Genomic DNA, 59575 nt, shown 5'->3' with positions numbered 1-59575 from the left:
GGACACGCATGTTCCCCGCGAAACCACGCACATGCTCCACCCCTGGCGTGCTCAGATCACTGATGTTTCTGGTATATTTTGGTATCCATCATCTAAGGCTGGATTATTGTGTATGCATTTCGACTATTAAAAATTAGATACAAACTAATTATTGACCCATTGACCATTCAATGTCCAATGTGGTATTTGCATCATTGTCACCTTTTGCTGGGGGTGGGGCCCACATGGCGAAGATTGATGTGGAAGTCAATGTATCATTTCTCGCGGTCGTCGCCATTGTCCCCTCCCTAACGGTGCTGTGGATTTTTTCCATGTTATTTCCTCTTGTTATTTTGCTCTTTTTTGGTTCCATGTTTTTGATGCTTTGTCCTTTCATTGCTTCTAGCTTGATAGGCTTTTTGTATCATTCAGATCGAGTTGAATAGTCGATGCATATGAGAAAATTATCAGCTGGTAATGAAAATCACGAGATATATTGGTCTGTGGGAGTCCTAAGTGCTTTTCATCTGTGGGATCTGGCAAAGATTAGTTTTTGCAATGATGGAAAGTTGAAAATGAGAAAAAGTTTTCTTTTTTTTTTTTAAATATAAGATCACGTAAAAAACCGTGCAGATAGGAGAAAAACGAGAGAAAAGCTGGAACAAAAGGATTGGGCATGATTGAAGGGGTTGTCTAGTAGAGTTGATGGGAAATGTGGCAAATTACAATGAATGCCAACGAAAGAGAGACGAGAGGGAAGCTCTTTTTGGAAATCAACATGTGGAAGCAAGCAATCCGCGGGCGATTGTTATTTGATACTTTCATCGGCTTCCAATTACAACATTTTTGTTCGTCAACAGACAGTTACCCACCCTCCTGTCGTTTTCCCCTAATCACTACAGTCTACAGTACACAATCCTCCACTCCCCTGCTCTCGTGAAGTGGTTGAATATCCTCTGCAATACTTTTTCACCGTACACTATTTTTCTTGAAATCAAGTGCTATAATTCAAAAGTTTTGTTGATGTACTCGAATAGCAGTAAAGACATTTAGATAAGCTCTTTAGCATCAAGTCGAGACCCCAAACCACCATTCTTTTAGTGGATGACATGTGGCGTGCTAATGTTGTGGATCCAAAGCCAAAGAGCGCATTGACTGTGCTTTAAGGTGCTGATGAAGGCGATGTCAACCTCTACATGAATAATCCTCATAGAAATAAAGACCGGTATATCTTGCTTTCCTTATATTCCAGCGAATGGGAGCAAAGAGTTTTTAATTTGCCATAGAATTCTATATCATCAACCACTAGGTATAGTTGCCACTGAAGATAATAAGGATATGTATGGGTTTGGAGTTTTTAAGATGAAGGGGAACAAAAATATTATTAATGGAATGGAGTAACACGGGGTGGGTTAGATGAAATGGAATACCTCATTATTTGTAAGTTCTTTTGGGAAAGTAATGGTTTCATTTTACCACTATTTGATAGTTATTATTTTTCTGTTAAAAAATATAATATATTTTTAATCAAATCTTTATTCTTATTAAAGTAATTATTTACTTTTAAATTAACTTTATTTTTTTATATTTACCTTTATTTAATAGTTATTTCACCATGAAATAAATATAAAATGATTTAATTAATAGTGGCACTTTTAAAAGAAAGTAATGATTACACTTTAAAAAACTAAAAATATTTTATATTTTTTAACATCTAATCTTTTAAAAAATATCTTAGATTTTTTTAATGGAGAGAGAATGATATTGGTAAAATTAAATTAATTACAATCATGATTTTTCAATTTTAGGATGTCGAGGATGATAAAAAGTGGGAGGGATGGAAAGTACGAGAGTAATTTTGTGATTATTGTTATTTGTTTTGTGTCATTCAATCATTAAGTCTTCCATCTCTGAGTTGGGATGTCACCCTAAAAAAACAAAAAGAGTTTGTGATAACTAATGATGGTTTGAGTGGCCCTCATGCGCCATTCCATTTAATTTTAAATTTTTTTGTCCAAGCACTTTGTTAAAGTTTTACATAAAAAATTAATACCTAAGTCATGTACGTAAAGAAACAAATGTTTTTCATTTCATGAGGATGGATAATTTTTGAGAAGAATTATGTTAAAATTTTACATAAAAAAATTAACAATTAAACTAAGACCAATAGACTTTGTGATAAATAATTTTTTTGTATGAGATCTGTAAGTAATTTTTCATAATCCTCACCACCTTCATTCTCAAAATCTATACGGTGATTAAGCCCAGTTTCAATCCTCTAGTAGGCCTAACCCAAATTTTTGGGCCACCCTATTTGACGGCCCAGTCTATGACAAACTCACAAACACCATTGGCATCGTTCACAAATAAAGTAATCATTGTCCATCGTGGATCGAGAAAGTTGGATCCAACTAATCATACACCGGATCCCTCAACTCACTCGTATTTTTTACTTGTATGGTAGCCACAGTGGCTTCCAAACTTCCTGTTTGCTTAATGACCGAAAAAATATTGAAAAAATTGCATATAAATTTCACACAGCACATTTAAATATTATAAGATTTATTGATAAGTTAGCAAAAAAGAATGACAACACATTGTTCAATTGTCAATAAATAAACATTATAGCAATCAATTATAATACATGAAACCTTAAAGTAATTCTTCCATAAATCTTTGGAGAACACGTAATCATATTTGAAAAAAATAAGTAATATTTTTTTTTTTCACATATCTGTTAGTGAAGTTTAAAACACACATGCCCATTATAATATTATATCCTTAAATTAAAAAAGAAAAGCCTACCCAGCCTTTTTATTTTTTGTGATATCTCTAGCAATAGCTTTAAGATTAATTCTTCGAGAAATTTAAATATCACTTAAAGGTGGTTCTCTCCCAAACTATATGCCCCACATATTCATAATATTGGCTTATTCTTTTATGTTATAAAAAATTGTCATTGATTTTTCAAGGCATGCGTGGTTGTTACCGTTATTTTTTTTTTTGGGTCAAAGTTATTGTTAATTTCAGTACTATGCAATTGAGCTTTTTTTTCTTACGGTCATGATATTCTTATTAAATAATTTTATATTTGACAACTTCGCAAATTACTCGTGAAACCCAAAAAATTAGGGTTTGGTTAAGAAGGTGATATTTTGTTTGTTTTTACAAATTTTGGACTTGTTTCTTTGCCTTTGCTTTGATTTCATTCGCTACGTTAAGTTGTTTTGTTTTGATTTTGAAGCCATTAGTTGTTATTTTTTTAGTAATGTTAACGTTGGAGTATAGTCAAGCATAACCTTTTATAACATTCAGATATTGACATGTGTATCAGATATGATACATCGATATTTTTATCTTTGAAAAAATATAGGGTTCAATATTTTCACATATACATAATCTTAAAAAAGTTAAAAATCTTATTTTAATTTAAAAAATATTCAAACTAGCATGCATCTGCAATCATTTATAATAATACTAAACAAAGCATAATTATTAATTATACTTCTATTCTATTTATATAAAATTGCTTACCACATAGTCCAGCTAACAAGTACAGACAATATAATATCAATATCTTCTTTTTCTCAACTATTATTTGAAAAACGTATAGCTTTAATATTTGATTCATTAAGAGATCAGTTTTCCATTTTCAAAATTCTAATACTATTTAGGTCAATTGATTCATCTCCACTAATGCCCCACGTCTTAAACTTGTCTTGTTTATATTTTTCACATTTCCTGAGCAAAGGTTGCAGGTTAGTATGAATATAAATCAAAATTTCCACCATTTTAAAATTCAACTTGTTTCTTTTCATTGAATGGATGAATGAGTAGGTGCTCCAATTCTTTTCATATATAACACGATAAAGAGTAAGGCTGCACAAAAAACTTGTTTTCCTTGAAATATCAACTTTCAGTTTAAAAGTACATCAAAAATTTAAATTTTTAAATAATACTTTACATACATTTTCGACAGGCATTAATACTATATATATGAAGCAATCTGAAGTCTCCATACTTCATAGATAGTTTTTAGTTTTGTCTAGTTCATTTTCTTTACTCTATATTCCACAACTATGCCCCCACCAAATACTTCTCTCTCTGTCTGCCTCACACACACACACACAACGTTTAAAACAATATTTAATATCGGTAATTACGTGATAGATAATTTAACATTGTTAGTATCATATCGTCATTCCTCTTGCCATAGTTAAAAATAAATAGAGTAATATTAGAATTCCAAAAACAACATAGTAAAAATGCGAACGCTCTTAAAAAAAAAACGACGAAATTACTGACATCAATGGTTGTGTGTGTGTGTTTTTTTAATCATCTCAGACTAGACATTAACGAAAGAATGGACAGTAGGCCTTGACATTTGCGGGACCATGGATGGGGATGACCGCTTGAATTTACTTTTCTTTTTGTTTTTTAAATTTTTCGGTACGCCACTTGAATTTGATTCTCCTTTCATAAAGCTGATTCGTACAACTACCCAAGGAGCAGGTTCTTTATCTATCTATTTATTTATTCCAAAACCAACCCTCAACGGGGGAATAATAACAGATGGAATGAATAATCATTGGTAAAAGAGATTCTTGCTTTTGTCAAAGCTATCCTTATTTCCTTGCTTCACCATTTTGATGAACTATAATTATCTTCATTGTTTATTTCATTGTATACACAACTCAAAAAAAAAAAATTTATTTTGCGATTATTTAAGGATTGTGGATAGTTGAATTTTGAACTGAGTGATGCATAAAGTTTGAGCTTTTTGTGGAGATAAACCTATTTCTCATAAAAATAATTCATATAATGTCAATGAGATTATAAAAATAATATGATCTATTTGTATTTACTAAGTTGATAGACGAGGAGATGCTTGAACCTTCAAATAGTAAATGATTAATGAGCAAGTCTGCATTTATAGTTTCTCTTGCAGCACAGTTGGTATATTCAAGTATTTAAAGATAAAATGTTGCCTTTGACTTTTTTTTTAAAGTGGTGTAATGTTGCCCTGAATTAATAAAAACAACGTTAATGTTAGTTGACTTTTTGCATTGAAGTAGCATGCAGCATCTAACTCACATTTTTTTCTTCTAAAAGAAGTTTAAACCTGTTCGCACGTCGTGCCTGCCAAATTCTACACTCCTTTTGCCTGTGTACATAGCCAACAAATCAAGAACCCAAAAAAAAAAAAAAATGCTTGGAAGGAGTTCGAAGAGGCCAACTTTGATATCTTCAATAACTAACCAAAGGTGCCTCTGTTCTTTTGCTCTTCCTTAATCTCAAATCAAGAAACAATAATACTCAACAAATCAAGAAAAAAAACACATAAAAAATCAAGAAGAAAATGATGAAAAAGATTGATAAGTGCATATTTTAGAATTAAATAGATATAAATTTAGATTTAGATTTGATTATATTTATTAAGATTTCATATTTATTTAATTAATATTTATTTTTTTTCTTATCACTTAATTATAAGATGAAAAGATTTTGATATAAAATCTATTCATAACTTTCTTTTTTTATATATCTTGAAGGAAAATAATAGATTAAACAAAAGAAGAAAATGCAAACAAGGAAAATTATATATATATATATTTATATTGAAGGAGCAGATTTTCATATATCATATCATGAGGCAAATAATATATATATATATATATATTAGAGTCTCACATCGACAGGGAATAAGAGGAGGAGCTTACAATTTAATTATAAATACTCTCTTCTATCAATAGGAGAGTCATCCAATCATCTATTTAAGTATCTCAAGAATTCTCTCTGAGATATTTAGAGCTGTGGACATTTTATGAATGCTGAAAGCGAGATCATTAAAGAAGTCAATCCAAGCAATACTAAAGTCAATTCATAAGAGCAAGTTCTAGTAGTCATCTTACAAAATGGTAAAGAACTCCAAGAGGTCGATAATGGAGCTAAAAAGATACATACAAAGGTAAGCGAACAAAAAATGATGAAGATGATGAGGTAGCAAGGTACCCAGAGTTAATAGTGTAGCTTAAAGCGGCCATTCTCCCTTTAAAGCCAAACCTTATAGAACCCCCATTCCATATCCTGAACGCATTAGAAAAAAAGATCTAGATTTAGGCTTCTAAAAATTCCTTAAAATATTCAAGAAAATTCAAATTAATATTCCCTTTTTAGAGCCATTGGCAAAGATGCTTGCTTATGTCAAATACATCAACGAATTGGTTTTAAACAAGAAAATATTAAAAGAGTATGCTATAATTATACCTATAGAGGAGTGTAGTTCAATTCTACAAAAAAGCTACCACCCAAATTAAAATATTCAAGGAACTTCGCTATTCATTGTGATATTAATTCTAGTACTATTAAAAATTGTTTATATCATTTGGGTGTGAGTGTTAATTTAATACCTTATTATTTATGTAGGAAACTTGGTATAACAAATATCAAGCTAATCAATGTGACTCTTTAACTCAAAGATAGATCACTCAGATATCCATATAGTGTAGTTGAGATGTCACAGTGAAAGTTGGTGAACTTTGTATTCCTACAGATTTTATTATTTTAGATATTGAGGATAATTGAAATGTCTCACTTACATTAGAAAGACCATTTTTAGGGGTGCCTTAATTAATGTGCCCAAGGGAGAATTAATATTCAAAGTAAATAAGAAAAGAGAGATATTTAAATTTACTAAAACTACTGACCCCCCTATTTTTGAGAAATATTTATGCAGCATACATGTGACACAATAAGAGGAAAAATATCCAAAGAATACTGCCTTGCATACTTTATAAAATAAAGAGAAGAAAATTAGCAACGGAGAAGGGATGGAGCTACAAAGGCATCATAAAGATCTACCCACTAGTTCTCACAAAAGTCATCCCACTCATATATTTGAATCAAATTAAAATGTCCCCTACCCATTAACAAGAACTCTCTTTAAGGGGGGATGAATGTTAATTAGGATAGGAAGGTGTCTTCTGATTCAGGAGGGCAAGGATTCCTACCACGTTTAAAAGGCATCTCTTAATTTTGTAACTTTTTCTAGCTATAGACATCAAATATAACACTTGCTGGGAGGCAACCTAATTTTTTAATTATTTTTTATTTCCTTTTCATTTTTATTTTATTTTTTTATTTGTTATCCCTACAAAATTTAATTTGATCACTAATACCCCTCCAAGATGAATTGTAGGTTATAATACTTAAATGGAGCTTCTTAAATGTTATTAAAGTTACATTAAAGCAAATTAAATTACGAGAATCTTAGTTTTTTTTTATCTTTTTTTTAGCAAACATTGAGAACAATATGAAATTTAAGTGTGAGGGAGGGTATATCATGATAATTTTTTTATTGCTCATGTTGTTATAATTTCCTTAACGATATACATGCTGTAATTGGCCTTATTTTTTAAAATTTATGCTTTCTTGCATTGTTTTATTTAGTTGTATAACTACTGGTGGCAACTATATATTTAAGAAAGAATTTAAGGTTGCCAATATCCCATGACAGTTTATCAAAAATATATTTAACCTATGAATTATCTGTCCTATTTATTTATATCTATGCCTGAAAAGCTAACACCTTGCAAAGTGGTTAAAAAGAAGAATGATCCTATACAAATGAAAAAAAAGGAAAAAAATGCAGAGTATCTACTTCGCTGATGCCAACTGGGCTTGTTATTAGAGATCTCTATCACCAATGTCGGCCTTCGCATCAAATAGTTTAGTAAGTGTCAAGAGTGTGCTAATAAAGTTCCCCAAGTTTGAGTAATTGAGCTCTTGTATCACCAATATAAGAGTTTACGTTAAAAGGACTTAAGGATTATCTAAGAAAGAAAGGCAATCATGAATAGTTAAGAATGGTAATCACATTACACTGACTCCAAAAAAGAAACAAATAAGGCTCGAGGGTATAAATAAATTCATTATACAAATAAGTGCTCAATCAAAACTAAATTCACTTCATATGGTGGTACTGATAGAATTATTGGCTTTCTCCCTCACACTGAAGCTTAGTAGGTTGGTTACATAGTTAAGTTTTGTTAGTGCCCTAAGCAAAGGTCGTGCATTTGACATCCTTATACAAGGAATGAGGCTAAATATAGAAATATTTGTTTAAGGACAACTGCAACAAGCTAAGTGTGGAGAAATTTGATAAGTGCATACTTTATGATTAAGTGAGTATAAATTTTGGTTTAGATTTAATTATATTTACTAAGATTTCATATCTATTTAATTAATATTTATATATTTTCCCTTCATCACTTAATTATAAGATAAAAATGTATTTTAATACAAAATCTACTCATATATTTCTTTTTTTATATCTTGCAAAAAAATAATATATTAAACAAAGGAAGAAAATGAAAAACAAGAAAATAATGCGTGTGTGCGTGCGTGCGTGTGTTGAAGATGCAGATTTTCATACATCTTATCACGAGGCAAAAAATATATATTAGAGTCCCACATTGAGAGAAACAAGAGGAGATATTTGGAGCTATAAAAGCATTTTGAAGGTTGAAAGAGAAATTGTTAAGGAGTTCGACAAACTATAATTACTTCTTTTTACTCCTTGATGTTCTTTGTGATCATTTTTCATTGTTGGGGATTTTAAAACAATGTTATTTGATTTTGTTATGTGTTTCTAAAATTACCCAGTTAGAGTAGAGATCCAGCTTGATTGGAGAGCTAGTTTTTTATTTTTTTTATTTTGACTCTTTACATTTATATTTATGAATATTTTTACTTTTTTAAATTATATTTATTTTTCTCATTCTTTGTGTTGATTTAGTAACTAGCCACTATTTAATCAAATCTATGGATAATCTTGATGAACTGGGAGGTGAAGAGAGAATATAGGTTTAGAAAAATAGACATAAATAATTAGGTTAGTGATAGTTTTATAAACTTGTGATGACTTAAACTATAGTTCACGATTTAATTAATTGCTCGGGCATCATGAAAACAAATTCAACGTTGATTAAAAATAGACTAATAATTCAGGAGAATGTTATGACACTTTATGAATACTTGTCACTATAATTGATCAGAGTCAACTTAAGGTAGAAACTAGTAATCTATAGGGTAAATTATAAACTCCAACATTTCAATTGATTGTGTTTTCATCGTTATTTTTTCTTGATTTATTTTTATTATTTATATTTTCATCAAATAATTTGTTTTATCTATTTTTCTCGAACTATTAATTATTTAAATCAGTAAAAGCGCAACTTCTCTATAGGTTCGACACTTGGAATACTTTGGGCAATTTGTTACTGTGATTTTGTACACTTGTAAAAGCGATCAAAGACAAAGCAATGGTGATCTATTTTCTTGGAGGACCTAAGTCAAGAAACAACACTACATACCCAATAAATCAAGAACCTAGAAACAATAAAATTAGAAAATGATGAGAGCAAATTGCTTCATGAAATCAAACTTTGTTGCTTTGTGAATCTGTTCTATTGATTTGAGAGAAATTGAAATTAAGGGAGGGTATAGCTTGAAACTTACATGATGACGTGGGCGTGGTTAACGATAAACATGAGCACGATGCTAGGAGATTCTTCTCCTCCTTCAACAAAAGACAAACACGGAATGTAATTAACAAACACAAGCTTGGAGATAGGGGCGAGCGATACGAGGTTCATCGTGGGAGAGAGGTACAATAGAGAGAGCTTTATAGAGGAGAGAGAAGCAGCTTGAAGGTAAGATCGAGAAGAAGAAGAAAGCAAGTGTGAGCTTTAGAGAGGGAGAAAGGGGTGGTGATGAGGTGAGATTGAGAAGAGAAAGAAAACACAAATTTGAGGAGGCAACAACAAAAGTAATCTCACGATCAATGGATTCTAGAAATTTGGAAGAAGAAGAAGAAGAAATCAGTGGTGAACATGTGGAGTTGTAGAAATCCAACAGAGCAAGAACGCAATCAAAATAAACAATTTCACAGTCAATGTCGTTAATCCCATTAGGTCATGCCAAAATTGCTACATTTTAATTACATTGGGGAACATTGTGCTTGAAAATATTTAAAAACACTAATTGCACCTTAAGAAAAATTTTAGAGGTGGATTCATAAATTAATCCAATAATAAATAAGAAAAAAACATGTTTAGACTTTTCCATACTCTCATTAACTGTCAAGAGAGCATGTCTCAATCAAATATTGCCCCAAGTAATTATTCAGTACCTCCAGTCAAGGCTGCTAATTGTAATCACACATAAAACCTTAATAATTAATTAATTATGGTGAGCATTTATAATCTAGGCAGATTTTATTTTATTTTTTAACGATCGAACCTCCTCAGAAATACTACAATTTTGGCCTCACTTTATATCTGCTGAATTGTAAAATTATGTCAACACTCTAAGTTAAAAAAAAAAAATATAATTTTGTTAGTATAAACATTTACCATTTCTGTTCAAGTAAAAATAAAAAAAAAATTACTTTTTCCTCACTCCACCGTACCTTTATCACATGTAACTGCAGGTAGCTTTATAAAGTCATACTTTAATATATCGTACAAAATGTTGAAGTGAGTGACATCGATGAAAATAAGTATAGTTTACAGTATTATCATTATCAATTAGGTTAATCCATATTAAACAAACTCGGCAGCAATCAATTTTACCACGGTAACAAATTTGCGTGAATTCCACGCGCGACAACGTGCGTGTGGCTGGACACAAGTGTGGGAGCTGAGCCGAATCGTACGGCAAGCGTCCCACAACGAACACAAACCGTCGGAAGGAAGGGGCGGGTTTAGATCAAAGAATGGCTACGGAAAATCCCAAACAAGACCGAAAATCTCAAACCCGCCTTATCAAATCCCTTTTCCAAGAAAACCCAAGAAAACAGAGATCCATAAAAAAGAAAAAGTCAGAGAGAGGGAGAGGGAGTTAGGATTAGAGAGAGAAATCGAAACTCGCCACCAGGTTACGTTAACCATCGTTCGTGAATCAATCACTCGGTTACGTTCACCTCATTTCAACGAAAAAGCCAGCTGACTGACATATGAATTTATTATTCCTTTTCTTCCCTTTATGAGTTTTTATATTTTCATCTCTCTGAAACATTTTATCGAAACTATTATGATTTAATACATAAAAATTGCAAAAAGCGAATAAAACTATGGCAGCGATTGGGGAGGGCATGACTGTTCGTTCGTTTGTTCTTAGTTCCTCTTTTCATCGAAGATCAAAATGCCCTTCCTATTTTTATTATTGTTGCATTCTTCTTTTTCTCCGTAATCTATACTGTTGTAGCATTAATTATTATTGTTTGTTATTCCCAAAATCTAACCGCACATCTCAATCACACCCTCGGAAAACTTCTTCGATTCCCATAGAAAGAGGCTCCCGGTATGCTAGAGAGAGAAAGTCTGAATTTATACCCCCAACTTGCCCGTCAAACCCAGATGGACGGTTTCGTGTTTCGGATGGGGTAAAAGGATTGTCAGTTCTTCTCCATTTTTGCAATTTTATGGGTTTGTTTGGTTTCTGGGTTGTTTCCGAAAGTCTTAGGGGTCTCAATTCGTTGGGCGATTGCGTTCGCTTGGCGTGGTTTCGGGAAACTGCGATTTTTTCTTTGTCCTTAGGAGCAATTTGTTATGTCAGGTTAATTGTTCCATAGGGTTTAATTAGTTGGGACTTCTGTGCGAGCGTGAGTTCGATCCTTAGCAATGGAGGCTTGTTCAGAAGAAGAGAAGAAGCCACCTGTGGGAGAGACTAAGACAAAGCGCAAAATGAAGACTGCTTCCCAGTTGGAGATTCTGGAGAAAACTTATGCTAGTTAGTGATTCTTTCAATATTTTTTTTTTTTAATTTTTGTGGTTCTTTTTCCTCGTATATGGTGTGAAATTGTGCTGAAGTGCGTTTTGTCTTGTCTTGGTCGTGCAATTTGATTCAGCGGAACCGAATCCATCCGAGTCATTGCGAGCAGAGCTATCGGCGAAATTGGGTCTTTCGGATCGTCAACTGCAAATGTGGTTTTGTCACCGTAGGTTGAAAGACAGAAAGGCACCGGCAGCGAAGAGGCCGGGAAATGAATCGCCAGCTGTAGCGGTGACTCCGGAGGCAGATGGTTTTGAGCGGAAGGTAATGGGTGATGGCGGGCATTCGCGTGATTCCATTTCTGGGTCGATGCCATTCAGTCATATGGATTCACAGCGAGTTGTCCCTCGACCTGGTATGGCATTTCCTAGTATTGGAGGGGGATTGCTAGCAATGGGTTACTATGAACCACATCAGTCCAAAGCTAAGCTGAAAGCTATTGCATTTGTGGAAGCACAGTTAGGAGGACCATTTAGAGACGACGGGCCAATTTTGGGGATGGAATTTGATCCGTTGCCACCCGGTGCGTTTGGTGCACCAATAGGTAAAGTCTTTTTTAGTAATGCTCTCCATTTAAGAATTGCAAGTAACATTCATAAGACCTACGTGGAATGTTTGGATGACTCAACAAGGGAAGGGACTTTCATTTATTTCTCACTCTGTAATTCTACCACAAATCTTCATCCTTTTAGACTTGGCTTCGGAGAGGAGAGGAGATGTTAATATTTTATTCAGTTATCAAGTGTGATTTGTAGTAACTAGCATCTGCCTCTGGCGTAGTTGGGCAGTATATCCATTGACAACGGAATTTTGGTGGGAAAAGATTAGGTTATCAATCCGAACCTGTTTAATCATTCTAAAGAGAACCCCCGTTTTTTTCTTACTTATCAAAGTGGGAGAGGTGAGGTGTTTGAATTCTGATAAGGCTCAATTATTCTGTCTACTATCAGCAATTGCGTAGGCTTTCTGTGTTTTTGGCTCCTGCCTAGGTATCCCTTTTTCTTGGCCTTTCTACTTATGCATGTAAACCCTTGCACCTCTTTCTTGTGATGAATTTCTGTCAGCAGAAGAAGCTGAAAATTTGAAGGACCAATAGCTGACCTAATTCGTAAATTGCTGGGATTGATTGTTGAGCTGTGCTGATACAAAGCGTCTTCATTTTGATTCATGTAGACTTCCACCAGTTGTGCTCTGACATGACTTGAAACTAGAACTATTTATTTTCTTTTTTAAGTTTTAATTCACTGAGAAAAAGGAAAGAAAAATCCAATCATTTTATAGCACGGGGCATTTTCTTTTGAGTAAAAAATGAGAGATTGAGTGCTTGAAGTTGGTTTAGCCGAGAAGCAATGGTACACCAATTTCGTCCCCTGTAGCGCAAGACATAGAATGGTTCATTGTGTGTGCTATGAAGTTGGATAATGTGTAATATTGTACAAAATGTTGAGTAATGTTTAAACAATAGATATGGCTAATTTTCCTCTCATTGTAAGTTGAAGGTCATGAATCAGCATATAAAACAATATTTTATTTCAAATTGGTTTATATCATTTCCCTGATGCATGAACTTATTTTTGTATTTGTTGCTTATTAGCATTTATTTGGTGTGTGCTTATCCATATAGGCTATCAATAAGATATTTTCTTTTGATCTCAAATAAGCTGATTATTGTGTAAACAAAATGTTATTCTACATCCACTGGCCTGTTTGTTACTAGTTAATTTGCATAAGATGATATTTATAATCTGTTAAAGCCTTTTCTTTTATAGAGGACTGTGACTTGACCTTTTTATTGTAAAGGATAGAGTGCTATCACTTGCAGTGTTTTGACACTGAAACACTGGCAAATAATCACTGCTGTGCTCTTACAAGTGGGTTGGGGACTGGAGAAGTCTATTTGACCTGTTTCAATTGGTACCTCCTCATGTTGTAAGGCCTAATGCATTTGAACTCTTCAAATTTCTTATCAACCCAGGTCCAACTGCAATGGGAAAGCATTGGCAATCTACTAGGCCTTTTGAGGCAAAAATTTATGAACGATTGGACAAGGTTAGTAGGTTGTGTCTTCCTTCTCCCCTTCCATGGTACCGCGATCTTGGAGTATCATTTTTAGTAAAACACTTCTCCAAAATTTGTTTTTCCATTATTATTATAATAAGAAGTTGGTATAATTTTATCATTTCCTTTGTGTTATTTCCTTGCTTCTTGTTATGTACTTTTGGTGAGACAAATACCCCTCCATTCAAAAATATGAGGCATTTTTTAAGGAGTTGGATGTTAAAAAATGTAAGATATTTTGAATCTTTTAAGGTGTAATCGTTACTCTTTTTTCTTTTCAAAAGTGCCTCTATTGAATAGATTACTTTATATTTTTTTAGGGTGAAACACTTTATTAAATAGGGGTAAATATGGAAAGATAGAGTTAGTTTAAAGATAAGTAACTATTCTATTGGGGAGTGGGATTTGTTTAAAAATGCCTTACATTTTTTGATGGAGGGAGTATGTGTTTGTATTTCTTGGCTAATGAATTTGATTTCCAGGGCGGTTCAAGGACTCTCCATGAATATAAATTTATTCCAGAGCAGCCAACTGTTAGAAATGAGACATATGATTATGAGAGAGTCGCCTCTGCTAACCACTATGGTTCTCTTGATGGAATTCCACATTCAAGGACTTTATTTTCTAGTGGCCGAAGTCTACTTAATAAGAATGAAGTTGCTTCCTATGGTTATGGATATCAAAATCTAATGCCAGGGTTAAATCTTTTGTCTCAGCAAGGCAGGCAGAATCATCTTTTACCTTCTGCTTCTGGACAGAATGATAATCTTCCACGGAGGAATATGTTTGTTGATGTGCCTGTTGACTCTTATATTGGAGCTTACCCAGCAACTCAGATTGACAGCATGTCAACACCATCTGACCAGAAGGTTATCCATGAGGAGCAAAATTCACGGTTTCAAAGGAAGCGGAAGGTATCTGAAGACTCTTTTGCTGCATGATTTATCTCCATAGACTTGTAGCTCAAGTGCCTTTAATTTTTACTTCCAGAATGAAGAGGCTAGAATGCAGCGGGAGCTTGAGGCACAAGAGAAGAGAATCAGAAAAGAGCTTGAAAAGCAGGATATTTTAAGGCGAAAGGTCTGGATCAGTCTTCTATTTTTTCCCTTTAACATTTTGCTCCATGAGTAATAATGTTGTCTTGTCATACATTTAGAGAGAAGAGCAAGCAAGGAAGGAGATGGAGAGGCATGAACGTGAAAGGCAGAAGGAAGAGGAAAGGCTATTGCGTGAAAGACGGAGGGAAGAGGAGAGATACCAAAGAGAACAGAGGCGTGAACTAGAACGGAGGGAGAAGATTTTGCAGAAAGAGTCAATCAGAGTATGCAAGGAATTAAGCTGGTTTGCAGTGATCTGGTATTTCAAAATAAGTGATGCTTATGTTTATCAGCTCTTGCAGGCTGAGAAAAGGAAACAGAAGGAAGAATTACGCAAAGAGAAAGAGGCAGCAAGGATCAAAGCAGCCAATGAGAGAGCTATTGCTCGCAGAATGGGCAAAGAATCAATTGAACTTATTGAAGATGAGCGACTGGAATTGATGGAGCTAGCTGCATCAGAAAAGGGACTTTCTTCAATTTTGTCTCTTGACTGTGAGACTTTAGAAAATCTTGAATTATTTAAGGGTGAGTAAAATGATTGCTTGAGATGCCAGCAATTTAGTATGTACTACATTTTTTTTTTTACAATATTTGGGGAAATTTTGAAACTTTTGCTTCAAATTTATGAAATTCCCAGTGACAAATAATTATACTCTTTTGCATGGTCTTACCTTTTGGCGGACCAATAAATTGGTTGGTTAGGTTATTGTCCATGTCTAAACTTGTATTCTTTGCTTAAATTTGTTGTTTTTCACTTGTTGCTTAGGTTTAATTTATGTGGTTGAAATAATGAATGTACGTGGAAGCAATGGCTGATATTTGTTTTTCAGATGGGCGGACATCATTTCCACCTAAGGCTGTACTGCTGAAAAGACCTTTCTCAATTCAGCCTTGGTTGGATTCTGAGGACAACATAGGAAACCTTTTGATGGTAAGACTATTCCCTTTGTTTCTGGTTTTTCTGGATTTTAGGTTAAGTCTATTGTAAAAGAGAATATTATATACTTTAGTTTACATTTCTACTTGTCTTTTCAGTTTAGCAAAATATATTGTTAATCAACGGATATATATATATACACACATAGATATATCATACTTGGGATTGAATTTGTAACCATATAGAATTGTTTTGCATATAGAACATTGCTTTGGTTGTGTGTTCTTAAGTAACGAAGGTTTATCACATTGTTTAATGCATAGTATTGTTTTTTCATTGTACGTATTTCAACAATCATTGCTTTTCCAATTTTTTCTCAATAATATTGGAAATTCTTTATTTTTCAGGTTTGGAGGTTTTTGATCTCCTTTGCTGATGTTCTTGGGATTTGGCCATTCACCTTGGATGAATTTTTACAAGCTTTCCATGACCATGTATGTATATTTGGCTATTCTCCTTGGCCAATGTCTCTATAAGGTCCTGTGTATGCTAAAGCGTTTTCACCTTGTGTTGATTGATGCATGTCTTCTTTTTTAATGGTTTAGGATCCTAGGTTGTTAGGTGAGATTCATATTGCTCTTTTGAGATGTATCATAAAAGATATTGAAGATGTTGCAAGAACTACTGGGGTAGGAGCTAATCATAACAGTGCTGTCAACCCTTGTGGGGGTCATCCGCAAGTAGTTGAAGGGGTGTGTTTTCTCGTTTTTGTTTCGGCAAATGCATTCTTCTTCCTACTTGATAAAAAAATAACAACTTCTATTACCCTATTTGGTATTGTCAGGCATATTTTTGGGGGTTTGATATAAGAAGTTGGCAGCGACTCTTAAATCCCTTGACATGGCCAGAAATTATGCGACAATTTGCTTTATCAGCTGGATTTGGGCCACGATTGAGTAGAAGAATCAATGAGCAGGTGTACCCTTGTGATAACAATCAGGTGAATTGTTTTTCCTCTATTCATCACTAATGCTTTCAGTTGAAGTTCTTTTATCAAAGTTAAGAGTTACCTACTGTAATGTCAATTGTACCTTAGTGTTGCTATTTTTTTTCTGAATTTGCAACATGTGTTCTCGTTATTCATTTTATTTCAAATTTTCTTACAAGACGACAATTTTCTTTCAATTAGCAATTTAGTATTTAGCTACTCATTTTTAAAGCTAATATGTGTTCTCGTTTAAAGCTAGGGTTTAGTTATTCATTTTTAAAGATTCTGTTGAGGGGGATGTAGAAAACTATCCATCAACATTTGGGTTATAATTTTGCGTTTCTTTTCATTTTTTGTGTAGAATTTTAATCGCAACTATATTAGCCTGAATGATACAGGAATGGGTCCTACTATAGCAAAGAACAAAAGAGAAAAGTTAGACATTTTTATTCACAAAACTATCCATTAAGTTTTTATTGCTTTCTTTGAGTTCTAATTTACAAACTGATTGTTTTGTGTGAAATATAATTTATTTTTCATTTGCAAAAGTCATTTTATCTAATACTCGTTAGCTATGAATTACTGTTGTTTGTTTGTTTGTTTTTTAAAGTTTGTAAACACTCTCTGATCAATAAGAACTTCTGAAAATAGTTTGATTGTCATTTGTTTGATCTCATGGGAAATTTTAAATAAAGTCTTCAATGCATGATATTTATTTTGTTTAATGTAAATAGAATATACATAAAATAAAGCACTAAAATAAGTAGAGAAACACAGGATACACTCACATAATATATATATGTATATATTCAAATTAGGGATTTGGAAGAGAGGGTAGCGATTACTATTGGTTAATAGAATTTCAAACTAGTGATGAAATGCAGAGCATGTGCTGATATGCATTCTATTTATGTTTGTGAACCCCATATGATGACTTGGATATAATTTTTTTCTTGTTTATCATTTTTCTCTGGGTTGAAGTGCAGGGTATTGACGGTGAAGATGTTATTTCCAATCTACGAAGTGGGGCTGCAGTTGAAAATGCTGTTGCTATCATGCAAGAGAAGGGATTATCTAACCAACGAAGATCTAGGCATCGCTTGACACCTGGAACTGTTAAGTTTGCAGCATTTCATGTCCTATCTCTTGAAGGAAGTAAGGGCCTTACCATATTGGAAACTGCAGGCAAGATTCAGGTAAAACTGTGCCTACTGGATATTGTATCCATTGTTTTGTGCGTAAATAAACTTACCAAGTTCTTTTCTATTTGTCATTCCTAGAAATCTGGACTTCGTGATCTTACAACAAGCAAAACTCCTGAGGCTTCTATAGCTGCTGCTTTGTCCAGGGACACAAAGCTTTTTGAAAGGACTGCTCCTTCAACATATTGTGTACGTCCTGCATATAGAAAGGATCCAGCCGATGGTGATGCAATCCTCTCAGCTGCCAGGGAAAGAATCAGGATATTCAAAAATGGACTTGTTGATGCAGAAGAACCAGATGATGGTGAAAGGGATGATGATTCAGAAATTGACATGGCAGAAGATCCTGGGGTTTATGATTTAGGTACTGAAACAAACAACAAGGAGGCTTCTGATTTAGTGGAATGCAGTTTGAACACTGTAGTTAAGAATAGAGAAGGCAGTGGTGAAATTTTGTGGACTCCTGATGGTAGTGGCAATGTTGCAAGTAAACCTGATTTAGAAGACACCGCCAGTATTGATGAAAGTAATCGAGGTGAACCATGGGTTGAGGGGCTTATCGAAGGAGAATACTCAGATCTTAGTGTTGAAGAGCGACTTAATGCCCTTGTTGCTCTGATTGGTGTGGCAATTGAAGGAAATTCAATCCGTGTTGTTCTTGAGGTATTGTTTATTTCTATCACTTTCCAGCAGCGTGTCTGTAGAAGTTTCAACTTTTTTACCCTAGTGACAAATGTTTCAGGAGCGTCTAGAAGCAGCAATTGCTTTAAAGAAGCAGATGTGGGCAGAGGTGCAGCTTGATAGACACCGAATCAAAGAGAACTACCTTTTCAAGATGCAGTCTGCCCGTTGTGTGGCCAATAAGAATGAACCAACTCCTTCAATGTCATCCATGGAGGGTAAACAGGGCCCTTTGCTTGGTGTCGATGACAGGAATGACAAGACACTACCAACTCCCCCCACCCAGCAAGTACAGTTAAATGATAATCAGACCCATCTTCAGAGTGTTCTACCAGAAGTGAACATAAAAATGCAAGACTCTGCTGTCCCTTATAATTATTCTTGCCAACAATTTGGACCTGGTGCTGAAATGTCAAGACCCAATTTCAAGTCATGCATTGGTCAATTGGCTGAAGAAACTTATATTTATAGGTCATTGCCACTTGGTTTGGATCGGAGACGTAATCGATACTGGCAGTTCATTACATGTGCTTCTCAAAATGATCCAGGCTGTGGTAGGATTTTTGTGGAAATGCACGATGGTTGTTGGAGGCTAATTGATTCTGAAGAGGTTTTTCTTTTGTAGCTGAGCTTTTCCTTGATGATCATTATATGATTGAAGTGTTGTCAATATTTGCATTTCCTCTGTTTGAGTAATATAGCAATTAATGTATATTTTTTATAGTCTCTTTTTAATCAGTCTGTTTTGTATTGAATTTTTATTGAGTTCGTTTTACTCTCAGGGTTTTGATGCTCTCTTGGCATCATTGGATGTACGTGGGATTAGGGAATCTCATTTGCACATGATGTTGCGACGTATTGAAAGGTCTTTCAAGGAATCTGTTAAAAGGAATAACTTGAGGAGGCAAGAGGGGGACACTGTTAATAAATCTTTTCAAATGACTGCTGAGCATGATTGCTGTGCTTCCATGTGCAGTACTAATTTAGATTTGTCAGAGACATCAACATCTTTTGTGGTTCAGCTTGGAAGGAATGATTCTGATAACCAAGATGCTTTGAGGAGATACCAGGACTTTGAAAAATGGATGCTTAAGGAAGGCATAAATTCCTCAGTATTATGTGCGTTGAGGGCTGGGAAGAGAAGGTGCAGTCAATTTCTGGGCATGTGTGATTTCTGCCATGAGATCCATTTATCTGAAGAAATTCCATCTCCTTCCTGCTATAGAACCCTTCGTATTTGTAAGAGCAACTTAAGCTCTTCTGAACATATGGCTCAATATGAAGGAAAATTGAAGATTACTGATGATTATGTAATTAATGTGTCCCCCTCTTATCCATTGAGACTGAGATTGCTTAAAGTGCTGTTGTCAATAGTTGAGGTGACCAGCTTTATCATTTTGATTGAGTATATTCTGTAGACTACTTTTGATGCAGCTGTACTTTGAATATATAAATAAGGTGTCTGTTCATTTTGTTTTTCTGGTGAAATCGAACTTATAACTATGGTTTGGCAGGTTTCCATTCCTCGAGAAGCACTTAAACCTATTTGGACAGACAACTATCGGAAGTCTTGGGGTATAAAGCTGCATGCTTCATCTTCCTCTGAAGAACTTCTTGAGGTGGTTGTTTGTCTTTATTTGATAAAGCGTGATTTGGAATGTCAAGGCATTAATACCTTTTGTTGTTTGTTATCATCTTGACAATGCACATCTGTGATGTTCCTTGTCCCTCAGATGACAATTGATGCTGCATTTTCTGCAGTGGGTAACATATCTAGAAGATACAACGGGACAATCGATTCTCAATTTCCTGTAGTGGGTAAACATATCTAGAAGATACAAAAAATGAGGAACGTAGACACGTGATGTCAACAGGATTGTGATAATAAACTTAACATGAAGTATTTGTTGTTGCAATCTTATTGGATGGATTTTAGACGTTATTTAAACTGTGTCCTTTCACTCTTTTTATCTTCTTGGTTGTTTCTAAACAACCTTACGATGATAGAATACAGTCAACAGAGCTGATTTTCACACTACTCGGTTAGGCCCAATTGTTGTAGAAAAATAATTTCTCCGCTAAGGACCCAAATTATCTTTTGCCTTAGGATGCTATATAAACATGTTCAGGTTTTTTGGTGATTGCAATGTGTGATTTCTCGTTTATCATCTTTTTCCGTCCGTTTTTTTTAAAATACATTATATGTACTTCTTACTAAATAATTTACTCATGATACATGGAATGTGTGGAATGTGAATTTTATTAAGATTTTTCCTTATTTATTTATATGCTTGCTTTTGTTTAAAACATTGTATCGTTGTCAGATATTGACTATACTGGAGAGTGCTATCAAGAGGGATTACTTGGTTTCAAACTTCAAGACTACCGGTGAGCTGTTGGGTTCTATTTTTTCTTCTGGATTTCAGAGTGATTCCGTGGGAGCTGAAAGGATTCCTGTACTGCCCTGGGTGCCTCATACAACTGCTGCTGTGGCATTAAGGCTCATGGAACTTGACATCTCCCTGTTTTATTCCTTAGAGCAGAAGCTGGAGTCTGAAAAGGACAAGACAAATGAGAATATTATGGTCGGTTTCCTTCTTTGACTTGAGTTAAAAACAGGGATGAGTGTAGATATTAAAGGAAACATGCTAGAATCAGGTAAATAATTCATAAAACAAAGAAAAGAGAGAGAGACGAGATAACAGAGGCAACTTTTTGAAATATGGCGTAATTTGCGCTCCTTGCAGAAACAGCTAACCTTTGCTGAATCTCTCTTCATGCTCAGAGTACAGCTAACTGATAAGATTCCAGATAACGTGTCTATAAAGACTTATTCAAGAAAGAAGCATCAAAAGATAAAATAGGATAATTAAGATAGATTATTTGATTCAGTCTTTTATTTAGTATTTTATTTGGTATTTTCCTCTATTTAGTTTTTATTCAGATTTTTCTAGATTTTATTTAGTTGTTTAGATTTGATTCAGCATTTTAGATATTTGGATTTTTTAGTATTTTAGATTTTAGGAGAATCTATCTAGTTATCCAGTTATCTAGATTTTATTTAATATTTTATTGTATTCAGCTTTATAAATATGACTAGCAACTTAGAAGCTAGCATATCAGAATTAATGAAACAGTCTTTCAAACCCTTTGGAGATTCTCCTAAGCGTGGCTATTAAGAGGAGTATAGAACGAGATTCTTGTTTCATACCCTCCTAATAGATTTATTTCTCTTATCCTATTTTACTATCGTGAGCACCTACCAATTTGGCATCAGAGCCATGGTCACTACACGTGCTGGTCAAGAGACCAACCCTACCGATAACCCATCCAACATCGCCTCAGAAAATCCTAACTTGCTTGCACACGATCTGGCTCTTATCTCCTCCAAATTAGAGAAACTCGACATATTACAAGAAAAGATAGAAGCCTTAGAAGCATCAGCAACACAAAGAAGTAGAAGGACTCCAGAAAGCCGATACAGACGCCGTAACTGGGATGAGGAAAGTGAAGAAGAATTCGATTATTACAAGAGGGGGTCACGTCTGCCTCAACCCAAAATTGATTTTCCCAAATTCAGCGGGGGTGATCCTCGGGGATGGATTCTTAAAGCTGAAAAATATTTTCAGTATTATCATACCCCAGAAGAATTAAAGGTGGATATAGCATCTATGTCATTAGAAGGAGATATTTTGGATTTGTTCTCTTGGTTAAATTCATAACGCACCTTACTATATTGGGATGAGTTAGTGAAGGCGTTGCAGGAGAACTACGGACCACTTGAATACTAGAAGCCGGACGAATATTTGTGCAGAATCAAGCAAGACGGCTTGTACAAGAATATGGATAGGAATTTGCAAGGCGCGTCGCCAGAGTGAAAAACTGGCTTGAACACTGCCTTCTCGGCGTGTTTCTCAGTGGGCTAAAGGAAGAGCTTCGATCAAACGTTCGAATTCACAAGCCCAGGAGTGTATATCGTGCGCTCAGCCTTGCTCTGGAATTTGAAGGGAAGATGACTTCGAACGGACCCAAACTGAATCTGGGTCAAAACCCGACCCAACCTTATTATGGGTCCTCAGCCACCGCACGTGACTCGAATCAACCACCGAGGAGGTCAACTGGATTCTCACCGGCGAACATGAGCCCGAACGCATACAGGACCCTGACGCATACTGCGTCACCCTCGGCCTCCCTCACTCTAGCAAATACGCATCCTTCTAAGCTTCCCCCAGGCGAGATCGAACATCAGAGAAGGAGAGATAAAGGACTGTGCTTTCGCTGTGGGGAGCAGTTTCGGCCTGGGCATCGATGTAGGGGTTCCTTCTCTCTAATGGAGATCACCGAGGAAGGAGAGGAGATTTTTCCTCCCCTTGATGACGTCGCACTTGAAGAAACAGAACCTGAGGGAGCCGAAATTTCACTAAATGCCATCCTGGGAAATAATTCCGGCTTAGCAATGAAATTAAGTGACAGATTAGGCTCTAGACAGGTGTTATTATTTGTGGATAGTGGATCCACCCATAATTTTATTTCTGATGCATTGGTTCAGGAGCTTTATCTACCTACCCAAGCTATTTCTACTTTTGGGGTCCAGGCGATAGTAGTATTGTGCAATGCAACCGAGTCTGCAAAAATATTGAAGTAGAATTGACAGGGTTAACAATTAAAGAAGATTTTTTCCCCTTCACTTTAGGGGGTGCTGATCTAGTTCTCGATATTAAGTGGCTAGCATCTCTTAATACAGTGCAAGCCAATTGGAATCAACTCTTCATGATTTTTTAGGTGAATGGCAAGAGGTATAAGTTACAAGGAGTTCCTAATGTTGCTAAAGGTGCTCAATTTAATTCAATGCAAGCTTCTGCTGACCCTAAACCTTCCCAATATTTCAACCCAGAACCTTTATTTGCCGCATTTCCTACCGTCTTTGAAGAACCCATAAATTTGCCACCATTCTGAAATCACTCCCATGCCATTACCCTACTACCAGGAGCCAACCCACCCAATTTACGACCCTATCGATATCCTCAATATCAAAAAACTGAGATTGAGAAACAAGTCGAAGAGTTACTACAAAAGGGATTTATTCGACCCAGTTCCAGTCCATTTGCCAGCCTAGTCTTACTAGTTGCAAAGAAAGACGAGTCATGGCACTTCTGCGTAGATTACCGAAGATTGAATAGTATCACCGTTCCAGACAAGTACCCAATCCCCAACATTGATGAGTTATTAGATGAGTTACACGGGGCAACTTATTTCTCCAAACTGGATCTACGATCGGGATACCACCAAATTTGGATGTCACCTGATGATATTTACAAAACAGCGTTTCGAACTCACTCCGGGCACTATGAGTTCACAGTCATGCCTTTCGGCTTAACTAATGCACCAGCCACCTTTCAAGCAATCATGAACAATTTATTTCGTCCTTATTTACGAAAATTTGTGCTGGTCTTTTTTGATGACATCTTGATCTACAGTTCATCTCTTCAACAACACCAAAAGCATCTACACACCGTATTCCAGACTTTACAGGAAAATGTATTTTGTGAATTTAAAAAAAATGCTTCATTGGTCGACCGAGAGTTCCCTTTTTAGGACACCACATTTCTGCCCAAGGGGTTGAAGTTGAGGTTGGAAAAGTAGAGGCAGTACGAGAATGGCTTGTCCCGAAGAATGTAAAGAAGTTACGTGGATTTTTAGGCCTTGTAGGATATTACAGACGTTTTGTGAAGAATTTTGGGATTATTGCACGACCACTCACTGAGTTGACTAAGAAAGATGCCTTCTTATGGTCTGAACTAGCTCAGCAAGCTTTTAATCCTTAAACTTACATTGATGACGGCACCGGTCTTACAGTTACCAAACTTTGGGGAGGAATTTGTAGTTGAATGCGATGCGTCCACAGAAGGTATTGGAGCTATACTCCTACAAAACAACCATCCCATTGCTTACTTCAGTAAAGGATTTTCATTCTCTAATCGTTTCAAATCCACTTATGATCGAGAACTCTTGGCATTAGTCCTTGCAGTTCAAAAATGGCGCCATTACCTCCTCAGGAGGCATTTTTTTGTCAGAACAGATCATGCTAGTCTGCAATATTTGCTACAACAACGCATCACCACCAACACCCAACAAAGGTTAATCATCAAGCTTTTACCATTTAATTTTACTATTATACACAAGGCAAGAGCAGAAAATAAGGGAGCTGATGCATTATCACGACGACCCTAGCATGCAGATTTTTTTCAGTTGGTAGTCCCTTTCGCTACATAGCTTCATGACCTCACCTCTGAATTAGCATTAGATCCCTTCACTAAGGAAATAATGCAGGACATACAGAAAGATCCGTCGTCTCGACCTGGATTTCATTTGGTTGATCAAAAACTCTTTTATGACCACAAAGTAGTCATTCCCTACTCACCCCAACTACGACTGAAGTTACTAGCAGAAGCCCACTCGACTGCAGTTAGGGGACACGGTGGTTTTCTTAAAACATTCAAGCGACTATCAGAGAACTTTTATTGGCCTACTATGAAAGCCGATGTAAAGACATATGTGAGGCAATGTGTCACTTGTCAGCAAAATAAGTATCAAACTTTGGCACCAGCAAGACTTTTGCAACCCTTACCTGTACCCTCTCAAATTTGGGAGGATATCTCATTGGATTTTATCACTAGTCTCCCTAAGTCAGGAGGTTTTGAGGTCATCTTGGTAGTAGTTGATCGTTTAAGTAAGTATGCCCATTTCCTTGCTCTTGCACATCTATATACCGCCAAAAAAGTGGCCACCATCTTTTGTGAGGAAATTGTCAAGTTACATGGGGTGTCTCGCTCAATAGTATCTAATAGGGACCCTATCTTCATGAGCTCTTTTTGGCAAGAATTATTCAGATTAAGCCAAACCAAATTAAAAATGAGTATTGCCTACCATCCCCAAACTGATGGTCAGACAGAGGTGGTCAACTGCTGTCTTGAAGCCTATCTTCGATGTTTTGCACATGAGCAACCTAAGTCATGGCACAAGTTTCTTTGCTGGGCTGAATATTCCTATAACACAGGTCATCATACATAAACCAAACAGTCTCCTTTTAAGCTAGTATATGGAAGAGATCCTCTGCCCTTGTGTCCTTATGTCAGGGGTGAAACCACTATCGTTGAATTGGAAGATCAACTAAAAACTAGAGGTGCAATGCTCAAACTCTTGAAGGATGATTTCCGCAAGGTTCAGGATCGGATGAAGGCTTATGCTGACAAACGTCGGAGAGAAGTTGAGTATGCCATGGGTGATGTAGTGTGGCTACTGAGTACAGCCCTTTCGCCAGCAATCACTGACTAAGAGGAAGTTTGAAAAATTATCACCTTGCTTTTTTGGTCCTTACAAGATTATTCGAAGGATTGGAAAGGTGGCCTATGAGTTGGAACTTCCTGCAGATGCTCGTATTCATCCTATTTTTCATGTATCTCTCTTATGCCCAGCATATGGGATGGAGGCGCCAACTACACCAGCTTCTTTACCACTATCAGCTGATTTTGAGTTACATGTGAGGCCCCATCAAGTCTTAGATCATCGTTGGACACGTCATCATTCGCTGGAGCTATTGGTGGAATGGCATGGGCGACCTATGGAGGAAGCAAGTTGGGAGGACTACGACCTCCTGTGTGTTCAATTCCCCTCTTTTCAACTTGAGGACAAGTTGAGTTTTCAAGGGCGGGGTAATGATAAGATTCCAGATAACGTGCCCATAAAGACTTATTCAAGAAGGAAGCATCAAAAGATAAAATAGGATAATTAAGATAGATTATTTGATTCAGTCTTTTATTTAGTATTTTATTTGGTATTTTCCTCTATTTAGTTTTTATTCAGATTTTCCTAGATTTTATTTAGTTGTTTAGATTTGATTCAGCATTTTAGATATTTGGATTTTTTAGTATTTTGGATTTTAGGAGAATCTATTTAGTTATCCTGTTATCTAGATTTTATTTAATATTTTATTGTATTCAGTTTATAAATATGACTAGCAACTTAAAAGCTAGCATATCAAAATTAATGAAACAGCCTTTCAAACCCTTTGGAGATTCTCCTAAGCGTGGCTATTAAGAGGAGTATAGAACGAGATTTTTGTTTCATACCCTCCTAATAGATTTATTTCTCTTATTCTATTTTACTATCGTGAGCACCTACCACTAACCTTTTGGATTTTAAAGGATGGGGAATTAGTCATTGAAAGTCTGATATCACATCAAGAACCACTGACCAAAAGCTTGAATTTTTTATCCGCATGATTGGTTTTATTAATATCCTTCTTTTAAAAGTTTTGTATCATCATCGTATTAATATCTTAAGTAATAATTATATGTAAATGTAAACTTTGTTCTGGTCACGTGAAGTCTCTTAATCTGGCTACTCGTTTGTGGCATTGTGTCCTTGTTTTAAAAGGAGTGTTCTTGTTTGAAAATTATTCTTACAACTTCTTGCTTTTCAGAAGTTTCCTCCGAAACATGTTTCTGCCAAGAATGCCATAGGTGCTTGTACAGCTGAGACTTCTCATCTGGCTGGGCATAGCTTGGTCGATCTTGGTGCTGGATTTGCTAGCTACAGTCGAGGACAAAGGTACTGTGGACAGGACCGTGATCGCACTCATGGAGGGAGATCGCAAGGAAGGGTCATAAATTCAAGATCTGAATGTAAAAAAAAAGCTACTGCCACTAGCCGCAGGAGACTTGGACAGGGACTAAGATGGAAAGGTAAATCACGAGGTCGTGGAGGCAATCGCCGTGCTCGTCAAAGCATCAGAAGCAGCAGGCAGAAACCAGCAGCTAAAGAGCAAGAGGTTACTGTTGAGAGGAATGCTCCCCAAGGGGAATCTGCCGGTATTTTTGTCAGGGAGGGAAGCAATGAAGCTGAAACTTTTGGATGTCAAATGGAGATTCCCGAAAATGCTGCAAGCAGTTCCGGGAGATCAGATTATGAGGAAAATAAATATAATGTGACAGGTGACGATAATGATTATCTAGTGGATAATAATGATAATGGCTACGATGGGGGCGGATTTAGTGGGAAGTCTGGGAATATAGAAGATATTAATTTTGATTTAGATGATGAAGATGGAGATGGGGTTGGTGGATATAGTGGGAAGTCTGACGATTTAATAGAAGGGATTGGTTTTGACATAGATGATGAGGAAGAAGAGGATATTGATGACGACGAGGATGATGAGCAGGTTCATGTTGAAGACTTCATAAACGGGGATTCAGATATAGGAGTGAACGGGGACGATGCAGAGCAAAACTTGGATTCAGATGGTGGGTTGAACTCTTCATCCTCAGAGTACAGCGACTAAAAGAAGCATAAATAACGGGTACTAACCCCACAAGAGTATGCAGGTTCATTTGGTCACATTGACATGCTTAGCAATGCAGGAATAGTTTTGAGTAGTCATCAACTGTGCATGAGATTTTGTACGACGGAAGATATCATTTGTAGGTTACAAAATGGCGAAATGAAATTTGCTTCTCCTTTCATACCATGGGAGAAATTACATATACAAAATTACAGCTTGTTTGATTATGGTTAGAACATAGTCTGATCATTAAATCTTGTACTAGTGTCTTAATTGCTTTGACGCTGATTTGACTTGTAATGACTTAAAAAATATATTTTGATTCTATATATAAATCATTTTAAATATATTTTATTTGAACTGAGAAAAATTTTAATTGAATAATTTTTTTAACTCTGTTCATATTAAATACGCATATTTTAATCACATATTTTCTCTTGCCAACTCTTAATAGAAGGTAAACGGAAAAATATATAATAAAAATTTGATGATTTAACTGATAAATCTTTTCTTATTATTTTATAAATAAAATTGGAGGGGATAACTAATAGTAATGACTTCAAGTAGTTTGACACTTGTTTTTTAGGTGAGATGTTAAGTTCAAGTCTAGTGTATGTAGATAAGATCACTCTCATGAATTCAATTCCATTTTATTTAGGCTAGTTGAGAATACTTCTAGAAATCAGTGTATATTAAAAAAAAATCTAAAATATATATAGTAACGGAGAGACATTGCTGTAAAAGAGAAATCGAACTCTCATTGCCAACCTACAAAGTATGATATTTGCTGCTTGTCCCAGCATCTGTTATCGCTTGAAAATCCTTCTATTAGGATTTGGATTTGGATTTCTTGTGATGTTTAAACTTACGGAGTGCCACGAGAGGAAATCGAAATCTGATATATTACAGCATTTTACCGAATGAAATCTTATTACCATTAAGTTTTTAGGTATGATTCAGATGATTGATTAATTTATTTTAAACAAAATAATATGATAATCTTACAATCTCCACTGATCTTTGTTTTGTATTTCTTAAACAAAATGATATCATAATTGAATTTTAAAAAAGTAAAATTCAACATGGTCTGTGTGTGATTGGATTAAAAAATCCACAACCGAGATTAAAATCAAATGAAGTTAGCAAATTAAGGTTAAAAAAAAGTGTTATTTTCACGTAATTTATGTTTGTACATATATTTTTTTTTCAAAAATTTGTTGGACAAACTAAAATTTATTTAAATGATTTGATCTAAAAATCAGTTGAAATGTATAATAATAATAAAATGGACATGAATTTTTTTGTGTACATATATTTTTGTGAGTAATTTAAAATTTTTGAAAAAAATATTAAACATAAAATTATAATTTAAGAAAAGTATATTAAAAATATAAAATAGATTATGAATAAAATAAATCTTAATTTTTAAAAAGGTAGAATGAAACAATAAATTACAAAATATTTAATTTTGAAAAGTTGCAAATTTATAAATTACGAAATATTTAATTCTGAAACGACAATAAATTTGTAAATTAAAAAAAATTCAATTCTAACAATGTAGGATTAATTGTGTCTCATGTGATCTAAATTTGGTGTCAAATTATATCACAAAACATATCCTAGAAATAATATATATGGATGTATGAAACTTAATTGAGAAATAAAGGAAAGCGGAAAAAAGGAGTTCGTTGGACTCCAAATCCAAATCAGATTCAACCCTCAAATAATATATATTAATTTGTAAAACGTAAAATATTAAACTTTTATTAATACCAATCATTATATATATAAAAATAAAATTAAAGATTATAAATTTTTAGGTTTACTGAAATTCTATACTTTGAGATGCCTTTCCTACGATTATATGCTCTAAAGTTAAGATTAGAATTATGTTTGGGATAGTTTATTATTTTTTAATATATATAAAATATATTATTTACGTTTGGAATTAGATGTAGGATGAACTATTAATTTTTAGATATACATAAAAATTACTTTAACCTATTTAAAATTTAAATTTAATTATATTTAAATTTAAATTAGTATCTATCTATTTAAAGTTTTCATTCATCCTAATGATATGTCAGAAATCTCGGTTTATATGATCAAGAATACACACACATGTATATTGAAATTCAAATTTAAATTAATATCTTTGTATTTACTAAATATATATGCGTTTGATTATTTAGATCTATCCTCATAATTTTGAAAAATGAAATCATGGGTTTTAAATTTTAAATTAGATGATTTCAATTTGTTTAAATAAAAAGAATTAATTTAAATTTCAAAATTCAAATTAAATAAGTAGGATTAATTTAAATTCCAAATTTTAATTTAGATTAGTTTAAATTTTAAAATTTGGCTATTAGATTAGATTGTTAATTTAAATTTCCTTCCAACACATATACAATATCAATTATAAATAAATATGCTTGACTATAGCTCATTCTATGCTTCCAGCTTTGATTAATTTAATTATCATTCACGAGATTATTGTGCAAATAGTGTATAATAATTATATTTCAGTGGCCCTCATATATTTTCATTGTTAATGTTTACTTTGTCTTTCATTTGTTTACAATCATATCTATTTTAACATTTCATTCCACTATAGCATTATTGCTAGCATATGGGTTTCACGTTGATCATGCCATCAACTTGTCCAGTTGAGAGTGACAAATCACAATTTCATTCATAAAGAATGCTTTCTCTAAACTTATCAAACAAATTAAATGGTATTGAATTGATATTTTATGATATCAAGTAAGTCTTTGTGACTATAATATTGCATAAAATTAATGCCGGTTTCATTTATATATATTATTAACTAACTTATTGCTTGTGTTCCTTTTTTATAAAGTGATCAAATTTCCATAATTATTTAGAAATCTTTTATGAGATGTTTCGGTAATAGGTTGCAACAAATAAAGATATGGAGAGTCAAACTTTGGTATCTAAAATGGTAAATTGATGGCTCGAAATTCAATTTATACATATATTAATATTAATCACCATCTTCATACTCTAGTTTTTAAATGGTTATTTTGTTTGGATTTTTTAAATTTGAATTTTATTATATTGATAATTCATATTCAAAATTTCCTCCAACACTAATCTAGGTATGTGCTTCCTTCATGCAATTCTGTGTTTCAAGATACATTTTCTGTGATTTTGTATTTTGGGAGTTACATTTGAATCCTACTTTATGGTTAAATTCCAACTGAAATTTTTTTCATTTATACATAAACACTAAAGGAGTAGTTATAATTTGTATATTTTTTAAATATAATATATTATTTTATCTGCCTCCAACTAAATTTAAATTTATTTATTTGAAAATTTTGTTATGAACTCGTGGTTGAACACCATGTAATATCAGGTTTTGAACTTTAAATATATTATTTAAAAGTTTAAATAAACATAATAAAATCTCATATAATAGATGTTTTAATAAGTAAACAATTTTCAAGAAAAAATTTCAAACTAACGGGGGACTAAAATAATTAGAAATTTACTTCTTTTTAATTTTGATAATTTTTTAAAGTTTAAATAGATATCGTAAAATTCAACCAAATAAAAAACAAACATAAGTTGAAACAAACTTGATATAATTTTTTTAAAGCTTATTTTAAAAAAAGTTGAAACAAACATTATTTTATGTTTGCAAAAATAATAAAAAGTGCCTATTATTTAGTTATTTTTAGATTATGCAATTTATTTATCTTATCTAATCATAATATTTATATAAAACTAAAAGTAGGATTAGATTTGATGATTTTTCTATGATTCTATGCTTTAGAGTGGTTTTCCTACTATTATATGATTCAGGAATCAAGAATGGTTGTTGATTCTTGGGTTGCTCCAGTATAATATTTTTAATTTTTAAAGATATAAATTAAAAGAGTGTTTTTAAAGGACATACTCCCCCTGTTAAAAAATATAAGGTATTTTTTAAAGAATTAAATGTTAAAAAAATATAAAACATTTTAAGTCTTTCGAGGTATAATTATTATCTTTTTTTAAAAATGTTCCTATTAATAATGATTTTATAATTATTATAGGGTATTTAATAGGGGTAAATATGAAAAAATAAGGTTAGTTGAAAAGTAGGTAATTACTTTATTGGGGTGAGATTCGATTAAAAATACCTTATATTTTTGGATGGAAGGAGTATAATGTTTCATATCTAACTAATTAAATTTTTTTTTTTGATTTTTTTGAGTATATAACATAAATTAAAATTCAATTTGGATTTGAGAAAAAAAAATTAAATTTAGTTGAAAATATATAAAAATTAATATTTTATTAGTAAATAAATTTTTAATCTAATTGAGATAAAAAATCATATTAATATAATGATCACGCTTGATATTGATTCACAAAATTTTTTACATAAAAGTTAGTATGTTGTTGAATCAATCAATAATTATACTTGAATTAAAATCTGCATTTGAATTTAAAATAATTTAGTTTTGATATTCGTAATTTTTAATATATCAATCTAAATGAGATAAAAATCAAATATATAAATAAATATATGATTCACCATTTTGAAAAATTATCAAAGTTATAGATCTTTAAAAAAATAAATTTTCAAAATTAATCATACCTTCCATAAGTATTTGAAATTTTTGAAATACTATAATTTGAGTATGATGAGTTAATAATATCAATCATTATATTTAAAATAAAAAATGAACTACTTCCTCCATTTAAAAATGTAAGGTATTTTTAATTTTTCGAGGTGTAATCATTAACTTTTTTTAAAAGTATCCTTATTAATAATAATTTTATATTTATTATAGGATGTTTGATAGAGGTAAATATAAAAAGATAAAATTAGTTTAAAAATAGATAACTACTTTATTAAAAAATGAGATTCGATTAAAAATATTTTATATTTTTTAACAGAGGGAGTGCATGTATCCTTATGCTAATATTTTATATTTTTTAACAGAGGGAGTGCATGTATCCTTATGCTAATAAGGACGTAGAGTGCAAATAAAAAAAATGTCAGGATTACACGTTGATCTATTCTGATGAAAATAACAAATGAGTAATCAAAAAGTTTGAGTATGTTGGATGAATCAAGTATAACATCTTCTGGGAAAGGATTCTCTCAACTTCCCTTACTCTCTACTTCTTATATTTATCATTGGACTATATTCAAATGATTAAAAATTAATATCTTAAAAATTGTATTATAGTATAAAATAAAATATATATAAATTAATTTAAATTATTAAATAAATGAAAAATATTTTAGTTATTATATTAAATAATTAAAATAATTTATAAATAATAAAAATTTAGAAATGCAAAGGATAAAAATAAAAAAAATTTATTATATAAAATATTTTAAAAAAATCTACATCATTGTTGTAAAAACTAAATTAAATGATAAATCGAAAAGGCCAGCATATCATGATTTGCTTGAACTTAAGTAATTATGCCTGCGCTCATACTAATGACATAATAATTAAATAAAAAATAATATTTATATACACGCACTAACACATGAACATGTAAGAAATAAAATATAAAATACTAAAAGTATTTTTTCCAATTCAAAGTTGTTTGGCCATAATATATTAAATTTCAATCATATGGACCAACAATTTATATATTTGTTTTGAAGTTCTTCATAGATGCTTAAAAGATATATTTTAATGTTAAGCAACCTATTAGTTGCCAATATGATCTTCCTTTTGGAGAAAAAATTGTATTTGATGAAAACTTTAGGCAAATCTTTCATGTTATTCTAAGTGATTTTAAAAAAAAACATAGTTTTTGTCAATATTAACTTTTCATACATTTGAGATAATCGTCATCTTTAACTAAAATTAAATTGTTAGAAAATTAAATGCAAAGAGCCGCTACTTTCTTATTTGCCATGAGAGAGAAACTCTATTACAAAATACTAAAACAACACCTCAATTTTGGAGAAACTCAGAGGAGAGAAGACAATAACTTTAATAGCTAAATTCATAAGTCTAACAAATCATTCTCAAAGAACATGCACATTTGTGAAGACGGTGAACAACAATGAACAATTGAGTTATTACACGATATTTTTTGTTTCACCAACTTTTTGAGTTTATATTTATTACAAGAGAATTTCATTAATTGTAAATTAATTCTTTGAGAGATCATTTGACATAACTAATTCATGTGTAAACTTACTTTGTTTATCTTTATTTTTAATTTTTGAAATAGAGGATCCTAAAATTGAAAAGCTTAAGAAGGATTTATCATTATAGAAAAAAGTGATGTAGATTTAAGTACGAGATTGTATTAAGACAATCAAGAACTTTGATTAATCTTGGCAGAGATAGATAGTGAAAAAAATCTCAAACATTACTTAAAAACTAAACGTAGACTCAAGTAATTAAAACCGACTCAAAATAAATTATCTGTGCAAGCTTCTTTTTCTTGCTTTCATATGTGTTTGGTAATCTCTCTCTTAACTCATCCTTTATTACGTTTAATTAGTTAAATTTTTATGAAGCCCAAATCACTCCCCTTCAATGGACTTCCAACAGCGACAGCAAGCACAACACAATCAACAACGTCAACAAGAAGATGGTGGCGGCAACGACTGGTGTATGCTGTAAGTGAAGACAAAGCAAAAGGTTAAGTGTGTGGTGCAAGGATAAAGAAAAAAGGAGTCCAATGGGCATTGAAGAGCTCCAAATTCTGGTTGCAGGAATACCACTCATTTAGCCCCCAACGCTCGTTTGAATTTCTTTTTGGCCAAACAGGATTTCAAATGGGACAATGAGTGTTTTACCTCTCAAAAAAGTATTTTCCTACAGGGCACGACGAATAGATCAAAACAAGACATACATTTATACACCAACAAACCAATTCATGTTCTGATCATTTTGGAACAAAAGGTGCTTATTTCCCATTCTCATGACAAATCTTACAAACCAAAAATAATCTATCAAAATTTGTATCATTATACTAAAGATACACGAAACGAAATTATCCCATTCTGTCAAGTGTGCTACATTTCTTCCGCATCCCCTAAACTCATGCCAAGTATAACCAAGATCGAATTCTTTTCTTCTTCTTTTTTTTTTTTTTTAATTTTGGATCTACTAAGAGATTCTCTTCAACCTTTTTGCTATCTTAGTCCATGAAATCTCAAAGCAAATCAAACAGTGAAATAACTCAACCTTTCAGGAGGCTTAACTTCCATATGAAAGCCTCATCAATTTTGGATGATCTCAGGGTGAGGCACCCAAGAGTTTCCTGATTCCTGCCTTCTGCTCTGATGTCAGCCTAGTTGGGAATTTAATGTTGAACTTTATCCTCAAATTTCCCTTCTTTGTGGGATCCTTTTGGAGCGGCATTCCTTCTCTTGGAACAACCTCCTCATAGCTTGGATGAATCACATTGTTGATTGGTATGGTCAGGTTTCTTCCATCCAGGGTAGTCAGCTGCACCGTATAACCAGTCAAGGCCTCCGCAAGAGAAATCTTTTGTGTCACAACCAGATCATTTCCGTCGCGAGTGAAAACACTGTGAGGCTTTTCATCGATAATAAAAACAAGGTCTGCAGGGGTCACATTTGGCTGCTCGTTTCCCTTCTCTGGGAAGGTTATCTTTGTGCCCTTCTTCCAACCAGGTTTGATATTGATAGTTAGGATCTCCTCTACAGGCATGGTTTTGCTGCACCACCAAGTGAACCCATTGTTAATAAAATTATAAACATGAGAATATAGAAGTTGGAATGAACATGAATCAGTTGTGTGATTTGAACATGAATCAACAATGCCATGCTGTCAGTGTAAGAGTTGAAAATGCCCTAGAATAGCTTAGTAACTAGACCTACGAATAACAGTTTCAACAAGTCTAACTCTCAATTCCCACAACTTGAATTTCTTTAATATGTTGAATCTACTTTTACCCTCATTGGCTCATGCAATTTAATACCCCAAAAACTAAAGATCAGCAAGAACCAAAAAAGAGAGTTTAAAAGGACTACAAAAGGGTGAAAGCTTGCCTCTGGCCAAAATATTGAAACTTTGTTTACAATGCAGTATAGACTAGTAAATCCTCACAAAAGCATAACCAAATGTTAATCATAATGCACTAATTTTTAAGGAGTGCCAACCATAAAGAATAGAAATTAAAGTACCAACTATCAGATTTGGTCTTGATGGTAAGACCAACAAGACATTACCTTGGAGTTCCAAGATCAAATGCTTGTACCAAGAAACTAATTATAGATATCATATGTAAGAACAGCATCAGAGTTAAATTTTCTGGTAATACAAGTTGTTTATAGAAGAAAAAGTTCCTGATGCAGAATAAAGACCGAGACCTAAATGGGGGTCATAGGTAAGCATGGCATATTTGAAACACAGGGCTGTTATAATGATGTAACCGTTTAAATTCTTCAAACAATGAGACGAATATATCACACGAAAACAGTTCATCCGTTCATCGCTTGGTTAACTACCCACCGAAGCCTTAGATTTACATAGAAAAGATCAAATAGACGAGCAAGGAAGGAAAAACAGAGGAAAGAACAATTGCTTACCCACTCGCATCAGCAATTTCTCTAGAGATCTTCATCTTCTTTGTGGTTCCTTGATACAAGTCTTCAAGACTGCAGGGCAATCTGTTCTCGATCGGAGCAGCTTTTCGAGGAGCGCCTGGATTCATATGGACACCCCTTCCCTCCCCAAATGATCCGAACACATCATCACCAAAAATCCCACTAGAGAACCTCGACCTCATCCCTCCATGGCCGCCACCGCCTCCAAATGGGCTCGGAAACCCAAAAAATTCTGCAAAAATGTCGTCGGCGTTTCGGGGATTGAACCGAAACGACGTCGGTCCTTCTCCCGTTGAAAAGGAAGAAGCTCCTCCAGCATCGGGAGGCGGAACCCCACCTTTCAGACCCTCTTCGCCATACTGATCATAGATGGCTCTCTTTTGAGGATCACTGAGAACCTACAAGAATAGCAGTAGACAGTAAGCATCGTCTCCTAAAGTTCAATAGGTTCATAGAAAACAAACAGAATTTGCGACACCCATGTAAGCTACAACGAAAGTCGGATGAAATTTTAGAGAAAACATACGAAATATGGGAAACCCGTATAAAGCCGAAAGGAAGTAGGTGGGAGATCAACTTACGTCATAGGCTTCAGATATTTGCTTGAATTTAGCTTCAGCCTCTTTCTTGTTATTGGGGTTCTTATCAGGATGCCATTTCATGGCAAGCTTCCTGTAAGCCTTCTTCAGGTCGTCGTCTTTGGCATTCTTATCAACCTGCAAGATCTTGTAATAATCGACACCCATGTTGGAACCTTGTTCCTCCGCTCTCTTTCTCTTCTTCAGTTTCTCAATCTTTGCAGATCACGGGTCGGATAGAAGTTGCGAATCGATGAATGAATGGCTGAGAGGATGGTGTGAGAAGGAGGGTGTTTAATGGGGAGAGAGATCCCAGTCTCTATGAGATTCGGCAATAATTTTGATCGTTTGAGAATTCTGTAGAAGGTTCCAGAAATCGTGCTGTTGAATTTGGAGTCGGATTCGTATTCAACTATTTGGAGCTCCTAACTGGGAAATGGTTGGCAGATCCTATTTCGGGATGACGGTATCTAATAAATAAGTTGACAACGTAAGAAGCGCAGGCACAACTCTAATCGCAACTTAGAAATCATCACCTATAGGCCGTCTAAACCTTAAGTTTCAAATTTCAACTTTGACCCTGTGTTAAGATTAACTTATTTTCGGGCAAATTACTTTTATTTTTCTCTAAAATGGATATAATCATCATTATCCATATAAAATTTATGTAAAACCAATACCTACCCATTTTAAATTATAAAGTAATTTGAGATAAAATTACACATATCAATTATAAAACACAACAATAACATTTTATAAAATTATTTTTTAAAAATAAGACTGTCAATTTACAAAAATATTCTTATATATTTATGTTATAATATCATTTCATTTCAAAACTTATAAGGTAACTTTTTTGGATCTAGTGCAACCTTTTTGACTCTTTCATTTCCCCGCCCCCTACATTTTGTGCATCATGGAGTGAACAAAGGGAAAATGGTGAAATATAATTATGTGGAATTTACATCACTAGAAGTATATATTTCAATTTTTTTATGGCTTAATGTGAATTTTTTAATAATTTTCAAAATCAAGATAATATAAATAATATTTAGAGAAAAAAATGATGAGCACAAAACTAAAGTGTTTGTGTTTACGTATAAGCTTGTAATAATAATTTCCTGTCATTCTTCTTTTCAGTATAAATATAAAAAATCTAGTTTATTTAACCCCCCTCACTTCACTTATAATGATTGAAGAATGCTTAACTGGAAAATTTGAAGTGCATATAGAATCTCAGGAATTCAATCTAATCTTTCATTCCTGCAATAACAAGATCTAGAACGTAACCCCCAATAAAAAAATAATAAGAAAAAGGATCGACATTGTAATAATCCAATTTTGGTGGCCTGAGCTTGATTCCTCCCCCCACCCCCAATTTCTCTCGGGTCAGGATTGGCCTTTGAGTTTATACGCACGCTGTTCATTTAAAATATATATATATATATATATATATATATATATATAAAGAAACATTCATACATTTGGGTTCTGTTTTGAAAGATATTGTCCACTCAGTGCATGTAGCAATCATTCATAAACTATTTCACATGAATATATAGATTGATAAATGAACTTGTTTTCAAATCCTATACAAGAGATGTGAACAAAACAACCCAAACATATACAACCAGAGAAGGTATATACACGTAATAACAATAACAATAGCCCTATTTCTCAAATTGCTTATTAACGTACTGCAGTTTCTAGCTAGTATTGCAGCCTATCTTTCGATCTCTCTTAATTTCATGAAGCACGTAGTAACTGACAAATTAATTGAAGTTAAGATCTATGATTTCGAAGTTAAAGAAAGAATATGTGTAGGGAAACGATATATCTTGGAAATCATTGTGCACTATGGCTCATACAACAGTCAAAGGACGTACTATGTATAGGAACGGAACAGGAAAATCAAGGTGTCAGGATTACAAAAGGAGAAGAATTTTTCTTCTCATCGTTGATTTGATCATCAAGACCATTAAGAAAGGGCTAGAAAGGAATGTGGTGAAAGAACCAGCTTAGAACAGCCATTGGAAGGCTCACCAGACCGAAAGCCCTGTCTGCAACTCGATCGCAGCTCTTGAACCATGGACACACCTTAGTCAGCATTCTCCTGCACCATTAATTTTATTACTCAATCGTTTGCTCAAAAATATAATAGAAAAGAAGTAGGCGATTCAAGTGAATATAAATGGAAAATAACCTCACCAAGATAGATATACATATGTATATATAGAGAGAGAGGGGCGTATACATGTCAAGAAAAACAAGAATGGAAGAGTGGAAGAAGGTTATAAGGTGAATGCAAATGAGAAATAACAAAACCGGAATAGCGAAGCATATAGGTTGAGGAGGAGGAGAAAGAAATCAGATTAAAACTAAAATTCAAAACCTAGAAGAAAACGAAGGAATGATCAAGAAGGTAGGTACCCAACAAGCCAGATAACAGCAGCGATAATGGATAAAAGCGCTGCCAATAAAGCGAAAGGCGAACCCAGCAACAGAGCCACTGGCTTGAAACTCCCCATGATTGAAGAAGAAGAAGAAGAAGCAGATAGTGCGTGTGTTCGTTTTCAGACTTTCAAACCCAAACTGAATCACCAACGAAGTGTGAGTCTGTTTCACCAAGGGACGCCGCATCTAACAACCTATTTATATACACAAACCAACCATGCACACTTCCACGGTATATAATAATTACAACAACAATAACTACTTTCGTTTCTTTGTTTAATTTCTCAATTATTTCATCGAGAAAATAAAAGGCTAGTATATAGTTTTCTTTCTCCCTCTAATATTTCAGTTGAAAATTTAATAATTTACACGAGTCCCCTGGAAATAATATAGTTTCTATAATATGTATGAGATGCGTTATTACATTATTTTAGCGTGAGTTCAACATCTACTAGATTAGATGTATTAATTATCTTTGTTTTTCGTTTTAAGAAATAATGAAAATTTAGTCAAATTTGCGTCCTTTTACATCAAGGACTTAAAATAATTGAGAAATAAATGAACATTTGTAATTCAAAAGGATCAATTCAATAATCCAATAACTTTCTTTAAATAAAAATATTATTTTCTAAAAAGAAAATTAGTATACTTCAGAAAATGTAATTTCATGATTTGACGTTAACCGAGGACATCCCCGCCCATGAACCGCTGAGGCCCATCCAATTGGGTTTTAATTTATAATGGGCCTTTAGTTCGCCCAAAACTTAATGGGCCTTTGAAGTGATGAGTGCGGTCCTATTCATTCATATATTGTGCATGTTGAATTGTCGGATTTTGCGTATGTGGTAAAGCCGAAAATTAATTGCGTGGGTGTCATTTTGTGGGTGCGACAAATGAAGGTCAATATCAAAGTTTCCTAGGTTCTTAAAGATTCCAGTATATATGTCCTCGCGGTGACCGGTGAGTTTGAATGAGCATGGTGTGTGTATGTGTTGTTAATGGCTGTGAGGTCTCCACGATCATGTGAAAGCATGCTTGGATATTTCAAAGCCTAGGAGAAATTTTATGACTCACATTCCTTTCACCTTCTTAAAAATCTACACAAAAAAGTTATGCAAATAGCATATTTTATTCCCAAATGTATTCCCTGATGTAACCTGATTGTTAAACTTAAAAGTTAATTTAATTATAATTTATCAGTTTTTTACAATTTATTATTTTTATGCATGCTCACAATATGAATAGTTTATTTCATTCTTCATTTTATCACCTTCCACATATTAAATGTACAAGCAATATTTTATTTATTATACTTTTTCACAATTTGTGTGAAATAAATTTGTATTCTATTACAGGTCCGTCCGGACTAGATCACCACCCAATTTTTTATTGTGATCTCACATCCACTTCTTTTTTTTTTTTTTCACGGTAAGCCTCGCGTCAAAATAATTTATTGATACTCATCTTTTTTTCTCTCTTATTTTCACAAGCACCACTTGATTCTATGAATAACCCAAGAGATTATATATGCACACATATATGCACACACACACACGTGTACATGTATAATACGATCCATGGTTGCATGCACTAGCAAGCTTTTCATATACATGTGGATCGGTATACTTTGATTTTCCCCCTTGCATAATCACATGCATGAAAACTGTAGTAGCTAACGTTTTCTAAAATTACCTATACACCCCCTCCAGTTATCACAAGACCCTTCTTTTACGATCCTCATTGGAATTCGGTGCACGTTTGTCTATTTTTTCCCCATATGCCTTATATCTGACATTTTCTAACAAATTTAAACTAGTTTCAACTAAAATTTTTAACCTGTATAACATGGATATAGGAAGGTGTAAAATTTAAGAGAAATGACCGTGCAGACTTCATCACTGTGACGCATATCTTGGAAACCAAACTGTTTAGAATTGTTTAAAACTATTTTTATTTTATTTTTTTAAAAATTAGTGTTTTATAGAACATGTTTTAAAAATGAAAAATAATAAAAATATTTGCTTTTCGTATTTTTTCTGTCATTCAACATAATAATTATTTTTTTATTTTTCTATTCTTCAAAATAATATTTGATTTTTTGTTATTTAAAATACTTTCGGAGAACAAATTACAAAAAATATATTTTTTTTTATTTTAACAGATTGCCAGATCAGCTCGAATTGTATATATTAGTTAGCAGTACGCGGGATCACGAATTTCTTGGAAACACGCACAAATTGTACAATATTAATAGTGCACATGATGCAGGTCATCTATTCATAAACACGCAAATTTGCATGGTCCGAGAGGTATTAACATTGCTATATAGGAACGGTGATTAAAGGTCCTACCACACAGGTGATTCCAATATTAATTAACCCTTTTGAACAAACAGGGTGGGTTATCAACAACCCAACATGATAGCCATGACCCATGCATTTTATACGGAACCAATTGCGGGATTAGTGTGGTTACGTCAAAAAGTTGACAGCTTTGAAATACTCTAACATCATTTAAAAGGTTAAATGAGACAACGAAATTTAAAGAATCTTACTACTATTCTGTCTTTGATTGTTACTAATCGATCGTGAGGTGAAATAATGCTGGGAATTATTGATGAATCCTTTCGATAAACACTATATATTATTATATATTCCGTGTTCATTTAATTATTTTCATTTATCTTCTTAATCTGCGAGTTAATTTGTGATCCCCATCAACTTTCATTGGTTGGGGGATCTACTTCCACCGACGATGTTGCTATAGCCTATAAGTACCCCGTTGGTTTGATTTTTTTTTAGAAAAAATTTAATTTAAACATTTAAAGGCGCAATCCCATTTTGATTTATTTTTAAATTCTAAGGAAATCATGGTTAGATCCTTAAAGTTTGGATTAATAATAATTAGGTTTCATCAAATTTTTTAAACAAAGTTGTAAATATTGGTTTAAGTTAATTGTTATAAATAGGAATCTCAATAACAATCTAAAAGTTAAATTTAAAAATTAAATACCTTGTCTGTATAATTAAAACACCTAAATTTTCAATTATTTAAATTAATATTTTAATTATTTTTTAAAATATTTTTGTCGAGGATTTGATTATTGTTAATTCAAATTTTTAGAATCTAACCATCATCCTTCCTAATTTTTTTTAAAAAAACCGAAAAATATATAAAAAGCCAATCCTACTAAATAAATAAAGCATTATCTTTTTCTGGCCAGAATAAATAAAGCAGTATCGAGTATCAGCGCATTGAGAGACCTTTAGATGAGGAACAAAGAAATACAAAGAAACATATATACACATTGCATTTAAAGAGAAACGGAGGAGGGGAAGAAAGAGGCAATATACAGGGTGAAATGACAATTTAGCCCAAGTATATGGGATTCTAAATTTATTTTTGATATATTTTTTTCTTTAACTTTTTTTTTCAAAAAATATAATGTTGTTTTACCATTAATAAAAGTTAACTTTGACCATCGGTTGATTAGAAAATGACAAAAAAAAAAGACATTAAAAATTATTAAAAAAAATTGATAAATATTTTCTGTAATTTTTTGGGTTCTTGTTTATAATTATTTTAGTCATTTTTCAAAATTTTTTAATTTTTTTTCTATCATTTCTAGACAACATTGTATTGGTTTTTAAAGATTATGGAGAAACACTGCATCAAATTAAAAACAAGTTTAGCATCTCAAACATTGTTACACTTATAACTCAGTGAAAAAATTGCCTCCAAATACTAGATAAAACTATGTTGACCCTACAAACAACTATTTCTAAATATGAGTACAGGGAAGGGAATGGTCACATTATTGGTTTGAACATTTTCACATATTCAAAAATTAATAAAGGGACTTAATTGATGAAGCCTTAAAAAAAAAAAAAAAGTGCCCAACAAAAGCCACCATCTGTTTAACCGTACGCGTGCATACAAAACGTAGATCCGAGTAAAGGAGGTTTCGAGATTATACATATACAGCTACAAGAAGTGGTGTGGGCCAATCCTCCAGGCACGTGTCTCAGTGTCTCTCGCTTCATCCTACAAAAAAGACGTGCCCTACACAATGATGGTACTCTCACTCCAAGTCATATTCTTCTGCTATACTATCTATGTGTACATATTGATTTACATACACATAATAATCAAATCGGATATCCGTGTACGTGTATGCATACAAGCATGTATTTGTGAATAACGAATGGTGGAGACAAATCCTTAATGACCACAAATTTTGAAGGAGCGTCATATACTTCCATGCAGGAAAGACAAAAATCGTGTGGTGATGAAAATATCAAATTATTATTACTAATAACATTATATCCCCACATGTCCATTGAGTTGTTCCCCTCAATATCTATTCCCTTCCTTTTGTTTTCTTAATTATTGTTTCTCTTTCCCCTATCTGTTCTCCTTCTTACATGACACCCTCTTCAATTATTCTCAGCGCTTCTGACTTCGGTTCAAGGGAACTCTCACACCCGGCAATAGCTTGTCCAAGGACCAGACAATTTCATCAAATGATCACACTACATATATTTACTTGTTTTCCAATCAAATCCAACACTGAGACTAAAGTGAAATAAAATGTTTGAGCAAAATGACCAAAATAATGACCAGTTTAGGGGAATTATTAACTTGTAAAATCATTAACATTACTTTCACAAATCCCGGCCCCTTGTGTTATTTATTAAGCCATAACGTTATTTGTTTTCAAACATTTGGTAATTTAGTCATGCCATGTGGAAAATTTATTTCAATTAGATTTGACTCTGTAGTGTGTGTTTTCAAATTTTCTGTGCATGATTCAAAAACAACTAGTCACTATGGTCCTTGGATAAAAAATTTTCCCATAGGTTGTTGCGAATTAATTAATTAGATTGAACTATATGAATGGTGATATATTTATTACTTATATGGTGCACGTGGATGGAATCATACTAAGCTCCTATATTATACATAGCGCGATGCCAACACGAAAGGCGAAAAAAATCACTTCAAAAGTACGCAACATAATTAAAATTAGTACTTGATAGATCGAGTAGATACCACTCTAGGATGAAAATTCAAAATTGCAATAAATTCAACTTTGACAGTGAAAACATCATTATTGGTATGTATGCGTGGCCGTTGGACAGATAATCTCGTGCATCATGCGTGCGTGGGTGTGTGTGTGTGTGTTGGCCTGAAAAGGTAAATTTTCAACACTGCAGCAGGTTACTTCAATATTACAGATTCAGTTTATAAACAAAATTAGTTAAACTAACGGCAAAAATGCAAGTAGTTCATCTTTTAAGAGAACTAGAATTTGCCTTGTGGATCGGATCGGGCTATGATTATTATGAAAAAACTATATGATGATTGTTATTATATATTATCATGCCGCTCTACTCGTACTTAATTACTTCCACTTTTATTTTCAGATTTTTTAGTTGATGACATTTGTTGGCAGAATGACAAAAAATTTAAAAAATAAAAGTAAAATATTGATGATTTATTCGATAAATTGATAAATATTGATTGATTGACTGACATGGATAATGATATTTGACATTGATTCCAAATATATTAATGTGTGAACTGCCTTTTATGATTATTTAATTAAATTTCATTTAATGAGTTATGACTCGTGACTTGTGAGGGTAAAGCAGTTGTCAGGGATTGAACACTGGAATGATTGGATTTGGCTGATTGAGAAGAGAGGAGAAGGGGTGGGTCTTTCACATGCGTGAGTTCTGTTTTGAAAACATAACTCTCAACCCCTCTATTTTGTTCTAATTTTATTATAAATTTGTATTTTTTTTAATTTTTTAAATTTTTATTTTTCAGTGTTTAGATTATCCAATAATATTATAAGAATTTAAAATAAAAAATAAAAATATAAAAACTTTAAACATAAAAAAGTACAGAAATTTATAATAAAATTTAAATAATGTGTAAAAACTCAACGTTATGTTTTTTTTATTTTTTATTCTTGCGTTAATAAAGTATGTTCAATAATTTAATGTCCATGTAAATGTATGAGCGGGATTTTTATTTGTGTTTTCGGTATCCGATGTTTGTTTCAAAATAGTAATGTAAGTTCATATATACTTCAAATCCTTTGAAGGACAGTAAGTGTATAATGTGTACTAAACTCCAGAGCAGGACCATCAATAATAAAGACGCTTATGTTTTTTTCTGTATACATGGTCCCTTCATCCACATGGTTGAGTCTCTAAGTTACCTATAAACAACAAGAATGTTTTCCTCTTCCCTGCATAAATGTTAACCGCACAGATTTATATTTTAGATTCCAATTAAAGTTCTTGAATAGATAACTTAAAAAAAATCATAAGACTTATTGAATAGAGTTTAACTCTCTCAAAGATATTTTTTTACATTTATATATACTTGAACTCAAAATCTTGCACATGAATGGCCATAGTTATTTTCAATAAGATTCGCTGAAAATGTATAAATATTTAATTTCAATACAATATCTCTCTAATAATGTTCTACAGAAAAAAAATAATCGGAGAAGACAGTGAAATATAATTTGAGATAGAGAGTAGAATCAATAAGAAAACTTTTGCTCATCTTTCACGTAATATGAGTAGCCAAATATATTTGGAGTATTTAGTTAAATTTGTCAAAAGAGTTAAATTAACTTATATTGGAGTTTTAAGTTTATATTTCAAAATATGCAATCACATTCAATAAATATCCTAAAAATATTATTGAGATATCTGTGAGGTCACCATTAAAAATAATAATCCCACACAGCCATGTTTAAATTAGTCTAGGCAAAAAGTCTTAGAGGCGTTAGCAAAAGTGAAGCATTAATTTAATTTTATAAAATCTGTTAGTATTTTCTCTAGTTCAAATATGCATCACCCTAATTTTATTATGATAAAAATGGATCCCATTTACATATCACTGATATAGATATATATGTATAAATGCTGATATATTCCATAACCGAAAAAGTTTTTGCAAATAATTGCACTTTTTAGCTTTTGGTGGCAACAAAGTGGGGAGAAGTTGTTGGATTCGGAGCTGGCACGATCTTATCCGGACCCATCACACGGGTTTGTGTCCAATGTTCTGGGCCCGTCCATTTAGATATATAGACAAACAATATCTTGACTTTATGTCTTGTATATTTAAAAATAAATTAGACATCTCTTAATTTTTCATTAAAACTATATTGTTTTGAATAAGCATGATTTTTTATGAAGTAAAATTTTATTTTTACTTTAGTTTCCATTTTTTAAAATAATCTTACTTCATTTTTAGCTATAAAACATATATTGAATTCGATAGCTTGTATTTTAATTAAAACAATAACATTTGACTAAATTATAGAATAAAAAAGAGAATGAATTGCATAAATCAAGCTAGAAAGTGGGAACATAATTTGTGACTTTGGGTGATGTTGAGAAAGCTTAAACCACAATCAAATTTTAGTCATAATTTAAAATACTCAGGCATATAGAATTATAAATGGGCGAAACTTATCTAGTGTTTTATTATAATTAACTATGCAAACCTCTCATGTATTGTAAAACTTATTAAGTTAATGAGTATTATGGGCTCTAAATTATTAGAGAAGTAATATTTTAAATCCTGAACTTTTAAAATGAGCAAAAATTTCTCTCAACTTATAAATTTCAACAAAATATTCTTATTGTTTATTAGTAAAACGTTAACTGTTATGTAAATTAAAAATTACCAAATTGGCATGCCATGTGTGATCACTTTACCTCAGACAAACCACCCTTATATTGTAATTCTACTATTTTGCTATTGAAGTTGAACCCAAAAATGTTGATCACATTGCAAACTTTGCCCTCTACATCCCCTGCATTTTCATCATGCATTTAGGTTTTCAATTTTTTTTTTGTTGATTATCATTTTCTCGTTATTCCACTGTTATAGAAATGGGTTGCTATTGTTTTTTTTTTTCTACAAATTTATATTTCCAGATTGTTTTTTTAATATGTATTTCTGGGTTGCTACTAGTTTATGAATCTTGTTACTCCCCTTCAATTTTTTTGCAACTAAATTCATGTTTTTGTGAAAATTTTTAGGCATCATGGTTGTTTGTTTTTCTGGATTTGCAATAATTCTCTAATCACTGTTTGTCCACGCATGCTTGAAGCTTCATGGTTTTTGATCTAGGTTTCTTGCATCATGTTTTGCCTACAAGTTTTGCTTGCAAGTCATGAAGAAGGAGCAAGAGATTTGATTTCACATCCTTCACAAATGGTATGCCAGCCCAATAACTTTTAATTTATATAACAGTCAACATTATACTGACGATAAACAATGAGGGAGTCTTTTGCTTATAATTTAGAATTTGAGGAGAGTCTTTGCTTATTTTAATAGTTTAAAGTTTAAAATGTTACTTGTATATAATAGTTTAGGGCCTATGATGCTTATTAACCCTAACTTATTTATAAATGTATTATATGTATATTTTGTAAAATATCATTCTTAAACTACTAATTGCAATATAGCAACATGTGTTGGTCTTATTATTAGAACAAGTTATGGTTGTTTAAGCATGATGTCTCGCCTGTTCAAGTATCTATAAATATAGAAAATACCTGAAAAAATGACCTCCAGTTGGCCCACCCGACAATGCTCAGATATAATCTAATCACATAGTTGATATATTGTCGTGGATGAGAAATTTTGATTATATCGTAGCTTTTACATTGAAAGGGTTTCCCTCTTATCTGACAACCCTAGAAGAAAATTTTAATGGCCTCGGTGCCTTACAACACCGACAAAACGGAATTGGCTGGAAACAAGCAATTACCACTGTGTCTGTGTGTGCACACATGCACATTCATTTGTGCATGAGGCGCTTTCCCATACACATCATAAGCTTCCTCTTTATATTACGCTATCTATTTAATTTGTATATTCTGGATATCTCATTTGAGTTTTTAATACAAAGACACAAATAACTACCTTACAAATATTTAGAGAAAACCTGTTAGCTTAACTTCTTAAATTTGAGCCAAACTGAACCCCATTTGATAAAATATCACATTTAAGAAAGTATTTCATCCAGTTCAAATGCATGTATGACGCTTTCAACATGCACATGCATATTAAGGAAAATCATCTTTCTTTCTAGATCTCCCAAAAAAATTGACTTATTTTTCTATTTTTGTTCTTATCCGCAACTAACACTTATAATTCCTCATGCATAATTACTCAACGCACATTGCCTAATACATAGGTAAAAATGAAAAGATAGTTTTACAAAACACAAATTAAAATAATGTACTACATTTTGAGCTAATAATAATAGCGCTAATAAAAGCGTTCTGCGTCATCGAGCCAGAGGAGCGTCAATTATTGATTGGACAAGAGGGAATAATGATATATAGTAGAAGTGTTTATAATAAGTAAGGTTATTTTAGTAAACAACATTATATCTTGTCAAAATTTAGATTATTTATTAGTTTTCTTAATTTGTTTGCACAGCTCAAAAGTGACCATAATTTTGAAACAAATGGAGTAATTTTTTCCATATTTATTCCTCATAGAATGGTTCACCTTCTAACATATATAAATTTAATTACCCTTTATCTCTTTTTTAATTAGTTTTTATATAGTGTTTAATTAGTTGATCGCTATGTCAGATTTAAAGTTTTTGATTATACATAAAAAAACACTATGTCCCTTAAATATTGGGCTAAAAAATGCCCAATCAATATATTATCCAACATGCATGAACTTTCAATCGCACATACAACACAGCTCCAAAATTCTGCATGGACATTATTAAGCTATCCTCTCCAGTGTGGGGGAAAAAATCAATCATGTTTGGGTATATTGAGTTGTTATAGAAAAATGGGTGCAAGAATGTATTTTTTTAATCAAAAAGTTGGTGACAAGAGCATAGAATGTAGCTTTTTTTTTTTAAAAAAAATGAAGACTTGCTTTTCTCTTGAGGGAAAAAATGCCATCCACAAGATTAAATTACGTTAATAATAAAAGATGCAAGTAGCAGTCCCAGACAAAAAGATAAAAACAAAATCTCATTTAAAACTCTAATAATGATAAACCAAGTCGTGGTGGGGATAGATGCAAGGCAGCCTCTCGTTTCACAGTTCTCTCGGAGCACTTCCAAAAATGGCAATATAATTATAAAATCGTTCAAAATCAAAACCCCATCAATTCTTGTTCCAGTTTAAATCATAATTCTCATGTTCTTAGTTCTTTTCACACATGCCAAGTAGCAGCATCCTTGTTCCGCTTTCTGGGATTTCATCATCATCTCATGTTGCACTAAGCGGCCAGCTCGCACGTGTCACTGTGCTTTACTAAAGGTCGAGCAGATTTTAGCTATATCAGAACACACATATACGAGTGTGTTTGATTATTAAGTTGGTGGAAAATCTGGGAATCGATATTGATGCTTGCGGTGTCACCTTTGAGACGAACCCAAGATGAAATTCAAAGCCAAGAAGAGACGAGCGGCTTCTCATCAATCGTCGGTGGCGGCGACGACTTTGGAGAATTTTCCGATGGGAATTTATTGGAGAGCATCAACTTCGACCATCTCTTTGTCGGCATCAACGTCGCCGGAGATGAGTTGCCGGATTTGGAGATGGGCCCGGAGATCCTCTCCGAGTTCTCCATGGAGTCGTCGGAGAATATGAACTCCTCCTCGCTGTCCGTGGAAAATAACGACAATAATAGAGCTGACGATCGTCACCTGATCAACAGTATTACAGCTGGGAAGGAAGAAGACGACGAAGATTGCAATAACAAAGTTTGTTCAGCTTCGGCTTCAAATTCCGGGACAAGTCCAGCGGAAGAAGAGACAGTGATCAACAAAACAGATGAATCTCCGACGACGACGACGAAGTTGAAGCCATCGCCGAAGGAAGGTGAGCAAAAGGGAAGAAAATCATCAGCCGAATCCAAAAATTCCCAAGGGAAGAGAAAAGTGAAGGTAATTGACTAAAATTAGTGGTGATTTTTCGTTATTGGTCGTGTGTATAATTCTTGATTACCACACGTTATACAAATCTGAAATAGTTCTCTCCTAATTAAGAAAGAACACTAATTAGGTTTGAGAGATGTATGAAGTCCATGTGCAGCAAAGTTACTCCATAAGCATCAGTCTCTATCTCAATTATGGATCTTCGCACTTGAGTGACGAGGGTGTCAGCTCACGGGTGTACCATAAGTCATTAATTAAGTTGAAAAGTAAGAAGGGGAAAATTTAGATAGATACAGAGAGAGAGAGAGAGAGAGAGAGAGAGCTTGGGTGCAATATTAATGAAACTAAATCTTTAACGTTGTCTGGTGGTGTACATACGTTGCAGGTGGATTGGACGCCAGAATTACACAGAAGATTCGTACAAGCAGTGGAGCAGCTCGGAGTGGACAAGGCAGTCCCTTCCAAAATCTTAGAGATTATGGGAATTGCATGTCTAACTCGCCACAACATCGCCAGCCACCTCCAAGTATTTACCTACACGTAATTGTTTGAAATTAAGACAAATATATCGTATGCAATGTTATAGTTAAATCTTATCCTGATACAGTATGGGTAATAATGTACAGAAATATCGATCGCATAGGAAGCATTTGCTAGCGCGTGAAGCAGAAGCGGCGAGGTGGAGTAAGAGGAAAGAGATGTATGGAGGAGGAGTAGGAGGGCGGAGAGAGGCAAGGTCATGGGCGCCGTCGCCGCCGCCGACGTTGGGTTTTCCTCAAATGGTTCCTCCAACGACGGCGTCGACGATGAACCATTTTAGACCATTACATGTATGGGGCCATCCCACCGTGGACCAGTACTTCACCTTCATCCCTCGCTGGCCGAAACAGCATCATCTTCCACATCCAATGTCGACGCCGCCGCCCCCGGCCTGGCTATACCCAGCCGCTTCGCCACCTCCAGACCCTTCATTCTGGCACCCTCTCCATCAGCAGGTCACAGCTTGATTTAGTTCGTGTCTAGTTTAATTTGATTATAACTGACGTAATCTTTTTAAAGAAATATTTGGAGTGCAAAAAGGAATCTGAGATGTCAGCTACCTTATCTATTCTCTAATTTAATATCCAAAATTTCAACCCTTCATTTACAAGAATTAGATGAAATTATTTTTATATCGTTGACCCAATAAAGGGCTGAGCAGATTCAGGCATTAAATGAAACACGCGACACTCCAAATTCGGAAAAATATATATATATATATATATATATTTCATATTAGAAAGATAAAGTCTCAAATATAATCAATGATAACATGGCGTGTGTATGTGTAAAGGATTTAGATAGATATATAACATATTAACTACTTCTTTGATTAAAAAATATAAAATATTTTTAATTAGATTTTATCTTTCAATAAAAGTAATTAACTATTTTTAAACTAATTTATTTTTTTATATTTATTCTTGTTAAATATCCTTGTAATAAATATAAAATCATTCATCAATAGGGATACTTTTAAAAAACAATAATGATTGTACCTTGAAAAATAAAAAATATCTTACATTTTTTAATATCTAACTCCTTAAAAAATGTCTTATATTTATTAACGGGGAGGGAGTATATACACTACTAAATCCTGTTTTTTTGGGGTGTAATAAAGTAAAAAAAAAAGCATATGCCATTTTAATGCAGGCTGATCCGAAGGCATTCGCCCCAGGAATAGGAACATATTGTTTTCCAGCACCAACAAATCTATGTGTGACGGTAAATTAATTTTTCCACCGATTCCATACAGTTTTGGAGCCACTCAATTGTTGTCTTCTTGTTGAAAAAGTTGGATTGTTCTACTGTTGTACACAACATTACCGCGTAGAATGCTGTCGTATTTACTCAGAAAAAACTAGCCAGTGCATATGTACTTTTCTTCACAGTAGTCGATACTCATGGTTCATGCATACAGGGATGTGGATATCCACCTGTCCCTGGCATCCCACCACATGGCATGTTCACGGCAGATCCCGACCTCAGATCTCCAACCGGGCAGACCGGCCCATGGCCCGTCTTCGACTTCCACCCGGTAACTTCTCTCCCCTGATCTCCATCTTCTGTCATTTTCTTTCCCTAATCAAGGCCATCACATACTGAACTTAGTATAGATGCATGCACCGCACTAGAAAAAAGCTGGAAGGTTATTGAGCTGGTTAATTAATAATTGATGATTTGAGTAATGTTTGTGACAGTCGAAGGAAAGCATAGATGCAGCTCTTGGAGATGTTTTATCAAAACCATGGCTGCCACTTCCTCTGGGCCTTAAGGCGCCGGCGCTTGATAGTGTGTTGAGTGAATTGCAGAGGCAAGGAATTCCCAATATTCCTCCCTCTTGTGCTTGACCACCAAAACCCTAATTCGACGACTTCTCATTTCTTTACATATAGCTTTGCTTTTCATCACTGATTATATATATATATATATATATATAATTACGAACCATGCACGACCGCTTCATTTTTTGTCGATGCCTTTTTTCCCCTTGATAAGTGGGAAAAAAGTGTATGTATGTTTGTTTTGAATAGTGCTTTTTTTTTTTACTAGCTAGCCACTTCATGTATGAGACTATTATAAGGTGATCGACAATATAACTCGAGAAACAAAACTGTAGAAAATATTTTCCCTAAGTTTGCTTTCATGACTTCTAGAGTACTATGCAGTCATAAATGCTATTGTTATTTTTTCTAATTATCTAACCACTTAACATTCAAAAGCCATATTGAATTTTGATTGATAGGTCAAAATCATGACATTTTGATCTACATATAAGATTTAGATATGATGAGTAACTTAAATTCACTCACTCAATAAGTGTTAAATTAAGTAACTGTCAAAATTTTGTTATATAAATGATAAAAAAGTATTAAGTTTTAAAATTTTTATAGAAGACAGCGTAGATAAGTAGTGTTTAATGTGATAATTGTAATTAAAAGACTAATTGAATGAGTGAACTTGGGTCACTATTCATCGAATCTAAATCTCCGTATGTATAATGTTATGATTTGAACTTCCATCCATTAAATTAATTACCCCCATGATGATCCATTTAGTTTTGCTCACAACCTTTCAGAGTTCCCGTGATTCTATGGTTTCAGAGTCTAGAAAGCACTTATAGCGAGCCATCAGCCATCTATACGGCTTACGCATGAAATGAAGTTGGGACTAAAATACGACCTACCACTTAACTTGCAAGTCAATGAACAATTAAACACACACACTCAAAAGGCTGTTTGTCATTAATTAATTGTTATTATAGCTTTGATTTTCTTTTTCCAGTTGAAAATTTGTTAATTAGTTAACCTGACCGTTGTCACGAACTTTAATTTCAATTTTTCTATATGTGCTTTTAACTATCTCCAATTTCATTACTCACGCACTGTGTTCATTCCCATATGAACCAAAAGAAACTGCAGTGGAAAATTAGTGAATGTGGGTCAATTGGACAGGCAAGCACCAAATGTGACCGACACACGAGGTCTTACTTTTGACATCTTTAGAAAATCAAGACAAAAATCTATCACGTTCAGCCAGTTGCATCATCAACAAACAAGTGAAGATAAACATGAAATATGAAATATGAAATTATATAGATTTAACTCAACTCCGTTTTCCAGTGATGAAGAATAAAGCTATATATTTTGAAAGGCACGACACTCGGTGCATGTTCCTAGCTAGTGAAACCTTTGGTTGGATATAACTTTTGACAAGTACTTGTTGGTGTCCACATATATATATTACATGTCGAGTGGATGGTTAGTATAATAATTTAGTTTTGACGAGATGTATATTGAATTTGTCTAGCTAGTAACATGATCATGAATTCATGATCATCCTATTTAGGCCCTCCTCATCGTGATCATCTATATCGATGAGATTGATATATTATATTAACATACATGTACAGTAAAAGTTGATGGAGATTGATTTTCATGGGGGGATGGAGACGCGCGTATACTTGAGAAAGAAAAGGAGAGTGGAGCCACGCGCGGGTTGGGCAAGTGGGGAGGTGGAGACTTGAAATTAGCAAGGGAGGACGGTCCCCCACAATCAGCCAGTGATGAATTGAAATCTTGAAATGAAACCGCGAGAACTGCCACATGTGGGCCACATGATGTTGACACGTGTCGTGGATTTGCCGAGTCAGACAGCGGTCCTCGGTTGGGGCCCACGCGTGAGCTGAATGAACCCTAAAAGTCCAACGCCAAGGACATCCGATGATGTGGCACTCGTGAATCAAATGTCGCAACCTGCAAAGGCAACCCGAACCGGAGCCATTGCCCTTGTTGAGAGGGACGAGCCAGATGGTGTGGCTGGTGTGCCTCTCATCCACATGGTGAATGTTAAGCACTGACAATGATTTGGAAATAAAGGAGAGAGTAACATGGATCTGTATTTCATGACTATAGTAACTACAGTCATTGAGTGACTTTAATCACGTGATAAAATCACTGCTCTCTATTAAATCAATGGTTTTGAAAATCTTGTTGTAATTAAAATTAAAAACACTCAATTTAAATCTCTTTTTGTTTGCCGTGATCGCATGCCTGATTCCCTTCCTACTTGATGTCGAGGTCAGAGTCAAGAAAGAGCATTAACACTTGTGGTAATGTTCTCTAGAGTCAGCTTCCTTAAACAAAGAAATAAAAAAGGCACCAAAATTTTGATCATCATCTCCATCCTCTGATTCAATAGGAAAGATATATAGAAAGCAATGGCATATTTCAATTTAATAGATAAGATAGAGAATACTCAGATAAGAAGCAATCCAAAATAAAAATTTGATAATAAAAAAGATTAAAATAAATCAATTACCGAAAGGATCACCTTGGATTATGCCAAAGAAGAACAAAGAGCTACTTGGGAAAAAAACTCCATCCTGTCAACCGGTCGAAGATAAGTAAAACAGAGAGCTACTCCATTGAAGAATTAAAAGAGAGCACAGCAAGGTTAGCCAGAAAAAGAAAAACTCCAAATCTGATAGCCGATTGGAGAAGAACAAGAATATAGAACTATTTAAAAAAGTTTTGAATTTTAAGAGAGAGATAGTGGTGTAATATGGGATAAATTATAATCAGGTTAAATTTAGGATATTAAGATTATCCAATAATAATATTTAAATAAGGATATTGATCCATTAAATTAACTTTGATTATTTTTTATTATTATTTTAGATATTAATATTTTTAAGATTATATTTAGATTTAGGATTTGAGATTTAAATTTAAATTATTGTTATTTTATTATTTTAGAGCTCTATAAGTAGAGTTAAATTTTTTATTTATATTTAGCTTTTGAGTATTATTGAATAAGAGTTTTGGCCTTCTCCTTTTTTATTTTTCCCTCCTTCCTCCCTCTCTTCCCCTCTTCTCTTCATTGTTTCACATAAAATAGGGAAGAGATTTATTCCATAATGCTATTTTGGAAATTTGGATGGATTTGGATTGAGTATTTCCTAATTTTGACTACAATAAAATTGTCTAAACTATTGATTTAATAGAGATTCTAGATTTTGACACGTGGATAAAGTCACTCAATGACTTTAGTTGCTACAATCATGAGATCCAAATCTAGAGTAACATCATCTTTAGAAACTTCCACGCCATTGTAAACAATTTGTATGAGCTCAAATTAGCAATGGAAATCAATTAAAAGACGTTGGAATAGTAGTAATTATTTATTTATTAATATCTTCAAGGAATATGAAGTCATTTTTTAATACAAATGTTATGGGAAAAAAATCATACAAAAAGGATAGCTATTCTAAAATTTTAGTTTGCGACGCTGCGAGGAATTACTTTTTTTCATTAAACTCAATCCCGATAGGTTTATAATCAGTGTCTCTCTCAACATAATTGCATCTAATTCAGTTTCGTGAGTAAGCCAATTGTGATAATTGGGCCAATCCTTCTGCTGCTCTAAGGGGTCGGTCCCCTCCCCCCACCAAAAAATATTATTTCAAATCTTGGGCCTCATCGCAAGTGATAATTGGGCCAATTCGTCTCTCTAAGCATTTAATTTTTTCTTGATGCGTTTCCCTCCTAGTAGAAAAAAAGGCCCAACCACATCCAATATGGACGAATGAATCCACAACCTTTTCTTTTCTTTTCTTTCAAGGCAAACGTCAATTATGAATTTATGATTATGAATGCAAAGTAAAAAATGTTGACCCCAAACAGGAGAGCATGTGGAACATCATTTTTAGTGTCCAGCTTGAAAAGACCACTATATACGGTCTTTGTTCTTCAAGTGTTGTCCCGCTCATCACGCCGATGCTCCAAGCTAACGTGACTGAATGACTCTCGTTTCCTTTCCCTTTTCCTTTTCATTTTTATTTACCTTTATATAACTTCCAATCTTTTTTCTTTTTCGTCGCCCGAGTACAGTAGCACACTTCCAAGATTTCATGTGTTGGCGGCAAAGAATTGAAACTTGAGATGGTCGAACACTTAACAGTCAGGCATTAAAAGAAAAAACATATTAAGAATATCTTCTGTTCAAAGCAAAGACTAATCTCCTTTCAAACTCGAGATTGATACTACATGGGTTATTTTGCACAATCAAGCCTTTTTCCCTGTAAATTATTATTTATTTTCTTGTTCTGAGTATTATTTCATAATGGTGGCTCACCAAAGTGAGACCGAGACCCGAGAGCGGCCACAATGTGCTGCGTTAGTTTCGTAAATCAACGACAGGGGATCCGGAGAGCAAAAGAGGAAAATGGAACCTTTTGACCGTGACAAGTTAGAAAAAACATGTCTCACACTAGAGATTTTGTTTGACATAAAAAAAAAATATTGGGGAAATTTGAGGAATAGGGATTAAAATTGGTGTGCATGGAACAGAGAGGAATGGGGGTGTCCCCCAGGCTGGCATTAGAGAAACTTGCACATGCAGCTTCAACTACTAATTAAAGTGGTCCTACCCCACCACCACCCACTCTTCCTTTCTTCATTCCTCAATCCGCGCACCATTCCTCGTCCCCTCTCCTTTTCCCTTCATACCCACATCCTTTCACCTCCTTCAGTGCATCTAAATATAAGTGAACTTGGGTTGATGTCAGAAATCTTATTTTATATGTAAAACTTATTATCATTAACCGATATGTAACAAAATGAAAGGAAACGTGAACTTAAATATTAGGGTCTATTATTATTAACTAATATGTAATAAAATGAAAGGAAATATAAACTTAAATATTGTTTTATGACGTTTTTTTATTGACGTTTTTTATTAGGGTCCAGGGTTAAGATATGATGTTTTTTTATTGTTTTATGCCTTAGGCTCATTTGGAATAGATGTGATTATAGTCTTTAGACTATAAAACAATTAATCTTATGAGAATTAGAAATTTCCATGGTATTATTGTTGTTGTCATTAGTGTCTTCAACATAATTGTAAATGGGACCGTAAAATATTTACTTCTTTATTCATTATTCCTCTTAAATGGGACCAACAAAGTTCTATATAATGAGTTTTCCACATTCCATCCTTTGACACTGCACTGTCCAGCCACTTAGCTTGCCACTTCTCTCATTGAGTTCCCACCATGGCTTCCAATCTCTCTTCTTCTTCCTTCTTCCTCCTAACTCTTGTCATCCTCCTCCTTCTCTCCCCTCAAACTCAAGCCAGAGAAGGCAAGTTCCTCAGCTTCTTCTCCCACTTCACAACCATTCACAACAATCACGCCAAACCGCCTCGAGTCGTAGTTATCCCTCCCAAACTCAAATCTCATCCACCTTCACCCTCACCTGCACCTTCTTCTTCAGAATCAATTGCAGCGACACCAGAATCAATAGTAGCAGCACCAGCACCTGCACCAGAATCAGCAGAAGCATCAGCACCAGTTCCTGCACCTGCAGAATCAGAGTTTGTGGACAGAGGAGATGGCTATGGCCTCTATGGCACAACAAACTTCGAGAATAACGACAGCCATGAAAGCTTCAAGACAGGCTATGGCACCAAGTTATACAGCAACTACTACAACAACAACAACAACAATGAAGAAGTGTACAGAAACAACTACAACAACCAAGAGTATTACAATAATAATCACAGGAGCAAGAACTACTATGAAGATAGCTACAATAATGATAGGTACTCCAACAACAACAACTATTATTATTACAAGAATAATGGGTATGAGAGGAAAAGAGAAGGAATGAGTGACACTAGGTTTGTGGAAAATGGCAAGTACTTTTATGACGTGAAGGGTAAGAATCAGAATTATCATTATAATGTTGATGGGTATGAGCCTACAGGAAGAGGGAGCACCACTGAGAACAACAACTTTGGAGGGAGTTACTATGAGAACAACAGCTACAGAAAGTACCCTAATGAGTTTGACACCATGGAAGAGTACGAAAGGCAGCAGGAAAGCCAGGGGTATGTCCCTTGATCAGTGTTTCTTTTTTGTTCTTTCTTTTGGTGATGGTTCAGAGAGAGTGAGAGAGGCGTAGAATATGATGAGTATGCATACAAGATTGAAGGAAGAAGAATTAGTGGATTGTATGATGAATGTGTCTCATCTGTTATCTTCTAGTTTCCTTTTGCGTGTAGTGGTGCACAGTTTTATGTTTCTGCAGATAGAAACAGATGAAGAATATAATTTAGAATAACGATTATGTGGTTCTGGCTTCAATTCTGAAGAGTAGACACATGCATCTGGCCTTTCAATATGCTCAGTCAGAGTAAACTTTGACAGTTCATTCGCTTAATTTCCAATGAAAGAAATTTCAGCTACACAACTTGACAAGGTCAGAAAAATATCGCTAAGAATAAATAAGTTTCTCGTCTTAAATGAAGAGAACTTGAACTATAGACTACAACATTGTGTGCTGGTGAACATTATCATTCACCAATATTTGCTTATACGTCATAGCCAAGGTCAAATGCAAGGCTTTATCATCAAAATA

The 59575-nt window shown here is 33.7% G+C and overlaps 4 protein-coding genes across 8 annotated transcripts; 3 read left to right on the top strand and 1 right to left on the bottom strand.

Annotated features, from left to right (window-relative positions):
- The first annotated feature begins 10777 nt into the window (after positions 1 to 10777).
- LOC129313496 (homeobox-DDT domain protein RLT2) lies at positions 10778 to 28404 on the top strand. Of its 4 annotated transcripts, none has more exons than XM_054956677.1 (18): positions 10785 to 11772; positions 11891 to 12358; positions 13790 to 13863; positions 14355 to 14786; positions 14863 to 14952; positions 15029 to 15193; positions 15263 to 15494; positions 15800 to 15900; positions 16254 to 16340; positions 16452 to 16598; positions 16691 to 16846; positions 17821 to 18030; positions 18115 to 18699; positions 18779 to 19327; positions 19500 to 20096; positions 20232 to 20336; positions 21042 to 21302; positions 27200 to 28404. In XM_054956677.1, exons 1-18 carry the CDS (start codon positions 11664 to 11666, stop codon positions 28055 to 28057), a joined length of 5226 nt encoding a protein of 1741 aa, XP_054812652.1. In that variant the 5' UTR covers positions 10785 to 11663; the 3' UTR covers positions 28058 to 28404. The 4 variants fall into 4 exon arrangements, with proteins under 4 accessions (XP_054812655.1, XP_054812652.1, XP_054812654.1 ...); XM_054956679.1 differs by having other exon boundaries at positions 10786 to 11772; positions 14589 to 14786; XM_054956678.1 differs by having other exon boundaries at positions 10786 to 11772; positions 15272 to 15494.
- A 6482-nt stretch (positions 28405 to 34886) lies between these two features.
- LOC129312645 (uncharacterized) lies at positions 34887 to 37692 on the bottom strand. The gene is made up of 3 exons (XM_054955321.1): positions 37211 to 37692; positions 36612 to 37027; positions 34887 to 35737 (listed from the first exon to the last, which is right to left on the bottom strand). Exons 1-3 carry the CDS (start codon positions 37373 to 37375, stop codon positions 35293 to 35295), a joined length of 1026 nt encoding a protein of 341 aa, XP_054811296.1. The 5' UTR covers positions 37376 to 37692; the 3' UTR covers positions 34887 to 35292.
- A 12056-nt stretch (positions 37693 to 49748) lies between these two features.
- Positions 49749 to 53290, top strand: LOC129314514 (transcription activator GLK1). Of its 2 annotated transcripts, XM_054957964.1 has the most exons (6): positions 49749 to 50624; positions 51001 to 51141; positions 51242 to 51610; positions 52308 to 52379; positions 52576 to 52692; positions 52856 to 53290. In XM_054957964.1, the coding sequence occupies exons 1-6, from the start codon at positions 50082 to 50084 to the stop codon at positions 53003 to 53005; spliced, it is 1392 nt and encodes a 463-aa protein (XP_054813939.1). In that variant the 5' UTR covers positions 49749 to 50081; the 3' UTR covers positions 53006 to 53290. The 2 variants fall into 2 exon arrangements, with proteins under 2 accessions (XP_054813939.1, XP_054813940.1); XM_054957965.1 differs by lacking the exon at positions 52308 to 52379.
- Positions 53291 to 58170: 4880 nt separating this feature from the next.
- On the top strand, positions 58171 to 59301 carry LOC129314291 (protein E6-like). The gene has a single exon (XM_054957689.1). It carries the CDS (start codon positions 58210 to 58212, stop codon positions 59056 to 59058), a length of 849 nt encoding a protein of 282 aa, XP_054813664.1. The 5' UTR covers positions 58171 to 58209; the 3' UTR covers positions 59059 to 59301.
- Positions 59302 to 59575: the final 274 nt, after the last annotated feature.

This window comes from Prosopis cineraria, unplaced genomic scaffold, assembly GCF_029017545.1.
Source record: "Prosopis cineraria cultivar Desert tree isolate PC_DT_omini unplaced genomic scaffold, ASM2901754v1 PC6, whole genome shotgun sequence".
Lineage (NCBI taxonomy): Eukaryota > Viridiplantae > Streptophyta > Magnoliopsida > Fabales > Fabaceae > Prosopis > Prosopis cineraria.
This window is presented reverse-complemented; position numbering and strand designations above follow the sequence as displayed.

What these genes read in the sequence shown, in the direction of transcription:
- LOC129312645 (XM_054955321.1), bottom strand. Translation starts at nt 37,375, where the DNA reads ATGGGTGTCGATTATTACAAGATCTTGCAGGTTGATAAGAATGCCAAA. An exon ending in AAATATCTGAAGCCTATGAC is followed by an intron (nt 37,028 to 37,210) that starts GTAAGTTGATCT and finishes CTATTCTTGTAG; the next exon opens with GTTCTCAGTGATCCTCAAAA. An exon ending in GAAATTGCTGATGCGAGTGG is followed by an intron (nt 35,738 to 36,611) that starts GTAAGCAATTGT and finishes TTGGTGGTGCAG; the next exon opens with CAAAACCATGCCTGTAGAGG.
- LOC129314514 (XM_054957964.1), top strand. Translation starts at nt 50,082, where the DNA reads ATGCTTGCGGTGTCACCTTTGAGACGAACCCAAGATGAAATTCAAAGC. An exon ending in CAACAAATCTATGTGTGACG is followed by an intron (nt 52,380 to 52,575) that starts GTAAATTAATTT and finishes TCATGCATACAG; the next exon opens with GGATGTGGATATCCACCTGT. An exon ending in CCGTCTTCGACTTCCACCCG is followed by an intron (nt 52,693 to 52,855) that starts GTAACTTCTCTC and finishes TGTTTGTGACAG; the next exon opens with TCGAAGGAAAGCATAGATGC.
- LOC129314291 (XM_054957689.1), top strand. Translation starts at nt 58,210, where the DNA reads ATGGCTTCCAATCTCTCTTCTTCTTCCTTCTTCCTCCTAACTCTTGTC.
- LOC129313496 (XM_054956677.1), top strand. Translation starts at nt 11,664, where the DNA reads ATGGAGGCTTGTTCAGAAGAAGAGAAGAAGCCACCTGTGGGAGAGACT. An exon ending in TACAAGCTTTCCATGACCAT is followed by an intron (nt 16,341 to 16,451) that starts GTATGTATATTT and finishes TTAATGGTTTAG; the next exon opens with GATCCTAGGTTGTTAGGTGA. An exon ending in ATCCGCAAGTAGTTGAAGGG is followed by an intron (nt 16,599 to 16,690) that starts GTGTGTTTTCTC and finishes TGGTATTGTCAG; the next exon opens with GCATATTTTTGGGGGTTTGA.